This window comes from Physella acuta, unplaced genomic scaffold (genome assembly GCF_028476545.2).
Source record: "Physella acuta isolate Inbredline_101_S28 unplaced genomic scaffold, ASM2847654v3 ptg000008l, whole genome shotgun sequence".
In the NCBI taxonomy this organism is placed as follows: Eukaryota; Metazoa; Mollusca; class Gastropoda; family Physidae; genus Physella; species Physella acuta.
In genome coordinates, this window is record NW_026731528.1 from 556,771 (window position 1) to 627,500 (window position 70,730).

Consider the following 70,730-nt stretch of genomic DNA (forward strand, 5'->3'; position numbering starts at 1 on the left):
GTCTTAATGCATTTAAATTAATCCTTCCATTTCTTTCATAAACTGATCGTATGCGTCGTCTTAATGCATTTAAATTAATCCTTCCATTTCTTTCATAAACTGATCGTATGCGTCGTCTTAATGCATTTAAATTAATCCTTCCATTTCTTTCATAAACTGATCGTATGCGTCGTCTTAATGCATTTAAATTAATCCTTCCATTTCTTTCATAAACTGATCGTATGCGTCGTCTTTTGTCTTGGTCTGTGCTTGGGGAGCTGGCTGAGGCTTGACTTGAGCTCCTATGATTCTCTGCTCTTCCTCTTTAGCTTTAAAATAACACATAATTAAAAAACATGTTCGTATTTATTACAAAATTTGTTTATCTATATTTTACCATTAAAGCCAACTCACGCTTATAGAAAAAATATGCGCAATATAAAAATGCCCATAAATAAAGTGAAACACAGTTTAAAACATTAAGAGAAAAAACAAATGAATGTAGTACATACCAAAAGCTCTAATACGACCCTTCTGATCACGAATTTCTCTTTTAACTTTAAGGGCTGTGGGCATAAACCTGGTGATATCACCCATCTTGCTCTTGATCTGGGGCTTGGCCTGGATGGTCACTCTAGACTGACCGGTCTCATCTCTGGGCCTGAGAATACTGGGCGGGGCACTCAAGATGCTGGGGTTGATCATACCAGGTGTCATGCCTCCAATGGGAGGGGGTATTGATGGGGGCAGGATACCTGGTGGGCGGATCATGCGAGGTGGAGGGACACCTGACAGTGGAAGACATCTCAAGTTTATTATCGAATTCAACATGGCAATACAATACATCTTTAGAGTCAAGGTAATTTTGCATTGAAAATTAATATTTGAATAACAAGCGAAATAAAAATCCAACTGTTTTCAAAAGTCTACTTCTATATGTTATATACTCTTTATCTATAACGTCTTACAAAATGTACTTTAATGTGTTCTATATACTCCTATGTGATGGTCTATATACTCAATGAAATGATGTAAGTAACTATTTACCCATTGGAGTTGGGATGCGCATTGGAATGGGTCTCAGGTTTGGTGGAAGACCAGGTGGGGGGCCCGGTGGAATGCCCATGGGTCGTCCAGGTGGTGGCCCAGGGGGCATCAACCTTGGCGGGCCTCCCCTGAGAGGTGGTGGTCTCATAAACATTGGGGGTGCTCCTGGAGGTAAACCTGAAAAAAACAAAGGTGCAAATTAAAAAAAAAAATCTGTGTGCAGATACATAAGTTACAAGACTCTGGTTATATGTTCTTGTAATATAGAGGAATAATGTTTAAAATAATGACTATATAAAATAGCAGAGCTACCCTTTATGACCAATAGAGCATATGAAGTACAGTTCACTTATTTTTGTGATCAGTGCATATTTAGTCATCTACATGCCCAGCAGCCATTTTACTTTCCTTTGCTTGAGCTAGGTACCCTTAGAGTTGGGTAGATTCAGGGATGGAAACTCAAGATTTTCTGGTTAGCAATTGTGTACTCTACCTCCCACTTTGCTGTTCCATTTTATGTCAATATAATAGAGATAACATAATAATAATTTGTAATATTTTGCCAAATCTTTTGTACCTGGTGCTATACCAGCTATCCCCATTAAGTTAGGGGGTAAACCAGGAGGGGGTCCAGGTGGGTTCATCCTAGGGGTCAGATGTCTGGTCTCTGCCTCCAGCTCAGCCTCTTCAATCAGCCGTGCTGCTGTTATTGCAGCAGCGTCTTCATCTGTCAGCCTGTCAACAGGGTCTTCAAGACCAGGCGGTCTGTCGTCCAGGAGAGAGATCTCTTCACGTTTTCTGGCTATTTCTCTGTCTTTCGATCGGATTTTTTCATCCTCGTCCTAAAAAAAGTTGTTGATAAAAGATATATTAACTGAGTAATAAAATAATGGCTGAAGTGTAGAGCTGTAATATTTCTTTAGTTCTCGCAACTTCCACAAGTTCAGTAAAAAGAGTACTGTGTAGCAATCAACAATGTTAGGGAAACTATAAAATTAGTAATTAAATAGTAAACTCATTAATGTAGGATGAGAATAGCAAAGTTTAGCTATCCCCTTAGGGATGATATAGTTTCTTCCTGCAACTTAATAGCCTATTTGAGGATTTTGGAATAGAAAAATAGCTCACCTTTTTGTCCAGGACCCTATCTTTTTTCCTAACATCATCCTCATCTTCAGATGAGGATGATGATGAGTAAGACGAAGATCCTGAATCTGTGTCAAAGTCTGGTGTGTCTTGCCCTGCCATCTTCAACATCATGGCCTGTAAGGCGGAGACTTTCTTCTTCCCTACTTCTGTTTTATCACTTTCTCGTTTTCTTTTTTTTCTGTCTCTTTTGTCATCTTTCTTTATCTTCAGTCTTGTATCCTTTTCATTGTCATAGCGCCTGTCACTGTCCTCATCGTCATCATCATCAGCAAAGCGAATGCGTCTCAATTTGGCTGCAGATATGTTGAATGTACTTATTATCGACTAATAAAAAACAAAATCAATAAAACTACAATCTGCTATTACAAATTAATTTTTTTAAAATATATAATAACAGTTTAAAAGTTGTTTTCTATAGGTTGTTCAGGATTTAAAGCAGTCTTTTAGGCAGTTTGCTACATCTAAATAGAAAAAATATTGTTCTATTAAATTGTCTGGTCAACTTGTTGACATCCTGGCTAATGGTAGCAGTAGTAACTCAATTTCTCTGGTGAGACAATTTAAAAAAAATAACTTAACTTATTCAAAACTATTTTATTTGAAAAAGAAAACTAATATTATAAATTTCAAGTTTCAGTTTATAGAGCCAAAACTATCAGTTTTTTAAAAACTTGTTTCCCCCAACATCACTTCAATTTAACAAAACAAATATGGTTGCAACTAGCTGCAGATTTCTGATAGAAAGAATTGATTTTTCAGCCCTGACTTACCAGAGGCTTCTGAGTGTGATCTACTTGTATGGTCCATATCTATATCTCTGTCTAGATGAGCAACTGTAACATTTGTTACAGGCAACATTTGTATGGAATGTATTACATGTCACACACAAAGATTTAGACTAGAAACTGAAACTCTCCATTACTAAATTCCATGAGAAAAAAACTGTCCATTAGTAAAGTATTTCTCTAATGGCCTGAAAGTAAATAATGAGCCTACCTCTCTCTGGATCATATTCATCCATCTCTTCTTCGCTTTCACTAAGTGCAGGGGGTGGCCCAGGTGGGGGTCCAGGGGGCCTTTTCTTCTGACTCCGCATATGAATAGGTATTTGCGGTCCTATTCCACCTGATGAACTAAAAAAAAACATCATATTTGTAGTTATTTATGCTTCTCTACTGTTAAATAGTTTTTTTATTTTAATCTACATTTTATATTTAGAATGGAAATTTGCAAAGAGAACATAATTCAAAATACATTATTTTAAAATTAATAGTGTGTAATTATTTTGTGACGAAAATTAAACAAATACTAATAAAATGTAAAGTTTATTTCAATAAAAATCATCAAACAAATAAAAATCTGCAAACTTAGTAATAAGAAATAAGTGAAAAATGAAGACTATACCCAAAAAAATAAAAATCAGCAAACCTAGTATTAAGAACTAAGTGAAAAAGGAAGACAATACCCAAACAAATAAAAATAATCAAATTTAGTATTTAAGAACTCAGTGAAAGATGAAGACTATACCCATAAGCAGAAGTTTTCTTCAATATAGATTGGGGCTGGATGTGGGCCAGTGATAGAGGTACACCTGGCAATGGCATGTGTAGTGGCAAATCTGCTGGGAGAGGGATTGCACCTGGAACTAGAACATAAAGGTAAACTTTATTTTTGACTGTCTAACTTTACAAAACAACATAACTAGAAGTAAAAAAAAACAAATAATTTTAGTGTTGTGTTATTTTTTATTATTTAAATAGAGTGCTCACAGCCTTTATCTTAAAATAGTAGCCACATTACTGATTTAAAAAATTATAATATTTAATATAATTAAAATAAAATCCCAGGTTACAAAATTTAAAAAGAAAGTGAAGCCCAAAGAGAAATACTTACTTGCTGGATCTACTGGAGCATCAGGTAATGGGATCTGGTCTAATTGAACTCTTTCAGCATTACGAACCTGATCTACAAGATAAGATACACATATTTTTAATGTTTGTAAGGTGATTGAAGTTACATGTTTAGTAACTTCCAGAAAAAATGTAAATTTTAATATACTATGCCATTATAAAGTTCAAGCTAAAATAGTTAATAAGATGTGGCAAAAACAAAGTGTACCATAAAAGAGTTGAAGCTGTGACCTTGTCTTCTCATACTCAGCATTTGCCTTTTTGAGTTCTATCGCATATTCTGGTCTCTCTTTTTCCTTAAAGTGTTAACAGATTTTGTCAAAATGTGGAATATGTTTTAACATATTTTAAAATTATTATGGTTACTGTAAGCCAGAGTGAAAGATTAATTGTAAAATTGTATCAAATTGTAAGTATAATTAATGAAAAGTTTATCAAATAAGGACATAAAAGTTGGAAAGGTAATCTTAAAGACTTAAAGATTAATTAAATATAAGCACTTAAACCATCCACAAAAAATAAACCCAAAACAGCAATGGCATTAAGATTAAACCTATAAGGGCTACATAAAAATGATTTGTGTGAACTTACATATAACTTGAAAACTCTGTCAAAGGTCTCTCTTAGTTTCTTCCTTTTTTCCCTGAGGACTTTCTCATTTAATGATGGAGGCTGCATTGGATTATATTCTGTGAAAGGAAATTATTAGCATGCAGAGATTTCTGTTTTGATAACAGACCTGACTCAATCAATTTGAGCCTGCTAAGAAAATAATATAAATCTATTCAAAAACAAACAAACAAACAAACAAAAAACCCAGTTTCTAATGTATTATTTACCCATTCTGTCAATCAGTTCCATCTCTTCAAGGAGTTTCATTGGATCTTTGCCTTTAAGAACAGCAGTCCTTACCATAATTCGCTGCTTCTTGTTCTAAAAGAAAGATTACAAGTATTTTTAAATAAATTTTTAAAATTAGCTGAAAATTGGAAGACTACAAATATTTTAATATCACATTTTTCAACATACTTATTGATAATACATTTATGAACACAGTAAATATCTTACCTTTTTTAACTCCCTTTTTCTTGCCTCTTTACCTATAAAATGGTAAAAAGAGTACACTAGGATTATTACAGAATATTGAGCGATATAAACTGAAAAAAAAATACTTCTTAACAGTTTGCTTAATAATCCAGCATTAAAAAATAGTGCATATAAACCCCTGGTTGAGTCAATCTGAATCAGTCATACTACATCTATCTATAATATTAATAATGCATCAAGACACCTATATATAAAAATAATAAAGCAAACCAGTGATTATCCATCAATCAAAAAAAAACTTGCAATTCTATTATTCCAACATGCCCAGATCTAAAATTCCTGTTTGGAAAAAGCAAGCTATGCCATTGTTCCCCTGACATTATTTATTATGTTATGTTGATTAACTAGTAGTTTGCTCATATTGAAATCAAAACCTAAGGTTAGACATGTATGCATGAATGAGCTGATTCTATTTCTACGGGGGACCAAGGCTAGAGTGATCAGGGTCAAAGCACTACCTTAACCTTCTGCTTACAGACCAAACCCTTTTTTTCACCTCCACTTAGTCATTATTTAGTTAGCCTGGCAACTCGGAAGTGTGGGATTGATCTGGTACTGTCGCAATTATAGTATACTAAGCATACAGGTAGTAGTTTCTATAAATAATATAATGCATTAATAAATAATGAATCAAACATATAAGCCTATTTATTTCTATTTTTTTACCAAACAACATCCACATGACGACGATGGACGGCATGGCCTCGCGGTAGAGTGCTAGACTGCTAACCCAAATGTCTCAAGTTTGAATCCGAGTTCATGTCAGTTAAATGTCACTGAGTCCACCCAGCTATGATGGGTACCTAACTCATGTTATGATGTTAAGTAAAGGGGGCTGAGCATAGTGTTGACCACATCCATTCATATTCATATGCTGAGGAGGTCGGATACTGACAGAGAAACAGGTGAGACTTAGAACTCTACTTTACTTGCCCAATGGACCGTCAGTTTAGAAAAAAAGTAACATGATGGTGGCTGAATGAGCTCAGAACTAGATCTAGAGCAAAATAATAATTGTTGAAAAAGCATAAGATGGAAAGTGAAAAGAAAAAAACAACTAAAAAGTTAAACAGTCTGAAACAGTGAAATCGGCACTTACGAAATTGGTCTGTGGGATTCATATACTTCCCACTCTTGGTAGTGTTTATAGACCTTCTTCCCATTTTTATGGTTGTTTGCTTTTCAGTACAAAATCTGTAAACAAAAAGTGTTATAAATTTACTAAGCACTAGATCTAGTTCTAATGCAGTCTAGGCATAACCATTCACTAACTCTGGCTTTTCTAATAGAGTTGACACAAAATACAACTTATAGGCCAATCTAAGTAACGAAACATACCGAAGCAAATTAATAGCAAAAAAATATGACTTAAGACTAGCAGGTAGGCTATTCTTATTTATTTAAGAATAGTAAATAGATTCACTCGTTGACCAGTGTTTCTTTCAGACATTTTTTTTCTCCGGGAGCGGGGGAGGGGGTACTTTTAAGATAGGAATAAAGGAGGACTTGAATTCCAGGGATGGAGGGAGAACACTTATTTCGTTCGGGATAGTGGGGGGGGGGGGGGGGGGGGGGGCGGCGGGGGGTATACGTACTTCAAATAGATGCCCGAAAAGAAACTCTTTTCTGGACTTAGTCACAGTGGGTTTGCAAAATTTCCTATTTGGATAGAAAATAATCTCTAGATCTTTCATATGTGGAATATAGACCTAACCTAGGACTAGGATCTATAATTAACGGTTACATTTCTTAATACCCTTGTATTATTATTAGTTTAGGCCTATTTAGTATTTACTATTTATAACTAACTACAATATAGATTTCTATGCCTATAAAGTATAAACTTAGTATAAAGTTATAAACTTTAGTTAAAATATTAAATACGACTGTTTAAAAAGTAGTAAATTAGTAGGTCTTTTTTACTAATTATATTATAATTATTTTATTATTATTTTTAGGAGTTATAATTTATAACTCCTAAAAATAATAAGCGCCATTGGTAAATGTTGGAATTTACTAGATCTAAATCTAGGCCAAGGCTACTTTGCAAATGTAATCGTGATACATTGTAGATTCATACAAATAGTAATAAATTAGTAATAAAACAGATACCTAGAACTTTTCGGAATTTAGTTTATTCCCTGTTGCTCTCAAAACTGTCAAAATCAAATGAACAAGTAGACCTAACACAGGCTTAGCAAAAAGAAGTAAAATTAAATTTCAACTTCTTGATTTGGGGATTCAAACAGTCGATTAGAAATATAGATCTAATTCATTTTGCTTAAAACGTTAGATAGTTAGATCTCCTACTACTCTAGACACTTAATTACTAATTACTAATTACTACTAATTAAATTAGAGTTGGTAGGGCTAGGCCAAGAAGGCCTAATGGACACCAGCGAGAAAAGTCTCAAAGGTATTTGAGAGGTGTATAAATTCATTAAAAAATCATGCACAGCGTATTTACAATTAATATGGTTATAAAATCCTGCCTGGGTAATCCCTTAGTTTAGCGTCGGAAATTATCGGGTAATGTTTGTTGAGTTTCGGTAAATAGAGTTACGGTAAACCATGGTTTATTTGACCATTGAAATATAAATAAATTGAAAGTCGATTGTAGTAAATTAATGTTTTAATTTTTTAAGTTTAATCGACTAAAGGAAACAAGAATAAATATAATAGTAGATTTAAATTAGTAGATCTAAAAATAAAAAAAAAAACATATAGCACCTATTAATATAAATATAAATAATGAAGTCAAATTTAATAATTTAATGTTTTTGGCTTGCAGCGGATTTGCGACCATTAATTAATTAGATCTAGATCTAGCTAGACATCTAGCTGCTAGACCAAGTAAAAAAATCTAGATTAAGAAAATAGTAAAAATGATTACAAAATGTAAAAATGATTACAAAAATAAATATATCCAAAATTTAAACATTCTGTATAAAAATAAAAGATGACGCCAAATAAAGTATGGTTTACAGTACTTCCGGTGAATTCCGGAAGTGTGTGACAGACTTTGGCATTGTTTTACTGTTTTTTACTGCTATACGATTCCGGAATAATAACCGACGCTAAACTAAGGGATTACCTCCTGCCTGTCTGGTTTTTTTCGGACTTTACTAAAGATTGGATGTATTTGATGTTTATAATATTTTCGGTAACTAAATAAAAATTAAAAAAAAAAGCAAAAACAATTTGGTTTCCACGTGTAATGGCGACATAAACATGGCATCCTGCTATTGGATAGGCTGCCATAGATTTTATTGTACACATTGTAAGCTAAAAATAGAAAACTAGGTAATGGGGTTTTAAATTTGCATTGTTATTTAAAAACTTGATCTGCAAAGTTTTGTAAACAAATAGTTATCGATCACTAAGTTACTGTACAGCCAATCAATATTTGTCTTACGAAAGTGAAACATCCGGTTATAACTTAGGCTTGATGAAAATAAATAGAAATGTAGCCTTAAACTCAACAAATTATTTTCAAGTTCTCTGGATTTGCAACTTTTATAGCATTTATTCTAAGAATATAAAATTTCTAAATTAATTTTAGGCTAAAGTTTTTATTTTTTATTTTTTTTTACGGTCTAAATCTAAAAAAACACGTTTTTATTCCATGACAACAACATTATGGAAGGAATCTCGTCAACTCGCTCGCCTCCATTCGGATTCCTAATTTAGGGGCCTATTAATTTTAATTTAAAATTTAATTGTAGGGCCTAACAAGTAACAACAAATATCAATTCATTGAACATTGTGAAAATAATAAAATTTTATGGGCCTTTTTTAGGCCTATTATTTTTGGCCTATTATTATATCTAGATCTAGTATTAGTTCTAGAGTCTAGTAAATTATTAATGGACACCAGCGAGTTGACGAGATTACTTCCATCATAATCATGAATAATGTTGTTGACATGGAATAAAAACGTGCTTTTTAGATTTAGACCGTAAAAAAATAAAAACTTAAGCCTAAAATTAATTTAGAAATTTTATATTTTTAGAATAAATGCTATAAAAGTTGCAAATCCAGAGAACTTGAAAATAATTTGTTGAGTTTAAGGCTACATTTCTGTTTATTTTCATCAAGCCTAAGTTATAACCGGATGTTTCACTTTCGTAAGACAAATATTGATTGGCTGTACAGTAACTTAGTGATCGATAACTATTTGTTTACAAAACTTTGCAGATCAAGTTTTTAAATAACAATGCAAATTTAAAACCCCATTACCTAGTTTTCTATTTTTAGCTTACAATGTGTACAATAAAATTTATGGCCGCCTATCCAATAGCAGGATGCCATTGTTTATGTCGCCATTACTCGTGAAAACCAAATTGTTTTTGCTTTTTTTTTTTTTTTTTATTTAGTTACCGAAAATATTAAAAACATCAAAGTCCGAAAAAAACCAGACAGGCAGGATTTTATAACCATATTAATTGTAACTACGCTGTGCATGATTTTTAAATTAATTTATGGACCTCTCAAATACCTTTGAGACTTTTCTCGCTGGTGTCCATTAGTAGGAGTAGGCCTACGTTTATAGTTGATAGTAGTAGTATTACTATTAAGTAGGCCTATACTATTATAGTATTACTACTATTACTAACTATTAGGCCTATTGCCATTATGAGGATGCAATAGCGGCCGTGGCTATTGGGACCCGGGTCCTAATAGCCTTGGCCGCTATTGGGACCAGCCAATAGAATTGTTAAGATTTAGTTAGGCACTATACAAAAATTCTTTTAAGATGCAGAATATTATAGGCCTATCTTTTCTGTTGTGATTTTTTTCCTTGTAATTCTAAATGATATAGGCCAGGGGTCGGCAACCTGTGGCTCGCGAGCCGCATGCGGCTCTTTTGATGTCAAGATGCGGCTCTCCAGCTCCTTGAACAAATACTAATAATATTAATAAAAAAATAAAATATTTGAAATAAAAAAAAGTTAGTGGCTCTTTAAAACCAGGGAAATTTTGAAAATTGTAACTTTTGGCTCTTCCGCTTCAAAAGGTTGCCGACCCCTGATATAGGCCTATTGAGATCTTGCTTTAAATACCCGATATCATTACTGACAACTGTTATGATGAGCGGGTGTACTCCTCAAAATGTGAAATAATTATTAAAATTTAAGGAATCACCTGTTTTTCACATTACTAGTCACGGGCAATTTTACGTACCTAAAACGATAGATTACCAATATTTTTTATTAGGCTTAATTAGGCCCTAATAGTAATATTAATTTATTAATAAATAGTATAGGCTTAGGGCCTAGATCTATCTATTTAAGGCAATTTATTGAATTTTAAGTTTTAAGCCATAGTTTTGTGTACTTTCTGTAGTTGCAGTCGTGAGATGTGACATCCTTATTTTTTTGTGTTCTTGTCACAACAATAAACACTTTTCCGGTTGCATAATTGAAAATGTGTTTCGGATACCTGTGTTTCGACATTCAAATATGCCTTTATTTTTATTTTCCTTCTTTAGGCCCTAAATAAAATTTAGTTTATACATTTAAAACATCCAACATATTGAATATTATTTTCAATAAAAGACTGTATCTTTAAGTTCTCCATATATTGCTGAACATACAGATCACATAGCCTAAAAAATGTTGCGGAGAGAGAGAGAGAGAGAAGTGCGCACATGGGCTTTTTTATTTATTAGGATTTTTAGATAGGCCTATAACTCATTATTATGAAATCAATAGTTGTGCTGTAACATAGATTCTAGGAGTTATTGATATTTTAAGAAATAAATTACTTAGGCCCAGTTAAAAAATTACTCTTTTAATGCGAAATGTGATGCATCCTATTATTAGTATTATTCAGCACAAACTAAAAACATTAGATATAGTTTTAGTTCTTGATGGACACATACTATTTTTTTAGAATTACAAGACTCTGTTTTGATCAACAACATGGCACAAGCAAGCATTGAAACTGGATTTGATGGTGAGCTTGATAAATATCATTTGATAGAACTAATTATTTGATAGTCAACTTTTTGAAATTTAGAACACATAGAGGCCTTAATGTCTGGAACACAAGCAATCATTAGTCTAATAATTACACTTTTTTAATTGCAGACGTAGATGGAAAATTTATTGACTCATTGAAGAACAGACTATTAAAATGTGTTCGCAAGTATGCACATACTTTTGTTACTTATGATATAAAATAAGATAGATGGTGTAAAAAGAGAGCAGTTATTAATTGTCTATGTTTAAAAGTCTATATATATAATTCTCTTCATGGAGACCATAGAAAACACCACGCAGCTTAGCCACCACCCTCATCCACGCCTGTCAGGTGAGCTGTGGTTCACCCCGAATGTTTACAATAGTAGAGCCGGTTCGAATAATTGACGGCTATTAGGGGCAGATAATTTAGGTTTTAAACGATTTGAAACTAAGGGGAGATTTTAAGTTATGCTTGATATTTTCATTGTTGTTTGTAAACGGCTGCTTTCACTGGGCGGGGGGAGGCAGGGGGGTGGGGTAGTGTCGAATTTACAAATTATGAATGGTTGATAAGTAGAAAATAGAACAACTAGATAGCGGCGTATGCTTCGCCGTGGGTCAGCTTGTTGTGTTCTAATATCCTATGTGTTTTTACATAAGTATTTAATTAAAATCTTACAGTCAACTGTTTAATTAACAACAGTCATTTGACTTTCTTAAATGTTGATTTAATTATATTATTTATATTTATATCCTTTAATTGTATTTCTTTTATAGCACCAGTAATCCATATGTGGTCAACCCAACAGATTCAGAATCTTCTCAAGATTTTTCTGAAAACAAAACCGCTTTGGTTTCACCTCCTCCAGTTCCAAAACCACCAGTTGAGCATATTGATGATGACAAATACAACTTCAACTACCCAAAACGAGGGCTTGCTGTGATCATCAACAATGAGAAGTTTATCACACGCGACTTCAGTGACAGGCCAGGTTCATCTTATGATGCTGTAGCCCTACATGAGGCTTTTAAAGGATTAGGGTTTGAAGTTCTAGATTATGATAACCTTACTGGAAGAGAGATGATGACTGTCCTCAAATATGGTAAGACTTTAGAACCTTTAGAAGAGTTGGTTTTTTTTTATTGTGGCGCTGAGCAGAGACTGCTAACCAGATAGTTAGAATAGCAACATGACCTTACGGTTTTCCACAGACCTAAAGGGTATAAAAATAACTTGAATCATGGCAATTGTTGTTGGTTAGGCATAATGCTGAACACACAGTTCTTTAACATGCAGAGTTCAAAATCTAATTTACATTCTTTCTTGTGTCCACTAGTCTAATATTGACCACACGGATACTGAAGATTTTTATTGTTGCTGAAAGTTCATAAAACTACTAATAATCTTAAGTTCAAATATTTTAAAAATATATTTAAATGTTAGCCTTTTATGTTTTTGTGTATTACTAATGCTTATCATGTATCGTAGATGATTTTTGTATTGTTTTATGCAGCATCAGTGAAATATGACCATGTGAGAGCAGACTGCTTTGCCTGCGCTGTACTCAGCCATGGTGATCAAACATGGATTGACAAAGAATATGCTAGAATGAGGGTTAAGGAGAGACAGGATTTACTGTTTGGTGTAGATGGTGTGTCTGTCCCTACCAGGCTAGTCCTTGAGTGGTTCAATGATGACAACTGTCCCGGCTTGCAGGGGAAACCTCGTCTATTCTTCTTTCAGGTTGGTTTGCTGTTTTTTTTTTCTAATTGTAAAAATTGTTCAAATGTTGAAAATTAAAATGTATCTGAAATCTCATGTGTAGATAACCTGATGTTATGTATTTTTTGTTTACTTGAACATAGTCTTTTTGACTGCTACTATTAAAGAATGAACCAATTGAGATGGCTTTAGTCATTTAATAAAATTCAATTATCATGTTCTTAGAGTTACAGCCCATCTCTTTAAACTGGTATTATCCATATTATTATATGGGTTTTTGTCTTTTATTTTACACTAATTAAACCACTGAATGTCCATATGCCACAAGGTAAGCAGTTCCTGGTTTTACTGATGTGAAATAAATTGCATCTTTAACGACAGTCTTGACAGTAACAAACCAGCTAGTTTGACACACTCAGAACAATCAACAATACAAGCATGTTGTGAATATAAGAATTTTTCTTTGGTTTATTTTTCCTCTAGGCTTGTCGTGGTTCTGGGCTGGATGATGGCACTGATGTGACTATGATTAAAGAAAAAATACAACGCAGTATCAAACGCCACAATACAGGCGATGCCTTAGATTCAGGTGAACCTGTGCCGCAGGGTAGCAGTGTCGACCCCCCAGAGTATCACTTGAAAGACATGCACGATGCCCTGTCTGGTGGTGGTGATTTTGACGAGGCTGATTCACCATGGGGGTTGAGGGAGTTGCCAACAAACCCAGCCCCTTTGTACAAAGATTGCCTTGTCATGTATGCCACTCCTCCAGGTAAATAAGCACTTTGTTAGACATACCCATATTTTTGTTTGGTTGGTATAACACTGCTTCACCTACAATCCTATGGGTTGGAGTATGGGTAACCAGTGATCCCAGCTTTATGGAAATGTTTGTATGGCTAATTGATAAGTACCTTAGTGTAACCAGGTATCATAACTGTTACATGCCAAACCTGTGAGGTTTTTTTTAAAAGAAAATCATAAGCAATAGCCTTTATATGCATAGTAATTACTGGTATGTCCCAGTAATTAATGCCATATAACACTCTTGAGATTACACCATTCCTCCATTTATTAGAAAATCTAAAAAACTTCATATTTGTGCGATGTTTTACCATTTATTTTGAACAGTTATTTCAAATATGATGATTGATTTGTCATCAAAAATGTTTTCCTTTTGTTCATGCTTTTGAAATGAAGTTTTTTTGATTCTCTAAACTAAGGCTTTCTATCATGGCGCCGTGAAAATGGATCCTGGTTTATTCAGTGTCTGTGTAGAGTGTTAGACAGCAATGGAGTCAGGTCTGGGTCTGTGCCTCTGACGAAAGCTTTGATACAAGTATCAGGATATGTTGCTAAATTTTATGAGTCGTATATACCAGAAGACCCATCACAGCACGCTAAGAAAGAGGTTCCCCTAATTTATTCAATGCTGATCAAAGATATTTATATGAAAAAGAAGGTGGAGAAGAGGCCACATAATCAGTTTTTTTCTTAACGAGGATGCACGAACAACGTATTGTACATTTGGAGTTACATTGTAGCTAGACCTTTTGTGTAGAGTAGGCTTAGTTTTAGTAATGGCTTTATTCTTGACTATCGCCCAGGGAAAATATATATCTGACATTGCATTTTACTGCAATAAAATGTTAATATTACAGCTTTATCTCGTTACCACTCGCTGTTTGTACGCCATTTTTTTTTTCTCTCTAGGTCACTTTGCTTGGAGGAGGAAAACAGGTGCTTGGTTTGTTCAGTCTCTGTGTATGATATTAAAAAATTCTGGGCTAGGCTCAGTTTCACTGCTGAAAGGTTTAGTACTGGCTAGTAAACATGTGGCAATAAACTACCACTCTGATAACCCCAGCAACTACAAAATGCACAACAAGAAGGAGATGCCAGTTATACAGTCCATGCTTGTTAAAGATATTTTCATGGCGCCTAAATTTCTGACATCCACTTTTAACCTACAGATTTAATTGACCTTTAAACTCATTAATTTTTATTTTTAAAAACTCTGATAATGATCTTAATCAGCATAGCAGATTTTTAAAATATCTAATGATTTAAGTGATTGAAATGTTCACTAGATGAGTTTATTGACCACATTAAGCAAGTTGGGTGAATTATGTCTATTAGAAGTACTTGAACCTCAGTGTTTATTTTAGATGAGATGATGGCAAATTTTTAGGGCATCCTATTCATTTGTTGACAGTATTTCTGTTGTTGTCATAGACCAAAAAGTGCTCTATTTACTGTATGTTGTTGTTCTTTTACTTGCACCATATAATTTTAAGTTTTGTTTCAATATTTTACTCTTGGATTGAGTTATAAATATTTTGATCTACAGTTAATTTTCCCAAAATGTAAACATAAGCACTTATTTTAAAAATTCTGTTACATATCAAAACATGTTTTAAAAGATATAATGTTGTTAACTAGAGGCACCCAGAAACATCTGTAAAAAACCTTTGTTTATAAATGTTGTACTGTATACATAGGGTGTAATAGGGATCATAAAACACCATGACTTGAGCAGTGGTAGCTCTTATACTAAAACTTAATTATCACCCTTTTGGGGTGTCTTATTCATAATAACTTTATTTTTTACTGTTTCAGACTAGTTTGAAACTTGTGGGTCTATTAAATATTGGTTATTCATAAGGATATGATATTATCGGCGTGTGTGTTAGTTGCTTTTGGATACTACATATCTAAACAATGATATTTATATTTGCCATTAGAAGTGATATGTAAGATAATTGTCTTAGTTGAGTTATACATTGATAAATGTTTTATGTACATAGTCATATTTTATTTAGTGGCCCTAATTCTCTTTGGTTTTATTTTTATTTATTTTAAAAAAAAATTTGATTTTTTTTCTTACGTATTATTCTAATTTTTAGTGCACTTTTAACATTTTTAGAACTGATATCTTAACATATATGTTGTTTTTTTTTCACCCCTAGAAATAATTGTCACTGTTATCAACTATTATTTTAATGTCTTCACTGAATTTTTTCCTTGGTTTATTCTGGTTCACTTTAAAAGGAGGTAAACAAAACTATTCTTTATGATCTCTACAAGTTTTTATACACTTAAGTCTGTTTTGTTTTTATAATTTGTTGTCACATGTTGACTAATGTCACTGCCATTCATGTAGTTTTTAAAAACATTTTTTTCTAGTGTTTATGCCTCCTTTAAAGAAAAAAAATCTGATTTGAATATTTTTTTCTGTTGATATATATATATATATTTCTCAAGTTGCCTTACAATTATTTCCACTTTTATACATTTCTTTTTTTTTAAGTAACTTATCCTTGTAAATTTGCACAAAGTTATGCACATTTTTGTGTCATATTTTTGTATTTAATTATTTCATCTTTAAATACTTTGATGCTCTTTTTCAGTGTAAGAAAGATGTAATAGCTGTTTGTTAATGAACATAAACATTCCCACCAATGCTGGTACATTATTCTAGCAGAAAATCTTCCATCAACTTTAATACCAGCACTAAATCTTGATTCATTCAATTACATTTTCTAATAACATATCTGCAGTGTTACGTGTTGAAAGTTTTTTAAAACAAAAATTGTTTAGATGACAATGTATTATCTCATTGACTTTATGGCACATATTTGTATATCATTAACATGCAATAGCTGGACAGTATTTTACTTCATGTAAAAATGGAAACTGCATTGTGGTGCAAACTAAAAAGCCTTTAAAAACCACTTATAGAATATTAATAGCTACTATCAAAGTAGTTCAACATAAATAAATCAAATATTAATGTGTTAACATGTTTTAGTACTTTTGTTTAATTATGTATGCTTTAGCTGCAGACCTAAGTTGATTTAACCCCAAAGCAAAATAGCACAAAATAAATCCCACCACCTCCAGAGTTTGATGAGAATACCTCAAATATTTTTTTAAGACCACAATGGTGCTGGTGTTACACAGCCACCTGTCTCATAAGATCTCACATTAAAGACTTGTAAGCTGATATTTTGTTTGCACCATATTGTTGTCTCTGTTGTTGTACATTCTCATGACCAAGCATATTATTTAAAAACATTTATTAATCATGAATATAATTAATGTTACTAAGAAGATTTTTGTTAGATTTTACATTGATTCAGACTAATTTAAAATTAATTTTAATAAACTAGGTTTTTATAAACATTTTTTAAGAAACAACTCTAATTTAAAATGTGTTAGTTAGGCAATGATACCGTTAAACTTCTTATAAATTATACTGACAACTTAAATTTACTAAAATTTGTCTTTTTTTTTTTTAATTTATTTTTTAAAGTTCTAATTTAGAAAAAAATAAAGTGTCTAGTGTTTAAAGTAGCTACTAGTCTACTAACAGGTTCCTTTTATAGATATTTTGTACAATATTGGTAATAAAACTATACTGCTTGAATTAACAAAATATATGATTTTGGCGTTTCTTTTTTTGTAAACGCTATCTACTGTTTTTGGAAAGTTTCTTAAAGGACAATCCTTTATAAAAGTCATAAACCTGTACAAAATAATTATAACATAACACAATTTTTAAAAAAATACCACATTACTCAAAAATAAAACAGGTCAAAATTGTAACACTGTTTATTGTTTAAACAACCATCAACAGATGAAGATTTATACGAATAATGTGCATAGAGTCTCAAAGAAAATGTACGTTTACATATGGTTGGTGTATGACATTTTCTGTACAATAATTGCAACTGACTGCCAGTTATCCCACTGCTCACATAGTACATGCGACAAATAAATTTGGCTGTTATATTTTAATTGATCTGATGGCTCATAAGTGTATACCCATGCATTCAACATATACAACTATTGGCAGTCATGATTTTGCTGTGAGCCCACTTTGATAACTAGTTCAACATCATCTCCCTTAAACACACCACAATGAGTAGACAGTTTGTGGTCTCCAACATAGTTTATTGGATGAAACATGTGCAAATCTTAAGACCAAGAATTTTTTTTATACCTGTTACTTGAGGGCTATAGCTCCTATGCTATTATGCTTAACAATCGAATAGGCACTAAGCTGGCTAAATTCTACATCACCTCTGAAAATGGAAATTAACTAAAGCAAAAATAAGTATCTAGCACTAAAGCAAAAATAAGTATCTAGCACATTTTGTTGACAAATTAGGCGAAAGTATTACTAGATCTATAAAATGCTATTCTAAATCTTATCCTATGGGTAAAGATAATTTATACTAGTATGTTAAGGAATTTTTAAAGCAGCTCTATACATCACATACCAGTTGTCTTAAGTCCACAGGAAAGGGAGAGAAGGCTTCAGTTTAGTGTGATAAAAAACCATGAATATAAACTAATTTATACAATCCAAAAACATATATATATATATATATATATATATATTGTAAAGGTATAAAATAATGTATTTCTTTATTATAGCTGTCTTCCGTTAACAAAAACCTTTTAAAACCAATTTTTAAAACTATTTTCCTTTGTATTAGTCATAATTTATCTAAAAAATTATAAAATGAATTTAAACTAGCAAACTATTTTCAGTCCATATCCCTTCCCGATACTTAACTGGATATAAAAATATCTAGGTAAAAGTATGATTGATTCAATCGCCTTTTAAATCCAGGTTTTAACCATAACACTATTGACACCCAACACACACGCCGTGGTGACAGAATAACACCATGTGGTGACAGTAACACCATGGACCAACAAAAGGCACTGGGTGTTTTATATATACACAAACAAACCTCCAATATACACAAACACATATCCAGCATGTACAGGTGATTGTTACAACAAAGTGTAGATTCAATAAATGTACATGAATACGCAAAAAAATTTAAATGGGGGAAAAATTTTGGCTAGCTATTAAAAGCTATTTTCTTAATATATGACTAGCTTATAAAATTTGTTATAAAGAAATAAAAAAAAAAACAAGCTCTATGAGTTGTATAAAAATGTTACAAATATTTGTGGTCTGAAAAATGAGTAAAGATACTTTCAGAGCATTTTGTGTGGTAAGACTGTTTATATAAAAGTAGCAAAAGTAAACTATTGAGTAACCTTGCATAGCTTATTTTGCTGGTTTTTTTAAAGATTGATTATATAAGTACATCTTATTACACTCAGAGTGATGATTATACAGGTACGAAATGTATCATTTTACCGGTATAGTGAAAAAAATTATGTAACATTTGATAACATCTCAGGCAAACAAAGTCGTTCCATTTCAAGACAAAGTGATCTACAGATAGTAATTCTAGCCAATGTTGTTGGAATGCATGAGGAGCATTACAGCCTCTGTTTTTTAACAAATCATGTTTGGCATGGGCCATACAGTTTGCCAGAAGCCATTTGTAACAAATCATGTTTAGCATGGCCCATACAGTTTGCCAGAAGCCATTTGTAACAAATCATGTTTAGCATGGCCCATACAGTTTGCAAGAGGCCATTTGTAACAAATCATGTTTAGCATGGCCCATACAGTTTGCCAGAAGCCATTTGTAACAAATCATGTTTAGCATGGCCTATACAGTTTGCAAGAAGCCATTTGTAACAAATCATGTTTAGCATGGCCCATACAGTTTGCGAGAAGCCATTTGTAACAATCCATGTTTAGCATGGCCCATACAGTTTGCAAGAAGCCATTTGTAACAAATAATGTTTAGCATGGCCCATACAGTTTGCCAGAAGCCATTTGTAACAATCCATGTTTAGCATGGCCCATACAGTTTGCAAGAAGCCATTTGTAACAAATCATGTTTAGCATGGCCCATACAGTTTGCAAGAAGCCATTTGTAACAAATAATGTTTATCAGCATGCCAATCAATAACCGTTTGCAAGTTCCAAGTACTACAAATTTAAAAACAATCAGCTTAAAAACATCAGTCAAAAATCATTCAATTAATAATCATTTGATTTTAAGAGGTTAAATGCCTTACTAATTAATTTGACTTATAAAATCCAGTCATTATTTATTTTAGAAGGTCAATAATTACAATTTCAGCACTAGAATTAGGATCACTGCTCATGAGGTGATTAAACTTTTTTCATAATATCGTAAGTTCACTAATTATAAGAACATTATTTTTGTCAATAAATTGTCATCCCAGACATTTCAGGTCAAAATCATCAGATCAATTGTCTATTAGCATGAAATAATCACTAGGTTAATACAATGTTTGCATAAATATTAGATCAATGAAAAAAATAATGAGTATGTGTTTGTGTCTTGATTTATCATCGCTCAAATACTACTCACCAAACAAACATGTCTTTCATTTAAGTAACAAACTTCACTTCCAAGTATTTCATTATTTAAAACCAACTTCCAATAATTCAATAACATTTCCACCTATTGTTTTATTCATACAAAGAAATGCCTTAAAACAAATTAATATGTAACAACAGTTAAAATGTATTTACACTATTCACAAGTATATACAGAAGGCACTTTGAACTTGAGGGCTGGAAAAAGTTTAGTGATATTTACAATTAAATAAATAGAGTTATAAAAATATACCTTAATATACCTTAATTCACATAGGTTTACAAAAAACAGCAGACACTTTGAGCAGTCTTTGTCAGGAAAATCAATAGCATCAGTTTAAAAAATGAAGGTTCATTTATTGGATTTAGAAAAATTATTCTGCATGTTTTCCAATTTAATTTAGCATACTTGGTAAATTAAAATTTGAAATTAAACATTTATTTACCATCTATCTATATATATAATTCTCTTCTGGGAGCCGTTAGAAAACAAGCTGCCAGCGCGCGCCTTGCAGTCCCCTCTCTTCCTCTACCCCCCCACCCCCACCCCCCTCACTTGGTCAGGTGAGTTGTAGTTCACGCTAAATGTTTAGTTTGGTGACGGCTATTAGGGGCAGATAATTCAGTTTGAAACTATTTTAAACTTAGAGGAGGTAACTAGGAGGAGACTGCATTCACGGGGTGGGGGGTGGTGGTGGGGGGGGGGGGGGGGGGGGGTGGGGGGTTTCGGGGGGGAATGGGGGTTTAGTGTTTTAAAGCAAATATTTTCAGTGGCAGCATTGGTACTGTCGAATTCACAAATTATGAATTACTGAAAAGTAGAAAAAACAACAAATTATGAATTACTGAAAAGTAGAAAAAACAACAAAATAGCGGCGTATGATACACCGCGGGTCGGCTCGTATATATAATTCTCTTCTGGGATCAGTTAGAAAACAAGCTGCAAGCGCGCCTTTGCAGTCCCCTCTCTTCCTCTCTATCACTATCACTACCACCCCCACATGATCTGGTGAGCGGTGTTCACTCTGTTTACATTTTACAATCATAGAGATGGGTTTGGTGACGGCTATTAGGGGCAGATAATTTAGTTTGAAACGATTTTAAACTTAGAGGAGGTAACTAAGAGGAGGCTGCTTTCACGTGGGGGGGGGGGGGGGGGGGGGTAGTGTTTTTAAGCAAATATTTTCAATGGCAGCATTGGTACTGTCGAATTCACAAATTATAAATTACTGAAAAGTAGAAAAAAAAAAACAACTAAATAGCGGCGTATGATACGCAGCGGGTCAGCTCGTATACTTAATTTTCAGAATTATTAAATTAAGTGCAAGCTGGTATTTGCTTAGAGAAACATTTACATGTATTAAAATTGTAAATGAAAATTTTAGAGACATTTAAATGTATTCTCAACCTCATGTACGTGTGTGCACTTTTTTAGGTTAAAAATATTACACAAAATGGATAACCTGTGCTGCAAGCACATTCTCAACTTTTACAATTCTATATTCTTTAGGAATTTTTTATTTCATAAAGCCCACTAACTTTTCATTTTGTTTGTAAATGTATTTATTTTCTATTTTAAAAATAGAGACCCACATAAAATTCATAAAATTCAACCATAAAATATTTGGCTTCTTAAAAAAGAAATCTGGCACTTCTCAAGTTTTGGAGTTGCCAGAGATAAAAATGTTATACGATACTGGCATAAAAAGTTATATCAGCTGTCTGGTAATTAAGAATGTTTACATTTGGGAGCAACTAGAACTAGGTCCCACAACTGCTGCTGTTTATAAAATAATGCATACAGTGTGTTCACAGGAATGTTACAGAACAAGATATAAGATACTGGAAAAAATGGTCTGATGAATAGCTTCATCTAGTAATATCAACAACTGCTAGTACAGGAAAAATATGTTGAGCCAGCAACTTTCTGCACATCTTCTTTTGATTGGCTGACACTAAAATTTCACGCAGAAATGAAGTAGCAGCAGTATGACAAAATACTGACATTAATCAAAGTAATAGCACAAACAGGTAAGAAAGAATAAATAAAACATGAAAATCACACAGACAAAAAAATTCTGTTCTCACAACCACTGTGCTAAAATAATGATGTTGTTCACTGTTTACAAGTGGATGATTAAAAAATGTCGGATTGTGCTACAAATGGGTATTAAAATCAGAAACATGTTGATCCTGCTCGTCAAAACTCGCCCCTTCGTTAGCAATACCTTCAGTTTCATTGATATGTTCTTCTAATGACTGTAAAGTCTCCTCTAAAATGTGCCGATCTTCCGAAGCCATTCGCTGGTGTAGACTGTGTGGTTTGTTCCGTCCAGTCTGAGATAAAGTCTGGGTAGGGGAAGATGAGGACGACTGCAGGACACATGCAGTTTTATCAATGTGCTGCTGGTCACTGAGTTTCAGCTGAGCTGTGTTCCCCACCAACTCAGCCGCATCAACAGGCCGGGCCATTGCTCCTTCACTAGGTTCCAGAGTGTTGCCTGGGTCTGTCACCACCCAGGGGGAGTCATCTGTGTGATCAGAGTTACCTTCCCTTAGCGGGATAGAAGGCCTCCGTGAGGGCGCCCTGGACCTGTATGTGGGGGGTCTGGAGCTGGGCAGCTCGCTATCATGGGATAGTGAAATGTGAATGGCAGAGTGGACAGTGGAAGCACGAGAACGATATGAAGGTGGAGGTGAGGCTGGCAAGCTGCCGCCAGTTTCTGGAGGGGGAACTACTTCAGTCTGGTTCTGATAGTCTTGCATAGATGCTGCATAAGTGGGTGGTGGCCTTCTGTATTGAAACTCTGGGTACATAAAACCTTTCAGAGAAAAAAAAAGATTGTGAACTTAGGAAATGAATTTAGGAGAACAAGGCTTGGAAGGTAAAATAATTTAAATTAAGATGAGAGATGAAAGCTGTTAAGGTTAAGATGTTAAAAATATTTTGAACAACCAAGTCACATATGGCATGTGTTGGTAAAATCATGCAGCCTAGCAAAGTACATTTTCAAACTCAATAATCACAAACTAATTATGTGAAAAATTATTTTTTAAAAATCTTTTTTTAATTATAAACGAACTCACCACCAAACCATTGACCATCCCTGTTTCTGTGTCTACGAGGCCGCCTCTCTCTTGTTTGACCACCTTGAAAATGGCCGATGCCAAACAGTGCATGAAGGGGTTCATGACCTCGTGGTGTACACTTCCACCCCACCCCCACCACAATGACCAGGAGCACACCCAGACCTAAAATACAATGGTAAATAGTTCATCTTATGTTCACCCTTGACAGATAAGCATGTGTTGACTCTTGACAGGTCAACATGTGTCCACCTTACCCCTGACAGGTCAACATGTGTCCAACCCTGACAGGTCAACATGTGTCCACCCTACACCAGACAGGTCAACATGTGTCCACCCCAGAAAGGTCAACATGTGTCCACCCTACACCAGACAGGTCAACATGTGTCCACCCTACACCAGACAGGTCAACATGTGTCCACCCTACACCAGACAGGTCAACATATGTCCACCCTACACCAGACAGGTCAACATATGTCCACCCCTGACAGGTCAACATGTGTCCACCCTACACCAGACAGGTCAACATATGTCCACCCCTGACAGGTCAACATGTGTCCACCCTACACCAGACAGGTCAACATGTGTCCACCCTACACCAGACAGGTCAACATGTGTCCACCCTACCCCTGACAAGTCAACATGTGTCCACCCTACCCCTGACAAGTCAACATGTGTCCACCCCAGACAGGTCAACATGTGTCCACCCCTGACAGGTCAACATGTGTCCATCCCACCTCTACAATGATTTGTCCAAGTATCTGATTACAGCAGTGAGGTGGGGGAAAGCTAAATATAGGTAATGGTATGACCAGTTAAGATTTGGTTTATTTAATGATCTGAACAAATCTTAACATCAGTAGCCAACACAAAGTGTGCCTGACTTCCAGAGGAGACTTGAGCTTAAAATGAAGAGCGGAAAAAAATGTGAAATGAAAAGATAGAAATTAAACTGAAGCTCAACAAAAAATGTTGGACAAAAAAAATCATCACCAAAATAACTCTTTCAAAGTGAGAATGACAAAGGGATATAATAACATTTTTATCAATTTATTTAATAAAAAAAACACAAAAAAACAAGGAAATTAATTCCATTTAAACATGACACTCATGATTTTTTTTTTAAAACTGGGCAGACAAAGAATTAAAATGTTCAACAACCTCAGCCACATGCTGTGACATTACATCCTCTTTTAGATTTTATTTCTCCTCTGTGATGGTACTTAAAGATTTGTAAATAGCAGTCTTTTAACAAACACTTGTAAGGACAATAGACAAGGAAGAAGGGGAAGTAAATGTGGCAGTTGTTTCCTGTTATACTAAAATCCCTCAGTCTGAACAAAATATCCTATTGTATACCATGTGTGAGTTGGTGATAAAAAAGGTGACCTACTTAATGCTACTTTTATTTTTCTATGTGTGAAACAACCAGCCGAATTAATTAGGTTTGGGTAAGAAGGGCTATTGTTTTTTTATCATGACAATGTCAACTATGGCAGCAGTTTAGCATACACAAATAGTGAATGTGATGATTTAGTTTAGGACAACCTACAGCAGTTAACACACACAAATAGTGAATGTGATGTTTTAGGTAAGAAAACCTACATCAGATAGTGAATGTGATGTTTTAGTTAAGACAACCTACAGCAGATAGTGAATGTGATGTTTTAGTTAAGACAACCTACAGCAGATAGTGAATGTGATGTTTTAGTTAAGAAAACCTACATCAGATAGTGAATGTGGTGTTTTAGTTAAGAAAACCTACAGCAAATAGTAAATGTGACCATGGTTTTCATCCTGACAGTGTCCACCTAACTCTGGCATCAATTACAACGAGTGCACATCCAGTACTCACCTATAAACATGATAGCCAGAAACAGGAAACTGTTCCCTGCCGACCTAACAGCTGCCAGGACTATCCCAGTCACCACACAACACACCCCCAGCACTGACAGCACTATAAGAACCCATCGAAAAGATGTCACCGTGGCGATACATTTGACACACGGCTCCTTACACGTCCCTTCCTGGGTCTGTGTTGTCGAAGTGGACCGAGTCCTTGACCTCCTCTGCTGCCGATGCGGCCTGCTGTGATGGTGGGGGTGAGGTGCCCCTTCTAACGTCCGCCCTCGGTGATTGCGATGCTGTCTGTGTTGTCGTGTTTGAGGCAACATGTGGGAGTTGAGAATATCCGGAAGAGCTGATTCCATGGGGGCAGGTTCAGATAAGGGATGGCTTGAAGATGTGACTGTCTCCCGCGAGACATTAGCCTGCCTGTAGGTGGGCAGGCTGTGCTGAGATATGGCAGGCACAGACGGCTGGCGGACGGAGGGCTGGGGAGTTCTGGGCTCTGTAGAGAGAGGGTCAATGTGAGCTGTGACATTCCCGTGGCTGATCCGGTGCAGGTACTCCAGGGGTGGGTATAAGCCATCACCAGTGGCGACCACTGGGGCTTGTTCTGAGGTCATTTCAGTACAACATGGGTGGTACAAGCGAGGAGACACCAGCTGACCACATCAACACAAGCTCAGCTGCAAGCATAAACAAAACATTCTTATAATGTTAGCTTCAATCTCCATGGCGTTTTTATTCAAATGTGCTTACATAAATAAAAAAAACAGTTTAAAAATTAACAGAAAAGTAGAATAAAAGATAGTGTAATAAAAATTTATAACAAAAATCTTTTAAATACAAAAAAATAAAATAAGCATTTGTTTTCTTTAGGTATAACAAACTAAATCATTTTTTCGTTCCAAAGCCCTGAATGTCAATACTGTTTGAACCTAATGTTTTTTTATTTGTAAACCTTGAAAGAAATTTGAATTCTAATGGTTGCCACAAGCCCAACCAACTTACTCACCCACAGATAATTAACATAAAACTTGGTCAAAATAATGATCAAATTAGTGTACCAAATAGTCAAAGAAGTGATACTAATATTCTTGATGTAATGGTCAGAGGACCAGCAAATATGACAACTGTTAAACCACAGCCATAGCACAATAAGACCAGCACACACAACAACTGTTAAACCACAGCCATAGCACAATAAGACCAGCAATTACAACAATTGTTACACCACAGCCATAATAAAACAACAACCTACAAAGGCTTCACCCATTTAACATTTCCAAACAAACACACAGGAACACCTATATATACTGCAAGCCAAAAATTACAAAATGAATTTACATAATTTTACAATAAATTAACATATTTTCCCACTAGCGTTGTAGTAAACTACTGTTGATTAAATGTTGCTGACAACAACTCCAGTTTTGTCCAGGAAACACCACTTTTACTTATACTAGAACCAAAGAATCATTTATCCACGAAGGTAAAAAAAAAGACTAAAGACTATTTTGGTAGAAGTAAATCTTTTATAGGCAGAACTAAGGAAACCTGATATAGACCAGTTTGATGTAGGTAAGTTAAAAGGAGAATTAATGATGTTGCAGTCAATCTTAAGGGTCCTGCTAGAATATCAGTTACAGAGAGAATGGGAAATGGTGTTTACTGACTGGGCTGAGAGGTTTGTGTACAAGAAAGTTGTTCTCAGAGAAGTACATACTCTCAAACTAACCTGCTAACCCATAAACAGAGCAGTACATACTCTCAAACTAAGCTGCTAAGCCATAAACAGAGCAGTACATACTCTCAAACTAAGCTGCTAAGCCATAAACAGAGCAGTACATACACTCAAACTAACCTGCTAAGCCCTGAATGAGAGCAGTAAATACTCTCAAACTAAGCTGCTATACATAAAAAGAGCAGTACATACTCTAAAACTAAGCTGCTAAACCATAAACAGAGCACTAAAAAAACTCTCAAACAAAGCTGAAACCTGCTAACTCATAAACAGAGCAGTACATACGCTGGAACTAACCCAACCCATAAACAGAGCAGTACATACTTTCAAACTAACCCGCTAATCCATAAACAGAGCAGTACATACTCTCAAACTAAGCTGCTAACCATGAAAGGGATTATCACAAAAGCTTGGCCTTTTAATGACTTGCATTTTAATTTTCATCAACAAGTGTATGAATGTGTAACCTTGTACACAAAAACACACGATGCAGCACACTATAGCGCTACTGTGAAGATGTGTAATTATAAAACATGTTTTACAAGTCTATAAATGCGGTTCAAACTTGAGAACGTGCCAATTCCACGCAGAGTTGTTACTGTTACAATGCTATACACTAGTGTTTGACAAAAAACTATTAGGGGTCGTAGGCCTACATAAATGACTAAACACCATTGGGTAGGGCGGGTGATATTGTGACGAACTATTAATGAGGGGGGGGGGGCAAAAAGAGGGTGGGGAAAATGTAATGAAGCGAATATTATGTATTTCTTTAAACATTGACAGTTTTAAAAACTTTAAATTATCTTAGCTGTGGTTAACTTAGAGTTAATTACTCCCGTTGGGGCTGGGGCGTTGTGACGTTACTTTCAGAAGGGTCTAGATTTTCATGACGTTTTGTAACGTTGAGGGGTGGGAATCGCTTCAAATGTCGACGTAATCGTCATTTGCCGAGGACCCCCTCAACACGCATATTTTAAGTGACCATTCAACTGTGTAAAAAAAAAAAACTTCACCAGAATCCACTAGTCATACGTAGCGCCTAGAACAACAGCGGCGAGGTAGTGTGGGTCAGATAGGACACGACGTGAAATCATTTCACTGTTACATAACAATAGACGCAGCAGCCCGTACTTTCACACTTGCCGATAGGATTATAAAGCAGTCACGGTTTAGAGATTAAATAAATTTAAAGAAACAAAATTAAGTGATCGATATAATTACAAAGGACATGTAAAAGAAGTCTTAAAGACCTTAAGTACAGCGATGTATTCAATAGGTTAATAATGTGATTTAACGGTTTTTTTTTTAAATCTTGTTTTCTTAAATAATGTGTTTTGATCTGGACCCTTTTTCTGTAGTAGATTGTTGGATTAGATCCCTTTAATTTCATAGTTACAAACAATATCTTGCGTTTTTTATTAAAATAATCAATGCATTAATATACGTTCAGTATTAAGTTAAAATAACCTACACTTGAGATGCTCAACAATAGTATAAAATGAACCTAAACAGAAACATCTTATATTTAGGCATGTAAAACAAAAACACAAGGGGGAAAAACGGAAGCCTACAGAAAAGCAATCAATCATTCAGACAGACGCCAGCCCCACAGCAATCACAGCCAATGGGGATTTTCCAGAGGTTAAGTAAGGTAAGGAGATACCACGTTAAGACGCACTGACAGCTAGCCTGAGGGTCACTTCAACATCATTTCACGAACAACACCCATATCGAATCACCTCCTCCTCCACCCCCCCCCCTATAATGACAGGTAAAACAAATCTATTGGTGCGGCTAACATGAAAAGACGGTCATAAAACAACAGGTATATTGCTAGTTCTTGTACCATTACTAATTTTCTTTGACTATCGTTGATGATGTTCATTTACTTAGTCCCTCCAACCGATGTTGATGATGTTCATTTACTAAGTCGCTTCAACCATCGTTGATGATGCTCATTTACTAAGTCCCTTTAGCTATCGTTGATGATGTTCATTTACTAAGTCGCTTCCAATTTTGTTGCTCATACGTGTACGTGAGCCATAACGTATGGTTGTGAGTACACAGTCCACTAGGTTGTTTAAATGCCATAGAAATTATGTTATACCTCTTTGTGTGCTAGTGTGCTGCGTCCACGTCGTTCTGGAGTTCACATCATTTATAGAGCGTGATTTGGATGTGCCTTGAATTTACCCCCCCCCCCCCCCCAATGACCAAAAAGGGACTGTCCCACAGCCGCTCAAAAAGGGACGCCCCCTTCTTTTTCTAATTTGTTCTTATAATTGTAATGCTGGACGTAATTTCCTCCAACACATTCGGGTATAACGTGTCAACGTGTCGTCCGCCATTTGGCCCGTCGACACGATTTCAATCTGCTTTCTTTATGTAACTGATTTTTGGAGTTTCCTAGATGGGTTGATGTCCCTAATTGTTAAGCTTCGTCTGCCCGTGGCTCGAACTCGAGAAGAATAGGGTTTAGCAAGCATGAGTTTTACCGACCCGAGCCCTGGGACGGACCTACGGATGACCATGAAGTGACAGAGCTACGGATGACCATAAAGTGACGGACCTACGGATGACCAAAAAGTGACGGACCTACGGATGACCAAAAAGTGACGGACCTACGGATGACCAAAAAGTGACGGACCTACGGATGACCAAAAAGTGACGGACCTACGGATGACCAAAAAGTGACGGACCTACGGATGACCAAAAAGTGACGGACCTACGGATGACCAAAAAGTGACGGACCTACGGATGACCAAAAAGTGACGGACCTACGGATGACCAAAAAGTGACGGACCTACGGATGACCAAAAAGTGACGGACCTACGGATGACCAAAAAGTGACGGACCTACGGATGACCAAAAAGTGACGGACCTACGGATGACCAAAAAGTGACGGACCTACGGATGACCAAAAAGTGACGGACCTACGGATGACCAAAAAGTGACGGACCTACGGATGATCAAAAAAGTGACGGACCTACGGTTGACCAAAAAGTGACGGACCTACGGATGACCAAAAAGTGACGGACCTACGGATGATCAAAAAAGTGACGGACCTACGGTTGACCAAAAAGTGACGGAACTACGGATGACCAAAAAGTGACGGACCTACGGATGACCAAAAAGTGACGGACCTACGGATGACCAAAAAGTGACGGACCTAAGGATGACCAAAAAGTGACGGACCTACGGATGACCAAAAAAGTGATGGACCCACGGATGACCAAAAAGTTACGGACCTACGGATGACCAAAAAAGTGACGGAACTACGGATGACCAAAAAGTGACGGACCCACGGAAGACAATGACCAGGAAACGCATCTCGTGCTTACTCAACACGGGTCTCAGAGGAGATAGGGGTGGGGTGATAAAACAAACAACTACATTGTACGAGATATATCTACGAATTCAACTGTTCACCAGGAAGTACGGTGTGTGGGGGAGGGGGGGGGGGGGGTTATAAGGATGTTTAATAAATGCTCCTCGTCAAATCTTTATTATCATCTACAACTTCTCATTATCTAACACACACACACACACACACGCTACAAATATACCAGCTAGAACCGCTTTAAACAATTTCCCTGAACGTCAACTAAATCTGGTAACCAAATGTTTTGACTAGTGTATCACAGTGTAACGAACAATGACAATCTACAGAGCATCCAATATATCAGCCGTCATTCCAGAATTCAATAAGAAATGAAAAAAAAAAACACACACAATATAACCATGCTAAAAAAACACAACAATATTAACACATCCATGTTCTCAGCATAATTTCTGCCGTCATGTATAGTTTGTCATCATACATAGTTTTCCACCCCGTATAGCCTGTCTTCGCACATAGTTTTTCAAACCATTTATATAGCCTGTCTTCACACATAGTTTTTCACCCCGAAGAGCCTGTTATCATGCATACTTTGTTACTACGTATAGCCGGTCATCATACACAGTCTGTCACCCTGTATAGCCTGTCATCCTATATACCCTATTACTACATATAGCCTGTCATCCTATATACCCTATTACTACGTACAGCCTGTCATCCTATATACCCTATTACTACATATAGCCTGTCATCCTATATACCCTATTACTACATATAACCTGTCATCCTATACACCCTATAACTAGGTATAGCCGGTCATCTGAAACAATGCTCCTACCTGTTTATGAAATAGACCTCTGAAGTGAGGACAAGACTGTTATTCATAGAACAGGCCGAGGCGAAACAAATGGACACGGTTCGCTGGTTAAAAACAGGATATTTTCTTGTGTCAGTTACTGCATTGATAGCATCTCGACATTCGTTTACGATTGTCTAAAGGTATTTGTTTGTGACAAAGTATTTGCTTTCGGGTTCTGAAAATCCGCAAAAATAGAATCAGAAACACGAAGTAATAAAGCTTAACCAAAAAAAAAAAACCGCGATAATAGAATCAGAAACACGAACTAACGGAACTTAACAAACATGACTACGAAAATAGAATCAGAAACATGATCTAATAAAGCTTAGCAAAAAAAAAAAAATTCAACAACGCGAAATTAGAATCAAAAACACGAACTAACGCAGCTTAACACACACAAAATTATTTAAAAAATTAGAAACAGGAACCAACGTAACCATCGGGTGAGATTACCCACGAAACAATGTTAGAAGTGAATGGCTTTGGACACAGACCGTCAAAAACTAGGCACGATATGAACAATTCACGTCCACGTTAACTATAAACAATGCCATACATGGTGCACAGACAAACAACAAGAGGACTACATACAAAGTACTTGATGTGTTATCAAACAATACTGTCAAACAAGCACACAAAAAACTGACTTACATACGGACTACAATAAACCTTTTGTGCACAGCACAGACTCACATACAACACAACACAGGCACACACACACACACACAGACCAACAGGATTTCTGGATACATTACTTTACGAGATTTCTTAGTAAACTATTGGAGTTACATACTAACAACCAAAGATGACTTTCACGCAGACTGGCAAAGAAGACTTCCATAGAAGACATCAAATTATAGCCATACACACTGTAAACAGGACTAAAACATACAGCATAACTTCCATACCGACTACAGTAGGACACGCGTTCCAAGTATTTAACTGGGCTATATTCATTACACTACGGACTGGTATACACATAGTAAGATTCAATTTCTATATACATGACTAAATGGGTAATATATGTAAGCTATGAAACAGGCCTTACACGAAGCTTTGTGTACAAGACGCACCTTACAGAATAGTGGGCAGGACTTGGTGCAAATCACTTAACATACAACAAACTACCAAATAAGACACCAAGACATTATAGAAAACCACCAAACAGGGCACCATACAAACCACCACATAGGACTTCCATACAAATGACAAAACAGGACACCATACAAATCACCAATCATGACAATATACAAGCCACGAAACAAGACACCATACACACCACCCGATAAGAAACTACAAACATCAAACACCAGCTCCAAGAGAGAACGGATAGGATACCAGCGACCAGCCTCTAAGTGGAGTCCCTCCCGTTTATTTAATGACAGTACTTGCAGGCCTAAGCACTGTCGCAATGGAATGCTAAAAATACCCGTGCAAAAATATGCTTGATGTTTAACCATGTTAGCCTAGCATCAACTTACCTTTCATGTTTCTATGAAAACACCGTATCATTCAGACACTGTAGACAAGTCTCTCCCACTTAGCCACTAAATGAAAATGAGCTAAAAATAGCCACAACCACGCAGGTAACCTGCTCCAAGTCCGCGAAAAAATGTCAGACTTAGAGGACTCTAGGTAAAACTTTAAAAGGTATTAGCAACTGACCAGTCCTGTCGTGGTTTTTTTTTTTTAGCTCGTCTCTTACTGAAGGTTACATGCACGCTTCTTAAAGATGCATCGACGCATCTTCCTCATGGCGTGACGTAACAGATAACACAGAAAACACGCTGAGATTAAACACAACATTAGATAAGGTTTAGCCACTCTCACTTAAAATTATTTAATACACAAAACTGTTTTGAAATAATTATTTTTAAAAAAAAAGCATCTTAATTAAAAGTACTAAATCGTGGTTATGAAAAGCGGAGGAGTAAAATAAACTGAAAAAGCTTAAAAATATCATCTGGAATAAAAATAAACACAACCATTAAGTTATTACTGTAGCTTCAGCCAAGCTTCACCTTGTTATTTTGACAGACAGCTGGTTGAGTTATGTCGGAACACAGCACAAAGGTTAACTGCACAACAACATTTCCTAAAGCACTGACTAAGTTGTGAAAACTGTCCAGCAGGCTATAAGACCAAAATTTCTATATCCATCTTTTGTAATTAGTATTAACAGGATACACATTCTAAAACAATTAAGTATATATTATATGAATCTTGCACGTCAATATATAGAATTAGAATTTAAATACGTTTTTGTCAACATTAAAATGTAGTTAAAAAAAAAAAGAGCAATTGTAACAATAATAATTCAAATGTTTATACTTTGGGAATGAGAACAGTGTGAAGAAACAAATCTACACCACATATAAGGAAAATAAAAGATCAACAAACACATTCCAGCCCTGTACATAATGTACACACCATCTGAGATTCCAGACCCACACATAAACTAATGTACACAACATTTGAGATTCCAGCCCCCCCCCCCCCCCACACACACACACACAATGTACACAACATTGGAGATTCCAGCCCCACACAGAAACTAATATCTACACCATCTGAGATTCCAGCCCCACACATAATGTTCACACCATCTGAGATTCCAGCCCAACACATAATGTGTACACACCATTTGGGATTCCAGCCCCACACATAATGTACACAGCATCTGAGATTCCAGCCCCACACATAATGTACACACCATTTGGGATTCCAACCCCACACATAATGTACACAGCATCTGAGATTCCAGCCCCACACATAATGTACACACCATTTGGGATTCCAGCCCCACATATAATGTACACACCATTTGAGATTCCAGCCCCACATATAATGTACACACCATCTGAGATTCCAGCCTACACATAATGTACACACCATCTGAGATTCCAGCCCCACACATAATGTACACAGCATCTGAGATTCCAGCCCCACACATAATGTACACACCATTTAGGATTCCAGCCCCACACATAATGTACACAGCATCTGAGATTCCAGCCCCACACATAATGTACACACCATTTGGGATTCCAGCCCCACACATAATGTACACAGCATCTGAGATTCCAGCCCCACACATAATGTACACACCATTTGAGACTCCAGCCTACACATAATGTACACACCATTTGGGATTCCAGCCCCACACATAATGTACACAGCATCTGAGATTCTAGCCCCACACATAATGTACACACCATTTGGGATTCCAGCCCCACATATAATGTACACACCATTTGAGATTCCAGCCCCACATATAATGTACATACCATCTGAGATTCCAGCCTACACATAATGTACACACCATCTGAGATTCCAGCCCCACACATAATGTACACACCATTTGAGATTCCAGCCTACACATAATGTACACACCATTTGAGATTCCAGCCTACACATAATGTACACACCATTTGAGATTCCAGCCTACACATAATGTACACACCATTTGAGATTCCAGCCTACACATAATGTACACACCATTTGAGATTCCAGCCTACACATAATGTACACACCATCTGAGACTCCAGCCCCACACAGAAACTAATATCTACACCATCTGAGATTCCAGCCCCACACATAATGTCCACACCATTTGAGATTCCAGCCCCACACAATTAATGTACAGGAATTAAAAATGCTGCACTTTTACAAAGCACATATATTAGCAAACTAAATAAACTTTATAGAAGCCTAATGTAACTGTTTTTTTAAAGGTGCCAAAATTGGTGATGCTAAGATGTAAAACTGCTTGTAGTGATCAACTTTAATACTGGTATAGGAACTTAATTGTATCCAAAGTTCTATCTTAAGGCAAAAACTGTGTTAATGTTACGTTTACAACAATGTTAGTAAGGTGACTCCATCTACTCAACATCAAGGTCTTAATATATAAATAAGGTAATATTATAAATAGTGGGTTCTTATAATAAAATGTTGACAGCACAATAGAGTTGTAAAATACTGCTGGTAACATGTAATGGTGAGAGTTAGGATTTCATTATCAAGTTTTTTTTATTCAAAGTTTAAGGTAACACAAAATCATCCACTAGATCAGGGGTCTCCAAACTTTTCAGTCTGAGAGCCCGCATTAACTATCAAATTTCAGTTCGGGGGCCAGTTAATTTCAAACATGACTTTGATTTTTCTGGGCAAAGCTCCTCAGCCATCACCAACAAACGTTTTTTCCGTGGACAAAAAGATCGCAGTGGGCCGGATGAGAGGACCTCGCGGGTCGGATCCGGCCAGCGGGCCGTAATTTGGAGACCCCTGCACTAGATGAATGATCTCATAGAGAAAACAACATTGACTTCATAACAAATAGGTCTTCACAGCTTTTAAAATGTCTACTGATATTTTAATAAATAAGAACTAAATAGCCTGTTTACTATTTGGTCTAGTAGTATAGGACCTAAATATTATAATATTTGTTTATGTTTTAATAAGGTATTTTTGGCAAAGAGGTAAAGAAGACCTTTTTAGCAAAGAATTACAGATCTATAGAACTATAACTAGTATAACTGTAGACACCAGAGTTTCTTCCAGGAATCTCTTCGGGGAGGGTGCCCCCCCCCCCCCCCAAAGTAAGTCTACCGTCCCCACGAACGAAATGGATTTTATATGGAAATATATACATTTAACAGTGTCCGCCCCCCCCCCCCCTGAACGAAATGGAATTTATATATAAAATATACCTATACATTTAACACTGCCCCCCCCCCCCCCCAAGAAAGCCCCCCCCCCCCCCCCCCCGGAGAAAAAAGTCTGGAAGAAACACTGATAGACACAGGGAGGTACTGTATCATTGTTTAATACTAGATCTGTGTGTTTAGGCCTAATTGTTATTTAATTATTCATTTGAAGTAATTAGACTGGCCTGAATCATTAAATTCAAGATAATTTTTTTTTTAATTTTCAAGTTATTGTACCACACTAATTACAATTACTAGAGTAAGGCTTCTGCTTGAAATTTTAATAAAGAAGGCGTTGCCAAATAACTGTCTTTTTCTTAGAAGTCGTAGATCTATAAACTATAAATAATCTATAGCCGAGTGACTATAGCCTGCTACCACTGCTAGATCTATTTAATATCAGTACTTGTAGGCCTAGTAAGTAATATATTTAAATTATATATTTATTATAATTTATATTGTAATAAGTAAGTTAATAAACGTAATAAAATAAGACCTGTTTGTTACAATTAAGTATTTATTAAGTAAGTACTGTGTAGCAGACTGTAGATTGATAGTGGTTGTGTAAATTATTCTAAATAAATTAAATAAATAGGCTACTTATTTACTTTTATAAAGACTACGTAAAATAAACCTTACCTTTTCTTTCAGTGAACATTGTCATTGTTTAGTGTGGCTTCCGCTAACTTTTGTGGTTAGGGCTCAGAAGTCTCTGAAGTCTGAACTCAGGTCAATATCCCCATGGCCCAAATAATCCCTTTCTCGTTAGAATTTCTGTTATCTTTACTCCATCGATTTGTTTGCTCTAGATCTGTTTTTAAAACATAGAAGTCAAAACCTAACTGATATACTTTTTAGTTCTTTCTACCAACATCTAGATCTATAAAACTTAGGTGTAAGATCTAGACCTAGAGTCTAGATAACTGCAAACTTAACTAAATAAATAGGCCTAAAGAGTAAAGATGAAGCTGCGTCTCAGGCCCACAATGTTGTTAAAATTCATATGCCAGATTTTTTTACGCAAGGCACATAGAATCTAGAGTTAGATCAAGATCTACGCCTATACTAGAAACAGGCTTTATAACATTGGCCACTTAAAACAAATCTAACTATATTTCACACGTTCAAAAAGCATTTATTGATATTCCCTTAAGAGTTAATTTCCAGGTATTACAGCGTATTAGATTTAGATCCAAGTGTTTTTAATAAGTATAAAGTTAAAGCTAGGGCCTAGTTGTATTTAACAAATAATAAAAAATGTATTGATTATTTCCCCTGAATAACCAATCTTTTTAACTGGTGGTGTTGTGTGTCAACTCACCAATCGAGTTTGTAATAGAAATACTTTGTCTGGAGTCTAGTGGACCCTCTCTAGATCGAGTCTAGATTAGATTCTAGATCTAGATCTCAGTATTTCATGTTATTGTTGAAGAATTTTTAGAATAGTCATCATGGCCGTTAGACCTACTGAGTTATAAAATAAATGTGCACCAATATTATTTCATTAAACTGAAAACGAGTATCGGTACGTTAGCTAGTTTACCGGCTTTGACTGGCGGATAAGTTCGTTGGATAGACAAAAGTCAAAAGCTGATATTGATAATCAAAAGTTTTCTTAAGTGAAAAATAGTAAATAGATTCTACAATAAAAAGCAGATTATAGATTTTGGATGATTGTTTATCTAGATCTACTTTATACCCTGTCCGATAATTGCTAAATTATTATAGGCCTAGGGCCTAAAAACCCTAAATAATAAAAATTTAAAATATTAAATAAAATGGTAATCTATCGTTTTGGGTACGTAAAATCAAAAATCGCCCGCGACTAGTAATGTGAAAAACAGGTGACTCCTTACATTTTAATAATTATTTCACATTTTGAGGAGGATTTATAATTTATGTTTTGAAAAATACAAAAATGTTTCCTTGTTTCATTTATGTACCTGTTTTTAAACAATTGAATTAGAACTTTTCAGTAATAAATGAACACCAGCGATGTTTCCAACAGATGCATCCATACTCATTTACTATAGCAGCCATCTTGTTAAAGTTTTATTTTTATAGACTTATAGCGCGAGATTCAGGCTGAAGTCACTCTATTTTACAAATGGCTGCTGTTTATATAGTAGTTTTTCTCACTAAATCTAGAATTTACGCAATTATCAATTTAAACATGACCACTGAATAATAGACATCCATATTTAATCCATTAGGCACTAACTTTGGAGTTTTTAGTTCGTTTTAAACTAAATTAGGCCCTACTTAATTTAATATTTATTGTCAATCACTGCCATGTTCAACATATCTCTCCATGACAACCCTTCTTAAGCTTGAAGCTAAAGAAAACCACAAATCAAGTTAGACTTTTTAAGTGGCCATGCACAAGAGTTCCTCACTATTGATCACCAAATAGTGGTCACGTGGTTTTTTTTTTTTAAAAAAATTTGGTTGTCATTTTTTCGGCTGGTCTCATAAAAAAACGGTTGACGATATTTGATTTATGTTTTCATAGACTGATAAAACTAATAATGCTTTAGTATGGAAATAAATTTTGTAATATGGAAATCGATATTTAAAAAGTTCTAGTATTTTTGATGAAACCAACTTTTAAATTTAGCCTTCATTCTCCAACGCAAATTTTAAAATGCTTTTCTGGCATATATAGCCCTGCCACCTATAGCTTGTTGTTATAACGTGAAAGTCCCGCCATTTTGCGCGTGGTAAACATTTTAAAAACTAATTAGTAGAAGGTCTCTGGAATTTGGCCGAAAAATCGTCGGAAGTCAAGCGTCCGGTCCGGGCGCCATATTGTTGTTAGCAACCGACCACGCCTCCAAGTTAGCGAGTAATACTATTATATAGCTATTCTTGCTTGCAGACACTGCTGTTTAAAGTTAATTTCTGGCCTATATTGATATATTTAGCCATTGATTTAGGTTTATTATTCATTTATCTATAATATTTGACACAAACATATCACAATATACTTCTATTACAGCCTTCACAATGAGGTAACGTTTTCGTACATTAATAGCCGTGAACGATTTTACGTACCCAAAACGATAGATTACCAATAAAATAAATATTAGGCCCTACTATACTACTAATAGTAATAGAATCTTCTTAGAAAATGGTTTTTTGTTTTATTAGTGAGGCCTCTCATACTCCCTGACTGTTGGTCCGTTATGGTAAAACTCCATTTTAGCCTATTTTATTCCCCGCTTCACGTTCACCTCCTGTTAAGCGTATTTTATTATAAACTTATAAACACATTCGAAACACACAAAAACGTCAGGAAAACTCTAAGCCTATTTCTTTATGAATTTTAGATAATGGACTTTTGTCAAAACTTGAGAAAAATCCAAATTTGGAATTAGGGCCTATTGAATTTGCACTATTTATTTGGATCTAGATCTAGAATCTAGATTTAACTTTTTTTTATATTCTTGAAAATATGTTTGAGTCAGTTAGAATTTCCATGGCGATGGGTAAAGTACAAAACTCATAATTGCAAGGCGGTTAAGTTTGTATTGTTAAAAGTATTTCGCACGCATGATACTATAAATAAACATATATTATTATATGACATGAACTCACAATGACCCCAAAACTGAGGCCACCACAATTTCAAATAGCAATTGCCCAAGCTATGACGTATGCTGATGGGATAATTAAAGTGAATGTGAACTCACGATGAATCCTCGACCGTGTAGGGATTTTTCTCACGGCAACGTTGTGTTTATAATAAACAACGTTCAACCGGAGGTGTACGCGAAGCGGCGAATAAAATGGTGTTTTACTGTCTGTTACTAACACTGAGTGAGTAACACAACAGTGACTGTTACCACTGTTGTGTTAGTAACAGTGTTACTCAATACTAGGCAAGGTGTTAGGTTAGGCTACTGGCACTTGTCTGGTAGTTAACTAAATTAATAGATCTAGAATCTAGTACTAAATACACATGTGACTCACTTGCTAATGTCAATGCTAACCCCAACACCTACCACTTGTCCTACCAGTACCATATGCTTATTATGTATCCAATTCCTAATTGTATCCTACTGAAATCTTCATTAATATTACTTTATTTTTCTATACAGTTCAACTTAATTTGATTTTACTTTTTTGTGGTCTATGCTTCTCTTGATAAAAATATAATTATTTCATTAGCAGTAGAAGTAAAAATGATGTGTGTATGGGTATAATTTTGAATTCACACTGATAATAAAAGTTGATAATTATAATATGAGCTAGATGAAAAAAGTTTAGAATTTAGTAGTTGGTTTTTTAATAAAAGTGTAAAAGAAAAACAAAATAATTAATTGTAGGCCTAGGCTAAATTTTATTTTTCTTTGCTGCTCATTTATCCAGGTGGTCTTTCATTCTAAGTTTCTTAGGAAGTCACCATCTCGGTTATCAATCAAGTGTTTGTAATATATTTTAGACTTTAAGTAAGAAAACTTTTATGTAATTAGTTAATAGATCTATCTATATCATTGCTCTATGGATATAAATTAAAATTAACATAGCATAATTTTAATTATAAAATTCACCATTATGTTTAGGCCTATAAATACATCTTTTTCTTTTAAAGTTTTAAACATGGCAGCTGAAATGGTTCAAAGTGTCATTGAAATAATGGACTCTGCTCACAATTATCGTTATGAACTTGCAGAAGTTCTGGACGGTATCAAAAGTTTACAGTATCAGGTAATGTTTTTTTTATCCGGTGTCCTTTCTGTTTATTCTAGTTCTAGTAGTACTCCAAAGAAAATCTTAAGTTTGAGCAGCATTGGCTTTTTCTATTTGATCATTTTGTTTATGTATTTTGCATTAAGTTGGACATTTTTTTTAAAATATGGCAATATTATATATTTTCTTATCTTTTCTACTTTATTAAGCATTTTAGTTTGAGTATTTAGTTTTGCAACTGAACTTTGTTGTGATGGGGTTTTGTAAACAGTCTCAACAGCTAGAGGGAATAGGTCATTGATATGAGCTTGCCAGTAAACCTCTCATTCTTACATGGTTAAATTTCTTGTTTGTTTAAATAAAAATTCATCTTTTTTTCATCAACAAAAATCATATTCTCATTTCCACAGATTAATTGGAGCAGTGATTCATCAAAGAAAGCAGTTGAAACACACTTTACCTTGTTGAAAAGTTCCCTTATAACAGCTCTAGATAAACGGTTAGATCAGCTAAATAATGAAATTGAAACCATTAGGGAATCTGCATTAAAACCACTGGATGAATGTAAAACATTAGTTGATGAAAGTTTGAAATTGGCAGCTCAAGTGATGGATGAAGGTACGGCATCTTTCTCTGATCATTTACATGAGAATACAAATAATTAACCTTTAATACACAACATAGAACTGTCTGCCAAGTTAATGAACTTTATGATATTTTTTATTATCTTTCAGTTATCATTTATCTAATTTTTATTATCTCTTCTACTTTTTCTTATTGGGCTATTTAAAATTGTTGGTATCCTTGTTTTATTTTAAGTGCCTTATAATTTAGGTTATTATCAATTCAATATGCTAAGTAGTTTTTATCCATTTTTATTTTGAGGGAAGGTTTATTTTTCCTGCACCATTTCTGAGTAATAGTCATAAATACTATTTTATTTTAGGTGCATCTATTCTAAGCATTGATCCAGAAAACAATGTGGACAAGATTCTTAAGTTTAAAGAAAATCCAATAACAAAATCATTGTCCAGGTATGCTATAATTTCACCACCAACAACAATACCAGCAGAAAAAACACTTTGTAACAACTGCAGGCAGTCATAAAAATACCATTATTTTTGTAGTTGCTTAACATTTGTGATTTCCCCGCTCTTCAATTAATCATTTATCCATAAAAGTTATTAACAGCTAATTATAGAAACTTAAATCTTTTTGTAAAGATGATTAACGCTTATTTTAGATACTGTTGTTGTGATAATTTTCAGTGTTCCAGCTATACCTAGCCTGGCAGAAGTAGCATGTGTGAATGTCAGTCTGTCTCCAGATTTCCAGAAACAAATGGAGGCAGTTATTAGCTTGGAAGGAAAAGTAATGGCACGAGCACCTGTTCAGATCATAGATGCCATAGAAAAACCTGGAAGTCTTTTATTGCAGTGGGCAGATGAGGTAACTATAGCACTTATTTCACTTCATACACACTGTATACACCTGTATATCTTAATGTTAAATCTGTTAGCCGACAATTCATTGTTTGACATGTTAAATTATTTTGATTATAACAAATAATTTCATTCATAATATAAACACTTCATATTTTTTTTTAAAGGCTGATGAGGATGTTGAAATTAATGAATTTTGGCTGCAATATGCTATGGGCAGCTACAAAGATACCAATGAACCAAATGCAGTTTTCCATACAGCTTATACTGGTAGCTCAACTAGTCACCTTGTCAAGCACCTGCGCACACAAACACCATACACATTTAGAGTGTGTGGTAGAGGGGAAGCCAGTACACCTTGGTCAGCATGGAGTGTGCCTAAAATAGCTGCCACAACTATACTCCACTATCGTATGTCATTTAATTACACTGTTGCCCTTTCATTGACCATTTTTTGTACATGCTTTTTTTCCAATGCCTGTCTTTGTTTTGAGAGTAAGGGACGCAACTCAATTTTTTTTTTAATGTCCATATTTTCCAAATTTATCTTTATCACATACTAAATTTTTTAAATTTGGCTCATGAAGAAGTTTTCTTAGCGAGTAAAGGAGAGACCTGGTATAAATATTGAAATATTTCAAGAAATCATACAAACCTAAGTGCATCTCTCACTTCTAATTTATAATTTGTTTCAAAATCAATGCAGAATTTTCTTTCTCTTTAAAAGTTATTTATTATAGATCACACTCTTAACAGAGAAGGTTCTGGCTTTTGTTGTGCCTTGCTTTAAATATCCTGCAAACATATTAAAGCATATAGATATTATTTGAAAGTTGAAACAATTAGTTTTAATTTAACCAAGTGGTCCGTAGATGGCATTACCAATGTTAAACTATGTAGAGAAATGTGATCTAGGTTAAACATATCTTATAGATAAGTAAATACTATTTATTAAAGAAAACGTTATAGTTTTTGTAATTTAATGTAAAGGTTCAGTGGTAAATTGATATTTGTGTTTCAGAATGGGGACCTTCTGAAAACCCAGCATATGCTCTAAGTAACGAGAATAAGACAGCCACTCGCACATCTAAAGGATTGACTCATGTCTTGTATTCCAACACTGCTAGTTTCATTCCTGGTAACATTCTAACCATCAAGGTGTTGGACGGAGCAGACAAGTCCCCAGGGGATGGGCTGTGTATTTGTCTCAAAAACACTGATAATGATCATTTTGGGCAGGATGGGGTAGTTTATGTCAATTTATATGGTAAGTTTAGACGAACTGCATATAGTTGCCCTAACTTTTTTTATTAAACCTAACCCAGACATTAGCAGTATTGCAGGCAGGAAAAAAAATTACATAATACCTTTTAAGAACCAATTTTTAATTAAAATTTCTCCTTTTTCTGCTAACTCTATTTAATAAAATCATAATTTCATTTTTCATGGTAATTACATGAAAGTGCTTTGTATTAACTTGTATGTGTTGAAGATGTCACAAACTGGTTTATTTTTACTACAATATGTCAAGTATCATACAAAGTATCATAGTTAATTATAGTAATCTCAATGTTTTTCTAATCAACAGGTTCCATATTTGTAGATGGACAAGAGAAAACAATGAAACTCCCTGAAATAAAGAAAGGGTCAGTAGTATCTTTCCAGGCAGAAGAGCTATCCAATGGCAAGGTTAGGGTCAGTATACAGACTGAGGATAAAGAGGTGACCTTTGACTGGAAGGTTTTAACCAGCAGTTCATCTCTGGGCTTATTGTCTGCCCCTGGAGATGCTTCTAATTCCCACATAGCTTTTTACTTTGGTATTAAATTTAGTCAGGAAGATTGGAAGATAGCTGTTGATTGATTTTATTTTTACTTAATTTAATTTTTAAACATGCATTTATGCTAACTAACAACTTTGACAGTTGTGAAATTATTGATATTAATTGTCTCCAAATGGTTTCAAATACAGGTTATAATTTACTTTGTTTGCATGGTTGAATGAATAAGATTTAAGAATTGGAAATCAATCCAAGGGAGATAATTTTTTTTTAATATGTCTGTGTTCCAGTGCCTATCTAACTACATTTCCTTTGTTAATTGTAAAAAAATTTTACCTGTCATTGAAATGAAGTGGTTTTTTTCCACCTGAGTAATTTCAAGTTTAAAATTTAATTGTCTGATTTTAACTGGTGATTGTTATTTTAACAATTTTCATTAAAAGTTGTTTTAGATGATTAACCCAGCATTATTTACATGTAATTCTTTTAATAAAAGAAAAAGCTTCTTAGAAATTTCAAAACAATTGCTATTCTTGATTTTATTTTTTTCTAGTATAGATTTCTAATTAAATTTTAACAAAATTGGTTTCCTATATTTCACTTTTCATTGAACTAAAACAATGGCAAGTGGAAATTTGATGGGAGTAACAGGGGAATGAAACTTAGCCTTGTACAGTTGATGCTAAAATGTGATGATGTGTTGTGTAGTTCTGATAAACTATGTTTTAAAAACAAGCAATTCCTACACAATTAAACATCTTTATTCAGAAATAGTATCAATAAAACATATAATGGTGGTATGCTTTTAAATGTAATAGAAATAAGAAAGTCCATGTACTTAAGTGTTGGTCGCTGTACAAATATTTTCAAATCCTGACCTACATTTGTAACTTATTTTTGCTACACTAATTGCTAAAGCTAAAGAACGTTTTATTATTTTTATTTTTAATGCATTTATAAGCTAGTTATTGTAAATTATTTTATACTTGTTTTCTTTTCACACTTTTGATATTTAGTTATTGTAAAGATAAAAGTATGTTGATACTTAGTTTATAAAAACAATTAGTATTTTATTTATTTATCCCAAAGTGATCATCCTTATGTCAACACCTATCTTGATTAAAAGTAATCAGTGTATACCAGAACTACTCAATGTTGCCAATATTCCCTTAAAAGTAGCTATCTTAAGTCATGAACACCTGCTCACTAACTGGTTAAATAAACCCTAATAATACTTGAAAATTTATACTTTGAAATATCCATAACATCTTACAATTGAAAAAAAATCTTTTTAGATTGATATTGTGCGCAAATTGTGTATTAGGCTTAAACTTAAACTCTCAGTTTTCTTTTCAATAGTCTCCTTGAGTAAGTCACCAAAAAAGAGAAATATTTTTGGTGCACTTTCCACTCCCATGTTACAAACTGGCTATACATTTGCACACAAGTAAAACTAATCTTAAATAAGTCTACTGGTTTGGGTGATACTCCTACCAACTAATAGTTATATATGATGTACTAAACTGTAGATCTTTTGCTGTTATCCTCAAACCAGGTGATGTCACAGTTTGCTGAAAGATACATAAACTAACTGCAAATAATTTTTTTTCATCTTTGCTTGACAACTTATGCCTACAAAGTCACTTTACAAATGTAATTTATGACAATAATAAAACAATAACCAAGGGTTAATTCATAAACACATTTAAATAAAACAAATTTAAAAAAAAAAAAAGCTTTTAAACGCACTAAAAATAAGATAAAACAAGATTGCTTAAGTCTAATTAGATTAAAAAGTAATGTATTCTTGCACTGTCATCAAAGAAGAAGGTATCTGGAAAGTTGGAATGAAATTGCTGCATTGAAACTGGGTCAAAAAAGAGTTACAAGATTTGCCATAAACCCACAAACGGGACGTTGCGAACTAAAAATACAAGCTTGTGAAAAAAAAAATCAAAGCACTAATAGGCTCATTACAGCCACGATAATGGTGGTCCCTGTCGCTAGGCCAATGTCATGCATGTTATAAAATAATGCACAGCTACTTAAATTATTCGTGGGTAGGCCCATGTCGTCATGGGTTGCAACGACCTTTGCTCATTTATTTTGCCTTCTCGTGGCCTATCAGGAATAAGAGTAGCTCATCTACACTCTATATCTACAATAGCCTACATTAATTTTCATTACACGGTCGTGCTTCAAATATTTTGGCGGGTCAAAACAGGCAAACGTATTTTTAAAAGCTAACTTTCCAAGACATTTGGAAGGCAACAGTTACAGTATATTTGATATAATATTTTAGAACTCATTTTGGTTTTTAAAAAATGCCAAAAAGACAATTAAACAACAGGCCGTCTAAAAATAGCAACCCGTATTTACACACCACTAATGGAAAATTTTAGGAACGAAGTCACAACACAAAGAAAGCATCTAGAACTAGATCTATGATAGCGCTAACAGAACCGCTTCTTTTGAGAATAATATGACTGATTAGTTCTGAATTTCTGAAAATAAAGCATAACTGACGAAACAGATTGCTTTCTACTGATTTTTTTTTACAGCAACAGATGAATAAAAATGAAGGATAACAGATAAAGAGAGTCATCGAAAATAGTATTGGTTTGACAACCGCTTTAGCCACCTCAAAACGAAAGGTAAGGTGCGTAGAAATTAAGACGAAAATTATTTTATTCATTCAACGTGTGCTTTATTAACAGCTTCGCGCACACCTTGAATGTTTACTGTTTAGCATAAATTGTTGAGCTTATAATAATTAAGGCATCTGTATCTCATATTGTGTCGAACTTATGTTAATGCGAGGTTTCATACAAATCTAATTAATAATTAGCGTGGTCACTAAAAACCATGCAATAACTCATTTTATTATTTTGTATAAAAACTAAAGCGCGAATCCCCCTTACGTTATAAATAAAATTAGAATGCGACCTTCCCAGTCGTAGCAAGGTCAAGGTCCAATGTATTTCGTATAAGAGTATAATAAGACAGCTGATTTGCTTAGTCCCGCAGCTTGCAACGAAGTGATCGTAGGCCTATCAGACTTCGATTAAAATTTTAGTTTAGGGGCCTAATATGCCAAGAGACAAACCGTGTGGCTCATTTAGCTGATATCGTAAATACATAATTCAAGGATATGGGGTAAGTCATTAATTTTAAATAATAAAAAATGGTCTGTAGTGACTTCAAATGTCACTGTCTCACATTAAAAAAGTTATGTAGGTTAATATTTTCAATAGGATGGGCTTTTTCTGTCGTATGTAACTTTGTGGTATGACGCCATTTTTTCCCTATTGCCAGTTTTATCTTTTTTTTTTTTTACTTTATACAGGCCACAAAAGTAAAGATCTAGGCATACAAATAAATATAATTAATATGCCTAACTGCTAACGCCCAGCCCTCTACTCTAATGATTTACTAGAATCTAGATCTAGACATATCTATTCTAAGTCAACTAGATAGATCTAGATCTAGAATCTAGAGTCTAGACTCTAGTTAGTTAAGTTAGGGCAGGGCCTACAGTTACACTACAGTAGATTCTAGATCTCTAGAAAAATTGCTTTATTAATAAATTGAATAATAGATATAGATTCTGTTTGGGAATGGGGGGGGGGGGGGGATAGAATTTAGGATTTAATCATCCTTTTGACTAACATTTTTAATTTAGGCCTAGGCTAGGTCTTATGACTTAATTTTATAATTTAGCCTATAGGGCTAAAATATAGTATTATTTCATATATTGTGTCAGATCATAGAATAAACTAAGTAAAAGAGATCAGGCCTTCTAGATCTATTCTCTCAGTATCTAGATTAGATCTAGATCTGATCTAGAAGTCTTTAGGGCCCTAACTACTAGATCTATACTTACTATATATATATATCTAGAAAAATCTAGATCTACATGGGCCTTTTAATAGTACTTGTGTTCGGTACATCGTACAATAGGCTATAGGCCTAAAGTATACAGCAGGTCCTATAATCTATAGTCTATGTACTAACTATGTAGGCTATAACTATAAGTACTATAAGTAGATCTCAATTCTACCACTACCAGACACTTTACTTAAAAAAGCCTGAACTTAAAAAAATTTAACTGAAAAGGCCAAGAATCTAAATATTGATATAAAGCACATAATTATATTAATCCACCTATTAATTCAGGTGAAAAAGCACAGTTTTCTTAGTAAATTATTAGATGTGGTGTAATAGCAAGGATGTTTATCTATAGTCAGTTATTAATACAGCTGAATGCAACATTGTTTTCTCTATATTTATTTAGCAAATTTACTTCATGGTGTCACATGTATTGTTTCAGTGTCATATATTAAAACAAAGGTCTACTTTCTTAATTTAAACTTTTTAAAAAAATTGAAACTCCAATTTAACCTTGACAATAGCATTGGAAGCTTACTTTCACTTACTTTCACTTTGATCAGCTAAAAAAGATAGAACTATATATAACGGGGGGGGGGGGGCGACGGGACCGCACCGGGTGACACCATTTAGGGGGTGACACCAAGGCAAAAAATAGCAAAATATATAGAGAAAAACTTGAGGGGGGGGGGGGTGCTAATAGAAAATTTGAAAGTTTGTTCCCGGGAAGTGTCGCTATGTCTCTGGGGGGTGACACCATTAAGTGCCGCACCGGGTGACACCCGACCTCGCTACACCACTGGTGTGTAACGATGTGCAAGTCTTAAATTGTTTTTAGTTATCACTGAGTATTTTATTGTTTTAAGACTTGAGTAACCTAGCACTATCCACTAGTTAATTAATCATGTGGTTTTTTGTTAAACTTTTTAGTTGTATGTGTATATACAAATGGTTTTATATAGTCTTAATGGATTATGTATTGTAGACACTATTTCATTTCTTTGGTTAGCTCTGGCCACTGTACACCTATTTAAATGTGAGCAAATGAGTAAAATCTCATTGACCACTGGTTTCACATGGGCAAGCTGGTCATTCTTTTCAAAATACAGTTAACTTTCATCATTTTCAATATCAGTGTATTGAAACAAGCTGATTCTAAGTGGCCTGCTTGTCTGGGGAGGGCACATTTCTTAAACCTTTCAGTCTGAGTCACATGTGTAAGGATTAATCAAGTGTTTAAATTATTAAACCAGGATTTCCTATCTCTGGTGCAAGGCTTGTGTGACGGATTGAAGATTATGATACATGTAGTACACCTCTTAATTAAAGTTTGGTTGATACAACAGGAGAGGGTGATGGATCACTGGGAATGGACAAAACACTTTACAGGGACACAAGTTTAATGCAGACTTAGCGAAGCTTAGTGGTTCAGTTTGCTGGAAGGGTGCTGCTGGGGACGGGGGGGAAAGTGTTAACTGTTGTGTGTGAAAAGAAACCATTAACACCTACCATTAAATGGTCACATGCCTTTTCTAGGATGATAAAGAGTTCTAAATCCTATAGTGTTATTTGATTCTAAATAAAAGTCAGTATTATCATATTTAATCTGAAGTTTATAAAAAAAAATATTTTAACAAAAATTTTATAGGTTTTGTCCACATAAAGAAACTAAGCAATATTAAAACATTCGTCAATTTAATTAAATGTGATTAGTGATGTGAACTTTGTACCTTAACAAAGGGCTTGAGTGCTAAAAAAAATCATGAAGTTAATTGTTGTAATTTATATATCTTGGAACAGTCACATGTATGTCATGGTAGTGAAAAAATTTCCACTACTTAATGACAATGATAAGAAAAGCTATAATTAGCCTACATTTGACCTACTTAAGGACTGTTAAATTTAACACCTTGTAAAATGTTTCCTTTTCATTTAAACAAAAGTTAACAGTTAATGTGCTGACACAGTAATACCATATGTAATTTAAAGTTACTATTTCAATAATAAAAACTAAATGTCTGAGCTTTAAGCCTAAAATTAACTTAATTCATGTTGTTTTATTACTCATATTGCTGCCCCACTGCTGATAAAGTGATGTTGTCTTGTGTTTTCTATTTTAACTTCCGTCTGTTTTTGTTGATTAACTGTTGACATGATTTTTATCTTCTATTTTTCAGAGTTTTCCTGATGTTGGACACACGCTGGAGATATAATCTAAGCCCTCATAGCAAACCTGACTATAATTGGAGTGACCTTAGGCTATCCTACTTTACTCAATCCTCCATCAGTTCAATGACTAAACTATATTCTGATCTAAACTATATCCACATCTTATACAATAATCAGTTTCAGATCTTATGTAGTCAGTTATATCAGCTCTCTATAGGAATCTTTTTCATTGATGTAGAATTGTTAGAAAATATTGGACTCTCTGAAACTTTTCTTAGATTTCGTAAAAAGTTAGTTTTACCATGTCTATTGATATTTGTGAGTCTGCTTTACAAAATGAGAAGCTGCCTCCTTTTGGCTGCAGCACTAGTCTGTCTGTTGATGGGCATCTTTCCAACTCTGTCAATAGGGAAGGCAAGGAGTCTGAGGCATTAAGTGCCACAGAGTCTCATCATCTGTTGCAGAAGTGTGAAACGCAAGAGAATGAATCAGAAATTGACCCAGATACATTTTACAGTTGGCTCCGTCCACCGTTTGATGGCATGGCTATTGGTAAAAAGTCCAAAAACAACAGCGAAACCAGCATTAGCTCTAGCAGCAGCTCTTCCTTACCTGTTCCCACCCCGCCTGATGGAGGCTGGGGTTGGCTTGTTGTTCTTGGTGCGTTCTCCGTCAGTCTGATATGTGATGGCTTGTCCTACTGCTTTGGTGTTTTGTATGCAGAGCTGTTGGAGCAGTTTGGCGAGAGTCGCAGTAAGACCTCTCTGGTTGGTAGCATTTTCTTTGGTGTGGCCATGATCCTGGGCCCTTTCTCTAGCGCCCTGACTACAAGATTTGGCAGTCGAACAATGACCATCACTGGAGGGCTGTTGGCTTGCTTTGGTATGATTCTCAGCCATTTTGCAACTTCAATAGAGATGCTTTGTTTTACTTTCAGTGTTATTGTTGGAACTGGCTTCTCGTTTTGCTACATTTCAAGTGTAGTCATTGTTTCGTTTTACTTTGACAAGAGGAGATCACTTGCAACAGGTTTAGCTGTATGTGGTACTGGCGTAGGGACTGTCACTTTTGCTCCTCTTATGGACTATCTCATTACTGAGTATGGGATGAGAGGTCTGTTTCTGATTATGGCTGGGATCAGTTTAAATTTAGTAGTTTGCGGCATGCTGTTTAGACCCTTGCAGTTTACAGAAAGTGAAAGGTGGGAGATGCTTCTAGAAGAATTTAACAAAATTCCTTACAGTAGAGAAGATATTGAGCTAGGCAGAAGTCGGTATCCAAGTGAATCTAGCACCCACGGGTCTGATGAGGACGAAGAAGAGGATGTTGAAGCGCGGACCTTGTCTGTACTGAGCTTACCTACTTTTGTATCTGCCAAACTGATGGACATTCCTTCAGACATTCTGATGGAGGCGCTGAAGACAAGCAGAAACCCCCACCTGACCCTACAGAGATACATGAAGAATGCCATGCTTCACATCAATGATGTTAACGAACAGAAGGCCTTGTTACAAGATCAGGGGGATGGAGACTACAACAATTCTAACTCACTTAAAGGCAATGATGAGGTGAAGATTGAGGAAGCCATAGAAAGCCTGCCTTCCTCCTTGATAGACGATACCATTCTAAAGCTGGCCCAGTCATCAAGTGTCTTATTCAAGAGTCACCCCATTAACGGTGAAGATGGTAAACTCAATGATAAACAGAGCAAAGCTAACCATGTCAAGTCACCAGGAGCACAGATATTTATAGAAATTGAACCTTTTGGAAAAGAAACACACCCAATGATTAAAGACCCAGCGGGGGGAAAAGTTGAAGCTAAAGTTAAAGATGACACCAAATCCAAACCTAAGCGCCAAGGGTCAATTCCTCATGACGACTCTAAACCCAAACCTGTGGATACAAAACAAAAGATGGGCCCACACAGAAGAGAGTTTTCAGGCATGAGCAGCATGCTGACAGACAAAGGCTGCGTCAAAGAAGGCGTGACTGTAGTCAAAAGAGTAGGGGGTGTGCACATAGGTCGTCACAATGCCCTGGGTATTCATCTCCCTTTGTATAGGACTGATATCTTCTACAGGCGGCTGTTGAAGAACAATAGCCTCCACAAAAACTGCACCCTTGCTACTAGCTGCCCTGAGCTTTCTGAAGCTGTTGTTGTTGAGGCGGAGAGAAACTTCTTATGCAAAATGTTTATCAATTTTTTCGAGGAATCTATGGATATTTTGAAGAGTATGGTTGAATTTCAACTTTTCTGCAATCCATTCTTTATTGTATTTGTTCTCTCCAATTTTATCTACTATTTCTGGAGTGATGTCCCATACATGTATGCAGCAGACCATGCAATGGACAACAAAGTTGACGCTCGTAATGCATCATTTCTTTTATCAATTATTGGCATCTTCAACACCATAGGTCAGGTTGTGTTTGGAATAGTTGGGGACTTGAATATCAATCTGCAGAATGTCTATGCTATTGTCTCCTCACTAGCTGGTCTGTTTGTGGCAATCATCCCTTTCATGACTACCTATGTCAACATGTGTATTGGCTACAGTTTGTTTGGGTTTTGTATCAGCGTTAGCTTCCCTCTCACTACAGTTTTACTCATTAGGTTCCTGGGGGTCTCTAAACTGACTAATGCCTATGGGCTGCTCATGCTTATGCAAGGTATTGCTAACTTCCTGGGGCCTCCATTTGCAGGTGAGTTCAATTTGTAAAATAAGATGTTTGTCGGTTACCTTAATACAGGGAAATACACGTTAGAGACTGCAGCATTAATTTAGTACTGCACTTTTTAAAACGGTAGTATAAATCTATAAGATGCTTAGCCGTGAGTTAAATGTGTTAAATGAAAGTTTTTCTGTTAAGTAACATTCTAAAAGCATTAAATTCGCATTATAAATTATAATAAAAAAATAATTCAGTTTTTACAATTGAGAATATTCTTTTTATAGCCATCCATACAATTTCCAAAAGTTCTCCCAACTAACTTGATTTTTTAACTTTTAAATGTTATTCAGTTTGACAGTAGATTTTAGTTTTGCAATTATTTAAAATGTTGTGTAGAAAATACACCATGTATGCTGTTAAATTTCAAAGCTAGTAACAACCTTAGCATACAGTCCCTTTAAACTAAGAGCTAGCAACTATTATCTTGTTGTAAATATTGGTTTAGCCACCATTTTCTTTTTTTTATGGTTGATACAGTGTAGTGTAGTCTGCTAAAGTTGGCAGTCCATTACAAGTGATTATTGATTGAAGAGCTCCATGATTACAAGTCCCTAAGTTATTTATATTGTGTGTGGTTGTGATGTGAATCCTCCTGTAGTCACATCACTTATTTATATGTTATGCCATAAATAGATTTCAAATAACATTAGAGCACATTTTACAAGGGTGCGCCAAATAACTTGTTTAATATTATGTTTGGTGTATCGAGTAGTTTGCATGTTTGATGTAACAATATATTTGTCCCGTCCTCCCCCTCCCCCAACAGGTTGGGTGTCTGATAGAACAGGAAATTACAACTCCACATTCTACATGAGTGGATTCTTCTATGCTGTATCTGGTCTTGTCCTGTTTCTCACTTACATCCCCAAATGCCAGCAGGCTAGATCTAGAAGGCATTCACTAGATCTCTCCATGGAGATTAAAGTGGATGAACCAGTTGTCAAAAACGTAAGTCGCTATATTGTGGTGCTACATTAAACACACTTCACTGGGCTAGACTGACATTTGTGTATATCAAATTTTAACGGTCTGATTAAAATGGTCTGTTTCTCTACTCAGTTTTCTCCTTACTTGTCTAGTATTGCAGTACTTGTTGTAGGTATCTTGTGTAGTAGGCAGTGCAGCTTTTGTCATGCAATGTACAAGGTTTTCCTGTGTGAGTGTTTAGCATCTATTGGGTTATAAAAACAAAGTATTGCAAGTGTAGGCCAATAAGTGATTCAGCCAGCTTGTTGTTGGCCATGTTCCCAGGTTCGATGCTACAACCCAGTTTATTGACCCCAAATTATTGATTGCATACATGCTGAGGCTGGAGGGGAAAAAAATCAATAGTCGGCACTTGCATATGTGTGGAGGGTGTAGTGGTAGACTTGGCTCCATCTCAACTGTCCATGTGGCATCATGTCTGTGGTTTGTTCTGGTGGGGGGGGGGGGGGAATGGAGGGAGGGACATAGAAAGGAGTGGATTGGTTTATGTGGAAGGGGGGGGTAGGGTGATTTTGGTTGAGAGGGAGGGGGAAATGGTTTCTGTGGGGTGGTGATTTTGTTTAGGTGAGGGATAGTGATTGAGGTTGGGTGTGGAGGTTTGGGGTGATGGTGATCTAGGTAGGGTGTGGAGGCTTGGTGATATAGGTTTAGTTTGGGGAAATGGTGATCTAGGCTGGGTGTGGGGTTTAATGATCTTAAGTTGGGGGGAGGGGGGGAAGATTGTGCTTAGGTTTAGTTGTGGGATGGTCATTTAGGTTTTGAGTGGTCATTGTGGATGTCTGTGTGGGATGGAGTTTTATCTCATGGTTTTGTCCATTTTATTCTAGAATCGATGAAACAAATGATAGCTGTGGCCAAAGAGCCTTGTGTTTAATTCTGTTTGAATGCCCTTTGGCACTGTATTTTTCTTTCATTAGGGGTATTTTTGTTGTGTGTTATTAGCAACATCAGCACATTTGAACTCAGTCAGCATCATTGATTTTTGTGCTCCAGTGACCTCACTAGTTGCTTGAAACTTTCTCTGCCTCAGGCTTCAGTATTCTTTACACAATCCTTTGTTTAATTGATGAGTTTATCAGCTTTCAACATCAGACCCTATTTTTTCTAACACTGGCATCATGCATGATTATTTTTTTGCTCCATCAGATAACTTTTTTTCTAGTTCAGCTCTGTCCTGCTGGTCTAACTAGGCTCTCCTATCTCACTTTCATGCTCAATGGCTATTACAGGCTACTCAACTCTCATTCAAGTTTCATTTCTAGTGTCACTTACTGGTCATCACCTGACTGTATGATATATTCTATTGTTTCCTGCTCATTTTGTTTTAACAACTAAGCCGGCATATTAACACCTTTTTGTAAACTGTTAACTTATTCATTCCTTGTGGTAAATAGTCAACATTAATTCCATATGGCAAATCAACATAATTATTACATTAAAGAGTTAACATACTAATTACATATGTAAAGAGTCAACATTTTTTTCTCGGGCAGATGAGGCTCGTTAGCTGGGGACAGCCACTCTTCTAGGAGAGACAACTCCAAAATTAAACAACTGCTGCCTTGTAGTTTGTTCTTGGTTGGACAAAGGCTATGGAAGCAAATCCAAAAAGAAAAGCAGGCTGAAATCGGAGTCAATGGCCTCAATGGCGCATAACCAGTTGACACGTAACGCTTAATTGTGTTGGAGGCGTGGTCGAGTCGGCAAAAAGCTCATGGTTGATAAATTCGAACAAAGTCTCGAGTTCAAACCCACTGGCAGATAAATCTCGATCCCCTTCAACACTAATAATTAAGAACGAAGAAGAAGAAGAAGAACACCTTTTTGTAAACTGTTAACTTATTCATTCCTTGTGGTAAATAGTCAACATTAATTCCATATGGCAAATCAACATAATTATTACGTTAAAGAGTTAACATACTAATTACATATGTAAAGAGTCAACATATTAATTCTATATAGTCAACAATCACCACTTGCTTTTTTTTGTTTCATCTAGGAGAAAGTGCTTGTCACTTTCAGCTCATTGAAAGATGCACAGAATGCAGAGTATGTGTAGACAGGGACACAGGATGTACTAGGAGTGAGGTGGATGTATGATGAATAGAAGAGACTGCTTGTCAAGATGGAAAGTTTGCAACCTTAATGTAATCACTTGTTGACTTGTTTCATTTGTTGTCACAGTTGTTTGTTATTGGCCTCAGCCTGTGATCTTTGTTGTACATGATTATCAAGGTTGGGGCCCACAGGGCAATTTCATCAACACAACTAAGGACATTTTAATACTGCTAAAACTGTTGGATGCATTGGTTTCAATATGTGTAAACAATTTAATCAGCCTCATCATACTGTAACGTGGTTGTGGCCATTTGTACAGCAACCGCCAACCTTCTCTTTAAAGATGCACCATTGTCTGGAATTGTTTGGGAGGTTGCAATAGGACTGCACCACCCATACTAGTTTAACCAACTGGGATGAGTGCGGAACACAAGATCTAAATCTTTAAACATTTTTTTAAACCTTTGTTTATAATGAATGTTTTCATCAAAATGTTGATTCAGCATTTTTACTGTAATTCTATTAAAACTGTTAACAAAAATTTGTGATATCTTTACTGTTAAGAAATTGTAAATATTTTACATTGAATGGTATTGAAGCAAGTCTTTTTACCTAGCATTGTTCATTTATTGTTTACTACCTATTTCTGCCTGATGAAGCAAGTTATTTTCTACAAGTGAATCTCATCGTGTCAAGAGGACATGGCTAAGGTTGCCAAGAGAAATTTATTTTACATTGAGAAGTTTGCTTGAAATTTTCATTTATTTATAAATAATTATTCATATTTGTTATAAATATTTATTCATTAATGTTTTGTCATTTTATGATTTTTTTTTAACTCTTTTTTTTTCTTTCATAAATACCATGCCATAAATATTTTATAATACTAATACTTAAACATTTTTTAATCAATTTCTTATGCAACTTAATTCTATTTTTTTAGAATTGGGAATTGACTCTGTCACTTTCTATTATAGTAAAATCAAATGTGCACGTCCATTCTTACACCAGTGACCTAATCAAATGATGTAGCAAACTAACTTTTAACACCCTTACAGTAGCGAAATTACTGTGCTTTTTTTTTTGTCCAATATTGACTTTTGACAAACGTTAGTATTTATTGATAAGTCAACATTCCTTGCCCGATCTTTCACTCTGGTGATGTTTGTTGTTGGTGTGGATTCTACTTTGTCACTTGTAGTTTTCAACTATTTCCTATCCTGGTCAGCAGTACTTTGCTGCATTGGTCAGCCATAGTTTGTTGCATTGGTCAGCAGTACTTTGCTGCACTGGTCAGCTGTACTCTGCTGCACTGGTCAGTCATAACCTGTCAGCTGCACTGTTCAGCCATAACCTGCACCTGTCAGCTGCACTGGTCAGCCATAACCTGCACCTGTCAGCTGCACTGGTCAGCCATAACCTGCACCTGTCAGCTGCACTGGCAGTGTACCCTGGTCAGCTGTGGTCCCAATGTTGACCTCCTGTTTAGTTGTAGAGATGGTGTCCAGCATCAGCTTGTGAACTTATTTCTCTCTGTGAATCTATGCATGAAGAGACAGAAGCAATACAACAGCACACCCATGCTTCCATAGAACCTATTTTTATCACAAATTTGTTATGATCAAGTTCCTTTGATGTGGTACATAAATTCACTTGAGCCACCACAAAGGGAAACTTGATAGTCTAGTTATGTTTTATTTGGCAGGATCTAGTCAACAGTACCAACATCTAGCCATTCATTCATCAATTTTTACCTAGCCAGGGTGCTATTCTCATGCAAATTATTCATCCCCAACACCGTTTTTACAATTTTAAGTCACCATAGCTTACATCATCAAAATGTACTTGTTACAAGTTTACTACATCAACTAGTCTAGCAACTGTTGAACAGGACATTTGTTAAGGGTTGGGCCTTCAGCTGTTGAGCAAATGGTTTTTCTGTCATCAGCTGGTAGCTTGCACAAGCATTTCAATTTGCACACTTTTTCCCCCAAATTCTTACTACTATACTCTTTTATTCAGATCAATCTAGGGTTCAATAAAATAAAAATATTTCCTTGGATATGATGTTTTGTTAATGATTTTGTTGTGTGTGAGGAGGATGCCTATTCCTTAGGTGTACAAAATTGGGGCAGATCTATGAAGTTTGGAGACTAGTTGTTTCGCACCTTGAAGACATGAGTGGATATAGCTGATTATTCTACTAGCTGTGGTCTTCTTGACCAGCGTACTTGTATGCTGATTACAACCTGTTGACAAGACCCCAAAGACTTATTACAATGTAATTAGTAATACTTTTGACTTACATGTATTTACATACAAAAGGACAGCTAGCGCTAAAAGATGCCATTACAGAAAAACTTCCACTACGCTCTTTAAAGAGTCGTATAAAACTATAACAGCATTTTATATCATGCCTACTAGTAGTAGTCATGCGACGCAATGACATTTAAATGACATGTAATGCTTTATGACATCACTAATAAATGTCATGCTCTAACTACCATTTGGAGTCCTAATATTCTCTAACCGTACGGCACCATTCTACAGTTGGCATTTTGCCAACAATTTACAGCCTGCCCCCCACCCCTCCCGCCTGTCTCAAACTAAATTATTCCCTTTAGCCTCTCAACCAAACACGTCTAAGAACCGGGATGTCCTACAACTAGGCCGCCCCACATTTATATTTCATGGCATAACTAAAGTATTGATTCTTTTGCAACATCTACACTTATCATATGAGAGGTTCACACGGGGGATATGTTGCAGAACAAGTTGGTAGATAACCATGAAACATCTCGTTGGTGACATTTGGTAACAGTAACATTGGGTAGCCTACATGAAGTGCGGAACAGAAACTTGTATACACCAAGTTGGGAAAAGAAACATGTATATCAATTGTGAACAGGAAAATGACGTATACAATACGTTATGAGCAGGAACAATAAGTTTGGAACAGGAACATGTATATATACTTAGGGAACAAGAATATACATACATCAAATTGGGAAAAGGAACATGCTATTATATCATTTGGGTACAGGAACAAGTATTATATCAATTGGGAACAGGGGCATGTCAAGACTTGTCTAGATGGGTGCTGAGACAAGTATTTCACTAGTGAAAAACTGTGGAACAGATACGGTAAATATGACAGTATCCGCCATGCTAGCAACAGTTGTGTAGCATGTTTGAAATCATGAACAACTACAAGGATCTGTTAAATTAGCCGGTAACATGGGTCACCGACCGGTCAGGCACATGTTCAGTGGAGTCAGTGAAGTGTTTCTTCCAGACTTTTTTCTCGGGGGGGGGGGGTGGCTACTGAAATTTTCGAGGGGGCGGACTAAAATTTCTGGGAGGGGGGTAGGGCGGACGCTGTTAAAAGTATATTTCCTATATAAATTCCATTTAGTTCGGGGGGGGGGGGGAAGGGTAGACGTTCTTCGGGGGGGGGGGGGGGGGGGGTTCAGTGTACTATCTTACCAAAATAGGGCATATAACTATTAATATAACAAAGTTGTGATAACTTTATTACATTAGTTATACTAGTTATTGTCCCTATGTTGGTGAGATAGTACACTCTTGTATGTTGGTGGCAGGAAGAAAGTTCTCTGGCTGAGAAAATGGTCACGTATTTTAGGTCAAGGAATTTCTTATAAGATAACTTGAAATCAAAGTGGCTTCTATTTCTGTACATAGATTGTTATTTTGACACTACCTTGGGGAAAAAAAGTAGCTCGACATGAAGAGAAAGTAGAGTGGTGTTTATTTCAGTGGTTAAATATTGATTTGTCTACACCAAATTTTATGCGTGGTAACATGAGATGACTGTCTTTAACTCTCTTGGGGGGGGGGGGATGCGTGTGTCTTAAGCTCTGTTAGGAAGTGTCATAGTTTTTTTATGGCTCTGCCAGGAAAGTGTCACATACGTCTTTAGGAATCTAATATATAAAGCTCAATTCTGTAACACATGTTTGTTTGTCGCTGGTTATCGATGGATTTAAGTGTTAGAAAATTATCGTGCGCATTTGTCTAAATTTATGAGTTAAAAAATTACTATTAAAAGTGTTGGGAAATCATTTTCATTTTTCAAATTATAGTAATAATTGTCGGCATGTTCATTAAACAAAAGTTTTAAAAAAATATCATCTTTTACAAAAATTCTAATTATGTCTTTATTTAGTCCTATAGCGCTTACTTCCCTTTGATAAATTAGGCAAAACACAATTACTTCCCTTTATAAAACCATTGCATTAGTTGAAAAGCATTTACTTTTTAATTACTTTGTTTTGGTGTTGGGAAAAAAATAATTACATAATTAGCGGGGATTGATCAAGTGCAAATGTTGTAGGTATTTTACGGATAAGCTTGGAGTATTATAATTGTTCATTAAATTGAAACAGGCGCGTTCGTTTAAGTGAGTGCAAAAACTATGAATAAGTTGGGGTACTATAGTCGTTCATTAAGCTAAAACAGGCGATTCTGCCCCGGGCGTTTATGTTCGCGTTAGTGTTTTCTTTGTGTTTAGGTGGGTTTGCGTTAGTGGTTGCGTTTTGATTTGGTTCGTTTTTGTTCTTTCTTTTTTCGTTTTTGTTTGTGTTTTTTTTTGTTTGGGTTTGTATTTGTGTTTTTGGTTGGTTTTGCGTTTGGATTTGGTTTGTTTTCGTTTGCTTTTTCGTTGTTTTTTTTTTTTTTTTGGTATTGGTGTTTGTGGTTGGGTTTGTTGTTAGGTTTTTGTTTTCGTTTGTTTTTTCTTTGTGTTTGTATTGGTGTTTGTGGTTGTGGTTGGGTTTGTTGCTAGGTTTTTGTTTTCGTTTGTATTTGTAATTGTGTTAGCGTTATGTTTGCGTTTTGTTGTTTTGGTTTTGGTTGGTCGTGGTTTGGGTGAGCAATGCCGGGTTTATGATGATTACTAAACACACAGGTAATGGTCTTTAACAGAAAGGTTTTTCACAGAAGCCAGAGCAGGGCCTGGCCGGGACGGCTAGTATGTCATAAATATGTTTATTGATCCGTCAGATAAAGACGGGTGTCTTAAGCTCTGTCATATTATGAGCGATACCTTAAGCTCTGTCAGATGACGGATGCCTTAAGATCTGTCAGATTATGACGGATGCCTTAAGCTCTGTCAGTATGACGGAAGTGTCTCATTGATTAGACTCGTGATCACGGGATGTCAGTAGTCACCACCAACCTACTCTCTCCCAAAACGTCACACAATGCCGAAACTCCATACTTAGCATTGTTCCAACTCTCATACTCTCATTAATACTCTCTTTAATGACCATCTTGAGTAGGTATTCTTTTAAATTACAACAACATTTAAACCTGTTGTCCGTGTCTCTAATAGTAATGACTTCAACAAAATTTTCATTCACAAAACAAAGAGAGAAAAAAACATTAAGTGTAAATTTAGTTTAAAAAACCGTTTGTTTCATTAAAAAAAGACGGTGGGCGTGTATACTCCCACAATTAATTAAGTTGCTAATTCTACCTGTGGGTTTAAGGAAGATGTGTGTTGGGTTAATGCAGGTTGAGGTCGTCTAGAGGTGACATTTAATTGTATCATTTACAGGGGCGTAACTTGGGTGGGACAGCTGAGTCAGCGTTTTTTTTTTCATCAATAGGCCTCTACAATATTTGGTAAAATTGTTTAATAAATAATTTATGGAAAGGGGGTGGGGTGGAGGGGGCAGTGATTGTATTCGCTATGAATACAGAAGTATGTAGCTACTGCGTGGATTGAATACAATGAGGGGGGGGGGGGAGGAATGTTATATTTTACGTCGCGCTTTTTTTTTTGGCGCTTTTTACCTCCCCCTCCCCCAACACACACACATCATCACATGAAGTTAGACCGCCCCCTTAAAATGACGTCACACATCAGACTACACCTCCTCCCTCAAGATAGCAGTTTTTTTTAAAAACATCGATTTCTTTCTAAATTTTTGAATGAGCTCGGTCAACATAGAGTAGATTCTATATTAATCCATTTCTAATACTATTTATACAATTGCTATAACAGTGCGAAACAACAGCTAAAATTCTGTATCTAACATTACGTTAAAAAATTGCAAACTGTGTCGTCACACTATTTAAACACCCCTCATCCCCTCATCACACTTCGTCACAAAATTACTAACCCCCCCCCCCTTCCCCCATCCCCCTCCCCTTCCTACTCTAGGGATGAAACGTCATTCATGTACAACCCCTAAGTTAATTGTAGGAACAAATTATCTGTGCCCAACAACTTGGGACTTGTTGTCTGTGATCTGCGACTTTGGACACGTTCCAGATTTCTGCGATTTCGGACATGTTTCAGACTTCTGTGACCTTGGACTTTCCACACCCTTGTGACGCGCGGCATATTCCGAAACCTGCAACTTGGGACACGTTCCAGATTCCTTCAACTTGGGACAGGTTCCAGAATCCTGCAACTTGGGACATGTTGCAGATTCCTTCAACTTGAAACATGTTCCAGCTTGCAATTCGCGACATGTTCTGTAATCCCGCGACTTTAAACATTAGGCTTCACGTTAAATACAACACCAGAAACTAGCCCATAGAGGGAGGTGGGGGTGGGAGAGGGGGGGGGGGGGGTGAGAGACGCCTAATGATAACACAGATAATGGAGTTTTAAAAATATCTGTTTAATTAAAGACACGCCTACTTGAGGCATGGACAAAAAATGTAATCCCTGTCTTATCAAGGGAGATAAAAATGTTTTATGGTTAGTGTACGGGGTTACCAACATATCTACCGCGGCCTGATATTTTTACTGACGTCACACCAGTCACATTAGTTAACAGATATTTGAAAAAAAATTTATTACTAGATTGTGCGCTTTTATGTTTGGTATGAAATATTTGTTAAGGTTGGAGAATCCGGGTACGACTAATAGTCATCTGATTCGAAGTATCAAATAATGTTAGCTATTAGTTACTTCGGTTTTGTTAAAAAAATCGACAAATCATCTCAGTGTTAGATTACTATTATTGTAAATTTCAGGGTCAGGGTTACGTTTAGGATTAGTGGTAGTTAGTGCTAGAGTTACGGTAGCTATATTCGTAAACTAACAGACTCGTATACGTTACGTAGACGTTGATCAATAGGAAATACACTTGCTTCTGTTGCTACGAGCGGGAGAGGAGAGTTGTAGAACTTATCAAATGATGTTGAGGCAAGCAGTTTTTTCTAAAACCAAACTGCTAACTTATTTAAAGGGCGATAAACACCGAATGCATGGTGGAATGCTTTGTTTTTACTCGATATTTCAACCGCGGGCATCCGTCACGATGCTTGTGAGAATACCTTGACAATGCCCGTTACAATGCCCGTAACAATACTCGCGAAAATGCCCCTGACACTACCCTTGACGATAACACTGTCCGATGCCCGTGACACTGCCCGTGACAATGCCTGCTACCATGTAGCACTAACTAGGACATGAGCCTGTTGGAACTGGTCCAGTGGATGACGTCTGTCCCAGTGGTGGTCTGGATATCAGCAGGTTTAATCAAACTCGCGTGAATTTTAAATCCGGTAGTTTTTTTTTTACCGCGCTGATGGTGAACTATCACTGGTTAAATGTGTGGTGCTTTATGTTGATGGTGATGGCGTGGTGAGCTACGTTGATGGTGATGTTGTGGTGAGCTGATCATGGTGGTGGCGTGGTGACCTAAGTGGCGGTCCTTTATGTTGATGGTGATGGCGTGGTGAGCTAAGTGGCGGTCCTTTATGTTGATGGTGATGACCTAAGTGGCGGTCCTTTATGTTGATGGTGATGGCGTGGTGAGCTAAGTGGCGGTCCTTTATGTTGATGGTGATGGCGTGGTGACCAAAGTGGCGGTCCTTTATGTTGATGGTAATGGCGTGGTGAGCTAAGTGGCGGTCCTTTATGTTGATGGTGATGGCGTGGTGACCTAAGTGGCGGTCCTTTATGTTGATGGTAATGGCATGGTGACTTAAGTGGCGGTCCTTTATGTTGATGGTGATGGCGTGGTGACCTAAGTGGCGGTCCTTTATGTTGATGGTGATGGCGTGGTGAGCTAAGTGGCGGTCCTTTATGTTGATGGTGATGGCGTGGTGACCAAAGTGGCGGTCCTTTATGTTGATGGTAATGGCGTGGTGAGCTAAGTGGCGGTCCTTTATGTTGATGGTGATGGCGTGGTGACCTAAGTGGCGGTCCTTTATGTTGATGGTAATGGCGTGGTGACTTAAGTGGCGGTCCTTTATGTTGATGGTGATGGCGTGGTGACCTAAGTGGCGGTCCTTTATGTTGATGGTGATGGCGTGGTGAGCTAAGTGGCGGTCCTTTATGTTGATGGTAATGGCGTGGTGAGCTAAGTGGCGGTCCTTTATGTTGATGGTGATGGCGTGGTGACCTAAGTGGCGGTCCTTTATGTTGATGGTGATGGCGTGGTGACCTAAGTGGCGGTCCTTTATGTTGATGGTGATGGCGTGGTGACCTAAGTGGCGGTCCTTTATGTTGATGGTGATGACCTAAGTGGCGGTCCTTTATGTTGATGGTGGTGGCGTGGTGAGCTAAGTGGCGGTCCTTTATGTTGATGGTGATGACCTAAGTGGCGGTCCTTTATGTTGATGGTGGTGGCGTGGTGAGCTAAGTGGCGGTCCTTTATGTTGATGGTGATGGCGTGGTGAGCTAAGTGGCGGTCCTTTATGTTGATGGTGATGGCGTGGTGAGCTAAGTGGCGGTCCTTTATGTTGATGGTGATGGCGTGGTGAGCTAAGTGGCGGTCCTTTATGTTGATGGTGATGGCGTGGTGAGCTAAGTGGCGGTCCTTTATGTTGATGGTGATGGCGTGGTGAGCTAAGTGGCGGTCCTTTATGTTGATGGTGATGGCGTGGTGAGCTAAGTGGCGGTCCTTTATGTTGATGGTGATGACCTAAGTGGCGGTCCTTTATGTTGATGGTGATGGCGTGGTGAGCTAAGTGGCGGTCCTTTATGTTGATGGTGATGGCGTGACCATATTCCCCAAGTGATGAGACACAACATGTTGAATCATGTACATGTTGTTCGGTGTCCTTTCATGAAGCCACCCCTACGAAATCCCCCCCCCCCCCACCCTGCACATCTCCCTCGGTCGCTGCCAACACAAACAAAAATGAACTTTTGCCGCCTACAATAACATCGCCATAGGTAAACGGGGCGATTAGCCACCCCTCTCCTTTTGGAAATTGCATGCATAAAAAAAAATTATATGAAAAACAGGTACGCACACGCATACAAACAAACGTGTGTGTGTGTGTGTTTGTATATGGGTATTATGTGCATGCACATGTACATATTTAATGATACATATATTACATAAGACAACTTAAGACACCCCCCTCCCTCCCCCCCCCCCCCTCTTCCGACCGTAAGGTTGAGCCGCCACTGAACAACACATTAACCGACATATTACGAAATTAATTTTACCCTGAACAAAATGCTAACACTGTTACAAGATTAGTCTTTCAGTAAATATTTGTTGACAGCGTTACAAGATTAAATTTTACTGTAAATATTTGTTCGCACTGTTACAAGATTAGTCTTACTGTAAATATTTGGTTACTTTTTTTTACAAGATTAGTCCTTACTGTAAATATTTGTTGACAGTGCTACAAGATTAAACTTTGCTGTAAATATTTTTGACAGTGTTACAAGATTAAATTTTACCGTAACTACTTGTTGACAGTGTGAAGATTAGTCTTTACTGTAAATATTTGTTGACAGTGTTACAAAATTAGTCTTTACTGTAACTACTTGTTGACAGTGTGAAGATTAGTCTTTACTGTAAATACTTGTTGACACTGTTACAAGATTAGTCTTTACTGTAAACATTTGTTGACAGTGTAGTTTTGCAGCAATTCAGCCCAGCTGCTCCCAACTGTAGTGGCAGTAGATCAGCCCATGGTGGACAATGTCGTCGCCCACAAGACACCAACAGCTGGCCTAATCACTAATTCAGTTATGGGAAAAATAAAATGCATGTCTACATATTCGCTACTCAACACTATTCAACTCAAATACATTTTGTGACATATGATCACTCTTATGGAGATAATAGTGGGTGTGGCATATGATCACTCTTATGGTCGAGTTAAGGTAATAGTGGGTGTGGCATAAGATCACACTTATGGAGATAATAGTGGGTGTGGCATATGATCACTCTTATGGTCGAGTGAAGGTAATAGTGGGTGTGGCATATGATCACACTTATGGAGGTAATAGTGGGTGTGGCATATGATCACACTTATGGAGGTAATAGTGGGTGTGGCATATGATCACACTTATGGTCGAGTGAAGGTAATAGTGGGTGTGGCATATGATCACACTTATGGTCGAGTGAAGGTAGGAGTGGGTGTGGCATATGATCACACTTATGGAGGTAATAGTGGGTGTGGCATATGATCACACTTATGGAGGTAATAGTGGGTGTGGCATATGATCACACTTATGGAGGTAATAGTGGGTGTGGCATATGATCACACTTATGGAGGTAATAGTGGGTGTGGCATATGATCACACTTATGGAGGTAATAGTGGGTGTGGCATATGATCACACTTATGGTCGAGTGAAGGTAATAGTGGGTGTGGCATATGATCACACTTATGGTCGAGTGAAGGTAATAGTGGGTGTGGCATATGATCACACTTATGGAGGTAATAGTGGGTGTGGCATATGATCACACTTATGGAGGTAATAGTGGGTGTGGCATATGATCACACTTATGGTCGAGTGAATGTAATAGTGGGTGTGGCATATGATCACACTTATGGTCGAGTGAAGGTAATAGTGGGTGTGGCATATGATCACACTTATGGTCGAGTGAATGTAATAGTGGGTGTGGCATATGATCACACTTATGGTCGAGTGAATGTAATAGTGGGTGTGGCATATGATCACACTTATGGAGGTAATAGTGGGTGTGGCATATGATCACACTTATGGAGGTAATAGTGGGTGTGGCATATGATCACACTTATGGTCGAGTGAAGGTAATAGTGGGTGTGGCATATGATCACACTTATGGTCGAGTGAAGGTAATAGTGGGTGTGGCATATGATCACACTTATGGTCGAGTGAAGGTAATAGTGGGTGTGGCATATGATCACACTTATGGTAGAGTGAAGATCTCTTTAGGGCAGTCAGCACATGAACACACGTGTTCAAAATGTGGGAAATCATTATTTAATTTCAATTCATATAAAGGGGTAAATTTGAATACATTTGCTAAAGCAGAAGCTCTCGTTAAGGATCATTACATTTTTTTTGCTGAATTTAGGGCACACAACAATGCAAGAGGTGCTTCTTTACCTCTCATATCCACCCTTTGAAAGTTTGAAATACTACACACATACAAGCACATACACACATACACACACGTACACGCACACACACACGGACGCACACGCATGCTCATGTGCGTGCAATTTTACACTTACACCAACACATACATACATAAATGTATAAAAGCGCCTATAAATATGATAATTGAGAAACGAACGTCTTTCAACAATTATCTTGTATATATCTCCTTCTCATCTCCGATTAGTCAAAAGAGAGGATGTACAATTTTATGTAATTGAGAGTATACCTAGTGGCTAGTACTGCCCTCATCTTCATCCATCTGTCACTAGTAGGCCAACGTGTGGGTGTTGTAAAGGCCCCAACACCTGGCAACCTATGTAAATTTATGCTCACTCTTTGATACTTTAAGTAAGTGCTATTAGTCACAATCGGAGCCCAGCACCTAAACCCGATTATTGGATATTACTAATATTATGCACCTAAAGAAGGTCAATCAAGTAGGTCAACAAAATAGGTCAACCAGCAAACACTCGTTAAACAGTGGGCCAAATTGTTTTATCTTGCTCACTTTGAAAACATTTCTTTTTCTCACCATCTTCAATGTGTAATTAATTTTTTTTTAAATAAAATTTAATCATTTATTTATCGTTGTTTTTCCTGCACTATGTTTAAATGTCCAAATAGAAAAAATGTAAGGGGAGAGTAATATGGTTTAATCTTATAGGAAACGACTAATCTGCGTTGCTTCCCCTAGATTGTTGTCTCGCTTAAAACCAGATATTTCCAAGGGTTGCACGAGGTGGTTGCACATTGAACCGGGTTGTTCTTAGCTTTAACGTTAATCCTCACTAAATTCTAAATCCCATTGTACAGCGAATATCTGTAGCGTTCATCTCGCCAAACCCTCACTAAAATCTTTCTTGTGGAGCCACCGGGATTCGAACTTCAGATGTTCACGTTAGCTTCAGCATACTCTATTCACCAGACACTACAGTTCATAGAGCCTAAAAAAAGCTTTTTCTTAATTTTGTTTTATCAAACCTGAACAAGAATTAAATGATCCAGGTTTCAATACATTGTATCACCTAATTGTATTTATCATCATGAAGAGCTTACAATGACTTATTTGATGTTTTGATGTTTTGAAGGACACAGCATAACTTTCACCAGGAGTTTACAATATCATTTACTTCCTTCGGCTTTTTAAAAAACAATCTGCCGAATGCTATAACAAGCAGACTTTAATTAACTGTTAATCTGGAAGAGGCAAGTAGTCTGAAAGGGGGGGGGGGGTGAATGGAAAGTAGGGGTGTAGTCAGAGGCGTAGCGAGGGGGGGGGGGCGCGGAGCGCACCGGGTGACACCATTTAGGGGGGGGGTGACACCAAGGCAAAAAATAGTTAAATATTAAAACTTGAGGGGGGGTGCAAATCGAAAATTTGAAAGTTTGTCTCCGGGAAGGGTCTTAACGCCTCTGGGGAGGGGGGGGGGGGTGACACCATTAAGTGCCGCACCGGGTGACACCCGACCTCGGTACGCCACTGGGTGTAGTATCATATCAGGGTAGTGGTGTAATGACTGGGAGATATTGCTAAATTTCAAAGACTTGAAATTTATAGGACTAGAACTACGTTCACTACTGTTGCGCACACGAAAGCAGCGTGCAATTTAAAATTGTGAACCGTTCAAGAATGCGGAACACCAACACAAATATGTTTACTTTAGCAACATCACGGGTAAATTAAATTCCTAATTTGATCATATAATTAAGCCAATTATCACATCTTTATCTTAAGAGTCAGGACAAAAGTCAGTTTTAAATAATTTAAATAATCGTAATGTAAGAATCATAACTAAATCGAACTAATTTAAATTAGGCCAAGCTACATTGAAATCAAATCCTAATAATTTAATTGCAGTTTAGATTTCGATCTTTATTATAGTCTAGATCAGGGGTCTCCAAACTTTTCAGCCCGAGGGCCGCATTAACTATCAAATATAAGTTCGGGGGCCAGAGTTTCTTCCAGATATATCATTGGGGTGGCATTTTTACTCAGCCACCTACAACAAACATTTTTTTCCGTGGACTAAAAGTTCTCCGAGGGCCGGATGAGAGGACCTCGCGGGCCGCATCCGGCCCGCGGGCCGTAGTTTGGAGACCCCTGGTCTAGATAGTCTAGAGCTAGACTGGTGTAAGTTAGAGTATCTAATTTTAATCTTACCTAAAGCCTAAAGCTATTCTAGTTGTATTCAATATGTACTAAAAAACAATGACTTCAGAATTAAACATGAATAATTTATCTATATTTAGTTTGTTTATAATCATTATCTATATGAGTTAAATGTATGTATTTTCATGTACTGTACTAAATATTTTAAGCAACTTGCATGACTTTAAGATTTCTGCAGGAACCTCATTAGAATCCAGAAGTTTGTTTTGTCAATACCATTGGGTAAGGGCTAGGTATAAGGTTAAGTCTAGGATTAGAGATAGAATTAGGTTAATTAATACTAAGGTTATGATTACGACTAGCGTAAGATTTAGGGCTAGAGCCCGAATTAGGTTAATGCTACCGGCGCATTTACTAGCAAATACATAGTTATGTTGAGTAACATGTGGTTCTTTCTAGGTGGCGATGTAATCAACTGTGTAGCCTCTGCTTAAGGTGGCAATGTAAGCAAAAGAGTCTGAACTGTGCTTCCGTCGAGGTGGCGGTGTAAGCAAGTGTTTCTCGAGTTGGAGATGTAAGCAAGCGTGTAACCTGTGCTTAAGGTGGCGATGTAAGCAAGTATTTAACAATTGCTTCTCTAGGTGTGGCGATGTAAGCTGTGCTTAAGGTGGCGATGTAAGCAAGTATTTAACAATTGCTTCTCTAGGTGTGGCGATGTAAGCTGTGCTTAAGGTGGCGATGGTTACAGCAGGTACAACAGAACGCCCCTACACACCTCTGGAGTCTGAAGACACTAAAGAACCAAACGACAGTGATGAGAACAGTGACGCCATCTCCACCACACAGCTCCCCCTCCCCGCCGCCCCGGACGGGGGGTGGGGCTGGTTCGTGGTGCTCGGGGCCTTCTTGGTCAGCGTCATCTGTGACGGAGTCTCCTACTGTTTCGGCGTCCTCTACTCGGAGCTCATCGTTCACTACAAGGACACCAAAAGCCGGACCTCCATGGTCGGGAGTATTTTCTTCGGCGTGTCCATGCTACTGGGTCCAGTAGCCAGTGACCTCATCACCCGCTATGGATGTCGGGCTATGACCATCACCGGCGGATTAATATCCAGTTTAGGGCTAATTCTAAGCATCTTCGCTACAAAAATAGATCACTTGTACTTTACGTTTAGCTGTGTGGTTGGCGCTGGATTTTCCCTGTGTTTCGTTTCCGGTGTGGTTGTCGTGTCGTTCTACTTCGACAAACGTCTGGCACTGGCGACAGGTTTCGCTGTCTGCGGTACCGGAGTCGGCACGGTAACGTTCGCGCCGTTGATGGATTATCTGATACAGGAGTACGACCTCAAGGGGTTGTTCCTCATCATGGCCGGGGTGACACTCAACCTTGTCGTCTGCGGTATGCTCTTCCGGCCGCTTAAATTCACCGAACAACAACGAAAAAAACTGATGTTGTCGGAGTTTGATAAAATCCCGCCCGGTCGACGTAGTCATGACGGGCCTCGTCCTTCACAGCAGGAGTTTGGCGGAGACAGGAAATGCATGTCGGCTGTAGACCTGCCTACGTTTTTCAACGACCCACACATGTATCTCCATGTTGTAGGGCGAGGTATTAAAACGAACAAACATTCTCGAGCGATTATACGCCGGTACATGCACAATAACCTGGCTATTCAGATGTACATTAAAGAGAAAGGTTCCCCAGTTGATGATTTAGAATATGATATGCGCGTGAAAGAA

At 36.4% G+C, this 70,730-nt stretch overlaps 6 protein-coding genes across 11 annotated transcripts in view; 4 read left to right on the top strand and 2 right to left on the bottom strand.

Annotated features, from left to right (window-relative positions):
• LOC131954208 (WW domain-binding protein 11) overlaps positions 1-6,512 on the bottom strand; it is a 7,307-nt gene extending 795 nt beyond the window's left edge. Inside the window, exons 1-13 of the mRNA XM_059317802.1 lie at positions 6,292-6,512; positions 5,154-5,185; positions 4,925-5,018; positions 4,677-4,774; positions 4,294-4,381; positions 4,069-4,140; positions 3,703-3,820; positions 3,172-3,308; positions 2,155-2,468; positions 1,604-1,868; positions 1,027-1,203; positions 492-767; positions 1-308 (exon numbers count right to left, since the gene is read on the bottom strand). The exon at positions 1-308 is cut by the window's left edge and continues 795 nt beyond it. Coding sequence (XP_059173785.1) covers positions 184-308; positions 492-767; positions 1,027-1,203; positions 1,604-1,868; positions 2,155-2,468; positions 3,172-3,308; positions 3,703-3,820; positions 4,069-4,140; positions 4,294-4,381; positions 4,677-4,774; positions 4,925-5,018; positions 5,154-5,185; positions 6,292-6,355 — 1,860 coding nt within the window. The 5' untranslated portion in view covers positions 6,356-6,512 and the 3' untranslated portion in view covers positions 1-183. The remainder of the gene's footprint in view (positions 309-491; positions 768-1,026; positions 1,204-1,603; positions 1,869-2,154; positions 2,469-3,171; positions 3,309-3,702; positions 3,821-4,068; positions 4,141-4,293; positions 4,382-4,676; positions 4,775-4,924; positions 5,019-5,153; positions 5,186-6,291) is intronic.
• A 794-nt stretch (positions 6,513-7,306) lies between these two features.
• Positions 7,307-14,862, top strand: LOC131954950 (caspase-3). 2 transcript variants are annotated; one of them, XM_059318840.1, is made up of 8 exons: positions 7,307-7,399; positions 11,088-11,150; positions 11,285-11,342; positions 11,936-12,261; positions 12,673-12,902; positions 13,365-13,653; positions 14,105-14,402; positions 14,595-14,720. In XM_059318840.1, the coding sequence occupies exons 2-7, from the start codon at positions 11,117-11,119 to the stop codon at positions 14,377-14,379; spliced, it is 1,212 nt and encodes a 403-aa protein (XP_059174823.1). In that variant the 5' UTR covers positions 7,307-7,399; positions 11,088-11,116; the 3' UTR covers positions 14,380-14,402; positions 14,595-14,720. The 2 variants fall into 2 exon arrangements, with proteins under 2 accessions (XP_059174823.1, XP_059174909.1); XM_059318926.1 differs by lacking the exon at positions 14,105-14,402 and having other exon boundaries at positions 7,320-7,399; positions 14,595-14,862.
• Positions 14,863-21,316: 6,454 nt separating this feature from the next.
• On the bottom strand, positions 21,317-36,691 carry LOC131954533 (uncharacterized). 2 transcript variants are annotated; one of them, XM_059318328.1, is made up of 4 exons: positions 36,396-36,691; positions 25,112-25,787; positions 23,257-23,421; positions 21,317-22,991 (listed from the first exon to the last, which is right to left on the bottom strand). In XM_059318328.1, the coding sequence occupies exons 2-4, from the start codon at positions 25,722-25,724 to the stop codon at positions 22,327-22,329; spliced, it is 1,443 nt and encodes a 480-aa protein (XP_059174311.1). In that variant the 5' UTR covers positions 25,725-25,787; positions 36,396-36,691; the 3' UTR covers positions 21,317-22,326. The 2 variants fall into 2 exon arrangements, with proteins under 2 accessions (XP_059174311.1, XP_059174381.1); XM_059318398.1 differs by lacking the exon at positions 36,396-36,691 and adding an exon at positions 32,529-32,584.
• A 106-nt stretch (positions 36,692-36,797) lies between these two features.
• On the top strand, positions 36,798-44,176 carry LOC131954699 (cytokine receptor-like factor 3). 4 transcript variants are annotated; one of them, XM_059318563.1, is made up of 9 exons: positions 37,073-37,281; positions 40,128-40,207; positions 40,351-40,466; positions 40,859-41,066; positions 41,395-41,482; positions 41,717-41,897; positions 42,058-42,301; positions 42,912-43,157; positions 43,479-44,176. In XM_059318563.1, the coding sequence occupies exons 3-9, from the start codon at positions 40,359-40,361 to the stop codon at positions 43,751-43,753; spliced, it is 1,350 nt and encodes a 449-aa protein (XP_059174546.1). In that variant the 5' UTR covers positions 37,073-37,281; positions 40,128-40,207; positions 40,351-40,358; the 3' UTR covers positions 43,754-44,176. The 4 variants fall into 4 exon arrangements, with proteins under 4 accessions (XP_059174700.1, XP_059174546.1, XP_059174464.1 ...); XM_059318717.1 differs by lacking the exons at positions 37,073-37,281; positions 40,128-40,207 and adding an exon at positions 36,798-36,923; XM_059318481.1 differs by lacking the exon at positions 40,128-40,207.
• A 2,521-nt stretch (positions 44,177-46,697) lies between these two features.
• On the top strand, positions 46,698-57,564 carry LOC131954120 (uncharacterized). Its single transcript, XM_059317685.1, has 4 exons — positions 46,698-46,826; positions 49,736-52,427; positions 53,224-53,405; positions 55,444-57,564. The coding sequence occupies exons 2-4, from the start codon at positions 50,030-50,032 to the stop codon at positions 55,501-55,503; spliced, it is 2,640 nt and encodes an 879-aa protein (XP_059173668.1). The 5' UTR covers positions 46,698-46,826; positions 49,736-50,029; the 3' UTR covers positions 55,504-57,564.
• A 12,105-nt stretch (positions 57,565-69,669) lies between these two features.
• Positions 69,670-70,730, top strand: part of LOC131949762 (monocarboxylate transporter 13) — a 3,002-nt gene continuing 1,941 nt past the window's right edge. The window contains exon 1 of the mRNA XM_059311715.1: positions 69,670-70,730. This exon is cut by the window's right edge and continues 820 nt beyond it. Within this exon, the coding sequence (XP_059167698.1) occupies positions 69,729-70,730 (1,002 nt within the window). The 5' untranslated portion in view covers positions 69,670-69,728.

Excerpts from the sequence above, each read along its gene's own strand:
- LOC131954950 (XM_059318840.1), top strand. The coding sequence starts at position 11,117 with ATGGCACAAGCAAGCATTGAAACTGGATTTGATG. Across the intron at positions 11,343-11,935 it reads CTATTAAAATGTGTTCGCAA|CACCAGTAATCCATATGTGG; the intron begins GTATGCACATAC and ends TTTCTTTTATAG. Across the intron at positions 12,262-12,672 it reads GATGACTGTCCTCAAATATG|CATCAGTGAAATATGACCAT; the intron begins GTAAGACTTTAG and ends TGTTTTATGCAG.
- LOC131954533 (XM_059318328.1), bottom strand. The coding sequence starts at position 25,724 with ATGACCTCAGAACAAGCCCCAGTGGTCGCCACTGGTGATGGCTTATAC. Across the intron at positions 23,422-25,111 it reads TCTGGCTATCATGTTTATAG|GTCTGGGTGTGCTCCTGGTC; the intron begins GTGAGTACTGGA and ends ATTGTATTTTAG. Across the intron at positions 22,992-23,256 it reads GGATGGTCAATGGTTTGGTG|GTTTTATGTACCCAGAGTTT; the intron begins GTGAGTTCGTTT and ends TTTCTCTGAAAG.
- LOC131954699 (XM_059318717.1), top strand. The coding sequence starts at position 40,359 with ATGGCAGCTGAAATGGTTCAAAGTGTCATTGAAATAATGGACTCTGCT. Across the intron at positions 40,467-40,858 it reads TCAAAAGTTTACAGTATCAG|ATTAATTGGAGCAGTGATTC; the intron begins GTAATGTTTTTT and ends TCATTTCCACAG. Across the intron at positions 42,302-42,911 it reads CACAACTATACTCCACTATC|AATGGGGACCTTCTGAAAAC; the intron begins GTATGTCATTTA and ends TTTGTGTTTCAG.
- LOC131954120 (XM_059317685.1), top strand. The coding sequence starts at position 50,030 with ATGTCTATTGATATTTGTGAGTCTGCTTTACAAAATGAGAAGCTGCCT. Across the intron at positions 52,428-53,223 it reads CCTGGGGCCTCCATTTGCAG|GTTGGGTGTCTGATAGAACA; the intron begins GTGAGTTCAATT and ends CTCCCCCAACAG. Across the intron at positions 53,406-55,443 it reads ATGAACCAGTTGTCAAAAAC|GAGAAAGTGCTTGTCACTTT; the intron begins GTAAGTCGCTAT and ends TGTTTCATCTAG.